General features: G+C 36.5%; 2 protein-coding genes across 2 annotated transcripts; one reads left to right on the top strand and one right to left on the bottom strand.

The window, feature by feature from the left end:
- Nucleotides 1–11,710: 11,710 nt before the first annotated feature.
- Nucleotides 11,711–36,962, top strand: LOC131154856 (coatomer subunit gamma-2). The gene is made up of 18 exons (XM_058107646.1): nt 11,711–11,961; nt 12,498–12,595; nt 12,682–12,732; nt 12,875–12,988; nt 13,086–13,286; nt 13,377–13,478; nt 19,915–20,022; nt 20,126–20,359; nt 29,274–29,524; nt 29,633–29,804; nt 29,934–30,089; nt 30,187–30,237; nt 34,175–34,315; nt 34,393–34,590; nt 34,681–34,812; nt 34,893–35,066; nt 35,767–36,006; nt 36,254–36,962. The coding sequence occupies exons 1-18, from the start codon at nt 11,916–11,918 to the stop codon at nt 36,446–36,448; spliced, it is 2,664 nt and encodes an 887-aa protein (XP_057963629.1). The 5' UTR covers nt 11,711–11,915; the 3' UTR covers nt 36,449–36,962.
- A 13,434-nt stretch (nt 36,963–50,396) lies between these two features.
- Nucleotides 50,397–52,056, bottom strand: LOC131155832 (pectinesterase 2-like). The gene is made up of 2 exons (XM_058109278.1): nt 51,180–52,056; nt 50,397–51,085 (listed from the first exon to the last, which is right to left on the bottom strand). The coding sequence occupies exons 1-2, from the start codon at nt 52,054–52,056 to the stop codon at nt 50,397–50,399; spliced, it is 1,566 nt and encodes a 521-aa protein (XP_057965261.1).
- Between the last annotated feature and the right edge of the window lie 20,033 nt (nt 52,057–72,089).

The following is a 72,089-nucleotide window of genomic DNA, read 5'->3' as shown; positions in this document are numbered from 1 at the left end:
AGATAGCAAAATTCAATTTGAAATTGGATTCTTCATTTTGCAATTAGGAACTGCGCCTCTCTTATCTCTCAGCCTCTCCCACTCTCTCATCTCAGTCCGTCACTCCTCCGTCTCCGTCTCTCTCTCTTCTTAATTTCTCGACGGATGTTCGGCTGATCGAAAAACAAAAGGTGTCATTGGATTCCTAACTCCGCCACCGACATTTCTACTTGAGCGGATTTATCGTGGGAGCGACGTAAGCACCATTCCTGGGATAAGACAATTTTTTCCTAATTTCTAAATTTCTCTTTAAATCTGTCGTTAAATCGACAATCAGGCACCACCATAGGGTCCTAGTTGCGATCGTCGTCATTTTGACGTGAGTAAATTTCCAATTAGGGTTTTCTAGACCCCACTTCAAAGCGAGAGTGAGATTTGAAAATTTTGGTAAGTTGGCTATATTTAAGGGTATAATTATTTATTTAGAATTTATGGACTTAGAAAATATTAAAATAGTATTTTATTTAGGATTAATTTAATGAAATTAAGATTTTTTATTCAGGGTCCGGGTGAGTACCGCAGACATCTTTTCGGGGTCCCTATTGGCGTAGTTGAAGAAATTAGGTAAGGAAAAATTATGTATTAAATCATATTTTATGAAATTAAAGGTAATAAATTATGTTATATTATATGTATGTTTTGGTGTGAATTATAAAATGCAAATCATGTAAAACTATGTTTTCTGAGCCTAGAATTGCTTATGTAGCTATGTATATGGGAAAGTAAATGAATGGATTAGTAGTAATCCAGGCCCACGTAGCAGGTCAGGGTATTACAGATGGTATCAGAGCAATGTCCAGCTGGAAATGTGATTAGATTCACATCGGCTGGATATGTAAATGTTAGAGTATTAGGTTAGGGATGATTTATACCAAAGTATAGGATTGAGTTGCGATAAGGATAGGAATTGGTAGATTAAGATACCGTTAGGAATTATGAGTTGTGTTTCGTAAGTTTAAGGGCAAAAATCCCTTGACGGTCTTCTGTGTTTTTTTGAAGAAGAAGCTAGCTTCAAAAAATCATGGTAAATCCATCGATGGTGATGCTTCCGAGTAGAGAAATTAGAACTTGGAATTTGAACTCGAAGGTTAGGTTGGTTGATTTATGGAGAAAAATTTTTGGAGAATAATTTAGGTGATGTGATTAAATGGTTTGTGGTCAAGTTGGATGTTTGATATTTAAATTGGAGTATATGGAAATGTGTGGTATGAGGTTGGTTAGTTGATTTCAGAGGTTATCGTATCGGGGAAATCAGCAAGTACCTCTAGGTGGAGGTGGATCAGTACGAGTGTACTCGTTGATCCCGACTGAGGCAGATATTGCCAAGGGGCAGGTGTAGGTTTATGATTAAGATAATAATGATTTAATTTGGCTATGGATGATTGATTAGTAAAGAAATTTCGAGGACAAAATTTTCTAAAGGAGGGAAGAATGTAATAACCTGAAAAAAAAAATTAATTATTTATTTATTTATTAAACATGATTAAATAATTAATTAAGTAAACAAATAAAAAGGAATAGTGTGAAGGAAATAATAATAATAAATAAATATTAATTATTAATCAAATAATTAATTAAGTATTATTAAGTTAAAATAATTAAATAAATGATATGATATATATAAGTATACAAATATATATGATAAGTAATATTTAAATATGTATATATATATATATATATATATAGTATAATATGTTAATGATATATATGGTTTATTAAAGGAAGCAGAATCCAATTTGAAATTGGATTCTTCATTCTGCAATTAGGAACTGCGCCTCTCCCATCTCTCAGCCTCTCCCACTCTCTCATCTCAATCCATCACTCCTCCATCTCCGTCTCTCTCTCTTCTCAATTTCTCGGCTGATTTTCGACTGATCGAAAAACAAAGGGTGTCGTTGGATTCCTAACTCCGCCACTGATATTTCTATTGAAGCGGATTTGTCGTGGGAGCGGCATAGGCACCATTCTTGGGATAAGACAACTTTTCCCCAATTTCTCAATTTCTCTTTAAATCTTTCGTTAAATCGACGATCATGCACCACCATGGGGTCCTAGTTGTGATCGTTGTCATTTTGACATGAGTAAATTTCCAATTGGGGTTTTCTAGACCCACTCCAAAGCGAGAGTGAGATTTGAAAATTTTGGTAAATTTGCTATATTTAAAGGTATAATTATTTATTTAAAATTTATGGACCTATAAAATATTAAAATAGTATTTTATTTAGGATTAATTTAATGAAATTAGGATTTTTGATTCAGAGTCCGGGTGAGTACCGCAGACATCTTTTTGGGGTCCCTATTGGCGTAATTGAAGAAATTAGGTAAGGAAAAATTATGTATTAAATTAGATTTTATGAAATTAAAGGTAATAAATTATGTTATATTATATGTATGTTTTGGTGTGAACTATAAAATTTCAACCATGTAAAACTATGTTTTCTGAGCCTAAGATTGCTTATGTAGCTATGTATATGTGAAAATAAATGAATGGATTAGTAGCAATGCGAGCCTACGTAGCGGGTTGGGGTGTTACACTCTAGGCCAAGCAACAATTGGCCAAGCAACCTTTAGCCGAGCAACTCTGCCGAAGCAACCTTTGGTCGATCAACTATTGGGGCAGCAACTATTGGCTGAGCATCTATTTGTCAAGCAATTTTATATTCCTTCTAAACATAACTATTTAAATTTGAATCATGCCTTACAAGCTAAATTCATCAAGTTGGGCCTCTCCTTGGTGAGCAGGGGTCACATCTTCATACCTTATGGGCAATGCTCATCAAATGAGCTTTTGGGTTTCAAAATCAGTACTCATCAGTTAGGCCATTTTCTTGGTGAGCAAGGCGCACCTCTTCATGCCTCATGAGTGGTGCTCATTAGATAGGTGCTTTGGGTGTTAAGAACAATGCTTATTAATTAGGAAATTACTTTGTAAGCAGGTCTCACCTCTCCATGGCCCATGAGCAAATAATTATTAGATGGGCATTTTGGGCCTCATGAGCAATGTTCATCAATTAAGTCTTTTCTTGGTGAGCAAGTCTCACCTCTTCATGCCTTATGAGCGGTGCTCATCGGATGGACATTTTGGGTCTCATAAGCAGTGCTTATCAATTAGTCTTAGTAAGTCAGTCTCACCTCTTTATGCCTCATGAGCGATGCTAATCAAGTGAGTGTTTTGGGCCTTGTAAGCAATACTCATCAGTTGGGTCATTTCTTGGTGAGCAAGTCTAATCTCTTCATGCCTTGTGAGTTGTGATCATCGGATGAGTGTTTTGGATCTCCTAAGAAGTGCTCATCAATTCGGTCATTTCTTAGTAAGCTGGTCTTACCTTTTCATACCTCATAAGGGGTGCTCATCAAATAAGCATTTTGGGCCTCCTAAGCAGTGCTCATCAGTTGCGCCATTTTTTTGGTGAGCAGGTTTCACCTACTCATGCCTCATGAGCGGTGCTCATCATATAGGTATTTTGAGCTTCATGGGCAGTGCTCATTTATTGAGTTGTTTTAATCTAGGCACTTTACTTTCTCCAAATGAGTTCAATAAATATGTTGTGTATCCTAAGATGTTTTGTTGTTTGAGCCAATCTTTTATTTCCTTCTTCATACCATTGCCTCTTCTCTAAGTAGCTCACTTGACGATATTTTTCTTCACACTTGGGAGAAGGTTTTCACTTTAAAGGTATATACTCTATTCTTCTCTTTTCTTTTCTATTTCCTTCTGGGTCTTCTTTTGAAGCTTGGTTTGAGTATGTGAATTTTTAATTTTTGTATTTTACATACTTGAATGATTAGGGAGAATTTCTTGAATGCATGTGTGCTTAAATGTTGTTTGAATATTTGAGTGCTCTTTGAATATTCTTCATATGTTCTTTCGAATCTTCAAATTTGTTCTTCGAATCTTCAAACATGTTCTTCAAATCAAGTATTTAAATCATACATATGATTATTAGAACACTTCCAGCTTGGTATGACAATTTGCCTGTTTACCCTCGTGGCACGGGTTGTGCACTGATACCTCTGACAGTGTTCTGTTCGTGCAGACAAAGCCGAGCATCTTTTATAGTCCGACCGCCCCTTGGTTTATTTTTACCAGCATCTTACTAACTCCTCGCAAGTCGACCATCTAAAGTACCCATACTGATCTCTCATGTATGGTTGCACTGTATTGCCAGCATCGGAACCGTGCTTATAATAGTTTAGAGTTTTTTTCAACCCCATCACTGAAGTTTTTTTCAACTTCTTTTGGTCGCAAGCTGTGGTTCCAATTCATATATACAATTTATAGCAAAATATAGTAACCTGTGCAATTCCAGTATTTTCACAAATTCAGATAATCACATCGGGTACAAACCGGCGCCTATCCACTCGGTTTACCCCTTTTTGTTTCGTTGATACAGCTCGGTGTAAAACCGGCCTCTGTTATCCATGTTTTCAGTATAACAAGTTTTGAATTATGTTCTTATAATCCATATACATAGTATAGAAAAATTCATACATTTCCATTTCAACATATATCACACGAGTTTAATCCAAAAATCCGCTAAACGATAAAAATCCAGTAAACATCATTTAAATGAAAAAGTAAAGGATTCAAGCTTCTCCTACTACAGTATAAATGCAAATAAGTGTTTTTCATAAAATTTGGAGATCATACGCCAAAATCCTTGTTTTTACCAAAAATCGTAAAATCACAAAACCGGTATTTCTACTCGGTAGAATTTAGCAAATAAATAGTTAAATCATATATACAAGCATAACCTAACTTTTTAGCAGTTTTAGTTTTTCCAAAAATGTTGTTGTAATCAAATTCCCTTTACCTTAAACTCGAAAAGAAACTATGTACGAAAATCGATCCAAACCAACAATCCGGGATCCTCAAAACCTAAAAACCACCGAAAATAATCTTACTATAATTTCGACTACTATCCAAATATCCAATCAATCTTGAGATCAAATCCTTACCTCGATTTTTGGGAAATCCCAAAAATCCTCAAAACAACGATCCGATTCGCTAAAGTTGTAGAACTTCCTCCTTTGATCCCCGCAAGAACTTCCGTTTTTAGAAACAGACGTCGAATGACGAAGAATCTTAGAGAGAGAGAGAGAAATTTCGTTGGTTTAGAGAGAATGAGAGCTTTGGGAAGAAACTTAGCTTCTAAGCAACCAAAATGGATATTTATAGAGCCTTTGACCGAGTTAAACTCATCGACGAGGCGGCGTCTTCGTCGATGAATCAGCCACACAGCTCGTCGACGAAGCCATCCCTTTGTCACCGAGCCCAATTCCAGATATTTCTCTAACCCGCTCGGTATTTGCTCGTTGACGAGGCTATGAATTTTGTCGACAAGGCTCTGAAAGACTTCATCGACGAACGTGACTTCTTTGTCGACGAACCGAGCTTATACAAGTTTGGGTCTCTACATTGATCACATAAGCATAGGTCTAGCAATAAATTGTAAACGCTTAATGAGAAAATCCGCTAAACCATTTTGTGTATAAACATGTGCAATAGAATGTTCAACACTTATTCCTATTGAAATGCAATAGTTATAAAATGCTTTTGAAAAAAATTCACCTGCATTATCTAAACAGACAATCTAAATGGGATGATTAAGAAAACTTTATGTCAACTTTATTATTTGAGTAAGAAATTTAGCAAAAGCAACAGTACAAGTTGAAAGTAGACAAACATGTGACCATCGAGTGGAAGCATCAATTAAAACCATGAAATATCGAAATGGTCCACAAGATGGATGGATTGAGCCACAAATATCTCCTTGTATTCTTTGCATAAAAGATGGAGACTCTAAAGATATTTAGATGAAGAAGTGTTGGTTGCCCCAGCCCGGGAGTATATAGTCTAGAAGGGGAGTGAATAGACTCTTTTCGTGGAATACGTATTTTTCTACAAATAAAAACTATTGGCAAGATACAAGAAATTATATCGCAATATGAATATAAATCATGCACAAGATATAAAATAAAGAGTGTAAGAGAGAGAAAGAATAATACCGGTATTTTTACGTGGTTCGACACCAAGCCTACATCCACGCCTTAGCACCAAGCCAAAGATTCCACAATCCTCTAAAATCGCTTCTTCCGCAGCGGAGCAAGCCTTACAAACTTAAGAACAAATCCCTACCGCTCACAAAGAGCCTTTATCAATTCGGTTCACAAAGAACCTTACAACATGGTTCAAAAAGAACCTTTCACACGAAGATGGAAGATTACAAAGAATGCTCCTTACAATGAGCAAATATGAATCAAACACAATAAGTGAGTAAGAGAGAATGAGCACATGTAATAAAAAATAATATGTAATGTGCTAGGTTTTGTATAAAAAGATGTTTTTTACTAACAATGATCAAAGACCTTCAAAACCATGTTAATACAAGTCTAATAGCTTGAATTTATAACTCAAAAGCCTTAGGAGCCGTTAACTAGCCATTGGGGGGAAGAAAAAATATTTTATTTGGCAAACTAGCCATTTTTCGCCCATTAGTGTCATTCTGCCCATTGGATTCGTCGACGAATCCCCCGTGTTCATCGATGAGGTCCCTGAATCATAAAAAGTCATAAAAATAAAAGTTGGAATTTTGTCTTAGCTTTCCAGGGACACCAATATCGTCCTATTTGGACCTTTCTATCAAAAGTTATGCCCAAAATATCAAAGGATGTTCAGGACTCAAGGTTGTACTACGGTAGTGACAATTGCTTTGTTTTTCCTTGTCAAAAAGCGTTTTAATGACTTAAAACATTCTTGGACAAAATTATATGAAATATATTAAGTCTAATGAAGATTAAAACTTGTCCAAGTGAGTTTCCCCATAAATATAAGATATCTTGTTTTATGAAAACATATTTGAAAACTCGTTTCGAAATCTTATATGCTTAGTATGTCCTTTATTGAAAATATTGTTGGAAGTCCCAACCCGGAGTATATAGTCTAGAGGGGGGGTGAATAGACTCTTTTCGTAGAATACGTATTTTTCTACAAAATAAAAACTCTTGACAAGATACAAGAAATTATATCGTAATATAAATATAAATCATGCACAAGATATAAAATAAAGAGTGTAAGGGAGAGAAAGAACAACACCGGTATTTTTACGTGGTTCGGCACCAAGCCTACGTCCACGCCTTAATACTAAGCCAAGGATTCCACAATCCACTAAAGATACTCCTTCACCGGCGGAGAAGCCTTACAACTTGAGAACAAATCCCTACACTCAAAAACAAACCCCTACCGCGCTCACCAAGAGCCTTCGCTTCGGTTCACAAAGAATCTTACAACAATGATTCACAAAGAACCTTACAAGAGATTGGAAATACAATTTAATGCTAATTAATGAGCCAATATGAAACACAACCAAATCCTCACTCTATTCTCTCAAGGAATGAATCTTACAAGATAAGTGAGCAAGAGAGGATTGAGCACTTGCGAAGAATAACTAAAATGCAAAGTGCAAAGTGCTTAGGTTTTATATAAAATGATATTTTTCACAAATATGATCAACAATACTCAAAACCATGTTAATACAAGTCTAATAGCTTGTATTTATAGCCCAAGAACCTTAGGAGCCGTTAACTTGCTGTTGGGGGGAAGAAAAAATATTTTATTTGGCAAACTAGCCGTTTTCCGCCCGTTGGAGCGCTTTTGCCCGTTGAATTCATCGACGAAATCCGAATTTCGTCGATGAGGTCCCTGAATCAAAAAAAGTCATCAAAGTGAAAGTTGTGGTATTTTGTCTTAGCTTTCTAGAGACACCAAGATCGTCCCATTTGGACTTTTCTAGAAAAAGTTATGCCCAAAATAACGTAAGGTGTTTAGGACTCAAGATTGCACTATGACAGTGACGATTACTTTGTTTTGCCTTATCAAAAAGTGTTTTAATGACTCAAAACATTCTTGAACAAAAGTATATGAAATATATTAAGTCTAATGAAGATTAAAACTTGTTCAAATTAGTTTCCTTTTGAATATAAGATACTTTAATTAATAAAACACGTTTGAAAACTCATTTTGATATCTTATATGCTTAGTATGTCCTCTTGTAAATATACTTGACTTTCTTTGAATCTTTAGGACATTAAACTTGTTTTAACACAATCGGGACTAAGTATAAAAATGTTCTTAAAACTAAGATGTTAAAAACTTGTCCCTTTGAAAATATATTTGAGTTTTAGGATTTATTTGACAAACTCTTGTTTTAACTTAGAAGTCATGAAAGGTGAGTTTGTGTTTATGTCTTTAGTACAATCCTATAAACTCATGTGTCCTAGTATGCATGTGTTTTACTCAACTCTTGCTCAGAAATCATGTAAGAAACACACTCACAAGAGTTACAAAACATACTACCTCACACAACCCTTTTTACAAATAATTCTACAATTAAGCTTCCTTTGGTTGTGCTTGAGTCATTCCGAGTACGTGTCCATTTGATCTTTCCTTCTTAATGTCTACTCAGTTCGATCTTTGCCTTCGATCCAATAATTCATGTACGAGTACCTATAGTAAACATGATATGCAAAGATAGGAAAACACTAGGAATAACATATAGGTTAATATCATCAAAACACATTAAACAATGATGGTGTAGCCACTAAGGCTAACAAATATGCTTGACTTTTAGGACTTTAGGACGTAGAGCTTTTGTAAAATCGGGACCAAGTTTTGAAAATGTTTATAACTCATATATTACTTAACACTTGTCCCATTTTGAAAACTTAATTGAGTATAGGATTATTTTGACAACCTCTTTGTTTTTACTTTGAAAACTATGAATTGTGAGTTTGTTACTTTTGTGCAGATCCTATATGCTAATGTGTCCTAGTATGCTTATGCAATGGCTCAACTCTTACTCAGAAATCACGTAAGACACACACCGCAAGAGTTATAATACGCACTCACTCACACAACCCTTATTACAATTAGTTTATACACAATAAAAACTCCGGGATGTGCTTTGGTGCTTCTGAATTAGTGTCATTCCGATCTTTTCTATTTGATGTCTACTAGGTCCGATCTTTGCTTATGAATTGGCATCTCTGTGTATCTGACACTTTGTACCTATACTAGATAAGATCTACAAGGATGGAAAATACTAGAAATAACAAATAGGTTAATATCATCAAAACATATAAACCAAGATAGTGTAGCTAACAGGACTAACATTCTCCCCCTTTTTGTGATGTCTAACCTATTAAGAATCTACTTAATATTTGCATTTGTGTTTGTTCTTACTAAGGCTTATTGTGTAAAGATAATCTCACTTAGAACCACTAATGGGTTGTTATCATCAAAACAAAACAATTAAGCTTACATAGCCTCTAAGGCTAACAAGAAGGTCTAACAAGTATTTTTCCAATATGATCTTCTGGTTTGAAACTGTAGATGTAATTAAAAGATATTCCATATCTTCTTCATTTTTTGTTTCAACATGATATCCATTGCGACGTATATCTTTAAAACTTAGTAGATTTCTTCGGGATCTATTAGAATACAACGCATCATCAATATACAATTTTGTCCCATTTGGAAACATAATATGAACTCTTCTAAAGCCCTCTATTACATTTGCAGAGTCAAATATTGTATTAACATTAATTTCAGTTAATGTTAATTGCAAGAAATATTTTTTAAAACGAAGAATTGTGTGAGTCGTGCCACTGTCCACCAAACACATGTCATCCTCTATTTTATCAAGATTATTTTGTATGATCTAGTAAATAAAAGTAAAATTTAAGAATTAAGAAAGATAACAAAATATTACCAAGCATATTATATGTAAAACTTTTAATAAAAAAATTAAATAAGTTAATTTTTTCAAAATAACATAAACATGAAGATAATTTAATAGTAGACATTGTCATCCCCAATCAAAAGATCAATTTTGCCACTAGGATCCTAAAAAAAAAATCAAAAACATTAAAATCAATATCTAAAGGAGACTCATACTTAGCATCAATGCGTTCAGACAAATTCACTTAAACATTTTTCCCTTTTCCTTTTAACGATGCCTTGTAAAGATCAACTAGGTGTTTAGGAATGCGACATATTCGAGACCAATGACCTTTTGTTTCACACCTATAGCAAATATTGTCATTATTTTGCACTTTGTTATTTTGTTCAGAGCTTTCTTTATTTTTTTGCCTATTTCCTTTAAGTTTTTTTAGCACCTTTACTTTCAAACTTTGAAGGATAATCATCACGGGTCTAACAAATTTTCCTACCATGACCCCTTTTGCCACCACGATCTCGTCCACGACCTTTGGAAAAAGCAACATTTACTTCAGGGAATGGTGTTGAGCTGGTAGGGCGAGATTGATGATTTTTCAACAAAAGCTCATTATTTTATTCAACCACCAGTAAACAATAAATTAGTTCAGAATATGTTGTAAATCTACGCCCTCGATATTTTTGCTGCAGGAGCACATTTGAGGCATGAAAAGTCGAATATGTTTTTTTTTTAACATATCATCATCATCAGTAATTTTTCCCCACATAACTTCAATTGAGAGCTAATTTTAAACAAGTCTGAATTATATTCACTTATGGTTTTAAAATTTTGCAATCGTAAGTGTATCCAATCATATCGAGTTTTTAGAAGAATTACCATTTTTTGGTGTTCATATCTCTCCTTCAAGTTGTTTTAAATGACTAATGGATCTTTAATAGTAAGGTATTCAATTTTCAATTCTTTGTGTAAATGGTGTCGAAGGAAAATAGTTGCCTTTACGCGATCCTACAAGGTTGCTTGATTTCCTTATTGAATTGTACTTCCTTATTGAATTGTACTTCAATGATTCATAGCATTAAGGTGAATCTTAGCATTAAGTGTCCATGGTAGATAATTTTTTCCTAAAATATAAAGGGCAACAATTTCAAACTTTGTGAGGTTTGACATCACAAAATCACTTTGAAAACAAAAAAAAATTCAAAGTTAGGTAAATATTAAATGGAAATGTTATTCTCATATATATTCCAACATAAAAATATTTAAGAACACGTACTCAATATAAGAGATATAGTTAACATATAATATAGTTTGACGAAAAACTAAAGTTATATAGATAATAAATGTTAAATGAAATAAAATTCATATCTTAAAATAATACCAACAAAACTTGTTATACCATTAGAGACTTGATCGTGCTGATAACGTGTTGTAAATGAAATAAAAAGAGGAATACAAAAAAATAGTTTTGCAACCTTTGCTCTAAGGTTAAAATAAAAAAAAAGATAAAAAATACTGACCTCTCTTTAGATTTGATAAAAAAATAACGACTTTTTTTAATGTTTTAAAAATTTTAAGGATCTCCTATATAAGTTTTTGAAATTTTTTAAGAACTTCTCTTAAGATTTTAAAATTTTTTTACAAATAAATAAGTTCTTTAAAAGAAGATCTATACTTTTTTGAAAAATCTTAGGAGAAATTTGTGATTTTTTTAAAATTTTAAGGGAAGTTTGTGATATTTTTTATTTTTTTTTATCAAATCTTGGTAAGTTTACTTAAAATAATCAAGATAACAATTCAGCAAAAGTGCAATCCAAAAATGCATTCACGGTTAGAAATCAGAAATGCCTAAGTGGCATTTTTGGAATTGAAATATCTACGTAATAAGAGTGTACTGCCGTCCTCGACGTGGCACATTTTGATTGTCGAAGCCGCGTAACTTGTAACTTATTACAACGCTTCCGAGTACAGGAGATCTCGATCGCTTTTTCTTATTCCCGTCTGAGCCTGCGTCAGGCTTCGCTTCTGCCTCGATCGAGAGAGAACGTAGGCTGTTGGCCTTTACAGAGTTCGGAGAGAGAGAGAGAGAGAGAGGGAGTATATAGAGCTGTATCAGATCTCTCTGATTCTTCACACTCAGCCATGGCTCAGCCCCTTGTGAAGAAGGACGACGATCGCGACGACGAAGGTACGTCTTAAATCTCGTCAATTCGTGCTCCTTCTTCACTGATGATAACTTTGCACCTGTAATTTTATTCAAAGATTCTCGATCTTTGAGTGACTTTCAAAATCTACTCCCTTTTAGCATATTCGGATTGATTCTTAGCCTAGTAGCTTCTCGATCCGTCATTTTGGTTCTAGATCTGCATGTTCCTGGAAGTTTGTTCAGATTATCTTGGCATTGCACGAATGATTGATCCATTTTAGTTAATTTGATATCTTGTTCCTTGATTGTTCATGATTGGTTGTTTTTATCAGAAGTTTGGTCACTACGGTTTGAGCCTCACCATTGATTTTCTGCTTCGATGGTTTAAATAATTAATCAATCTTTTCTGTTGGGGGATCTGTGCATTTTTATTTAATTATGGATGTGTAGAGATAACGAGCGCGAAAAATTGCTTAATTTGATTTGTTCTTGTTTTATGGTCTTTTTGTAGTTGTGTGCGACAGCGTAGATGATTAGAAGTTTGGATCTTAAGTGTCTAATTTTTGTTTAATATGCAGCGGAGTACTCTCCATTTCTAGGTATTGAGAAGGGTGCAGTTCTTCAGGAAGCTAGGGTTTTCAACGATCCACAGCTTGATGCCAGGAGATGTTCTCAGGTTTTGGTTTGACATCCCAGTTCTGCATTGGATTTGTTGATTAGCTTCTTCTTTGGAATTGATATCATTCTCCTTCTCATCTCCAGGTCATTACGAAACTTCTTTATCTACTGAATCAGGGTGAAACATTCACTAAGGTCAAGTTTCTGCAGCATTTGCTGAAATTCTACGTCTCATTTTATTTATTTGCGCTCTCCCCCCACCCTACCCTAAATGACATGTGGTTTTAGTGTCAATTTTTATTTTTTATTGGTTTCTACTTTCTATGCTAAATTATAGATTGAAGCAACAGAAGTATTCTTTGCTGTAACGAAGCTTTTTCAGTCAAAAGACATAGGTTTAAGAAGAATGGTCTATTTGATGATAAAGGAGCTCTCCCCCTCAGCAGACGAGGTAATATGGACAAGTGATTTGGTTCATTTTTTTTAGTTTATACCTTTTTATTCATTGTGAAAAAAGCATACTGACTGTTTATAATTTTTCCTGAAAGGTTATTATTGTCACAAGCTCCCTCATGAAAGACATGAATAGCAAAACTGATATGTATCGGGCAAATGCTATTCGTGTACTTTGCCGAATAACAGATGGGACACTCCTCACACAGATAGAAAGGTACTTAAAACAAGCTATTGTCGACAAGAATCCTGTTGTAGCAAGTGCAGCCCTTGTCAGTGGCATTCATTTACTCCAGGTACCCTCGTGTTGTTCCTTGTGAAAGAAATTGTTTTCTTTTTGTTTGTAGAATATTTCACTTATATTTTGTTATTAAATTTTATAACAGACAAATCCTGAGATAGTCAAAAGGTGGAGTAATGAAGTGCAGGATGCGGTTCAATCAAGGGCAGCCCTTGTGCAATTTCATGCCCTTGCACTGCTTCACCAGGTATGCTAGAGTTTGACATTGAGAGTTTTAGTTAAAACCTTGATTAGCTTGTTTGCTTTGTAGCAGAACCTTTAATGCGGTTTAATTGTGTGGATAACTGGATATGCTAGTAGTTAATTTGTCCTTTGAGGGAGTTGACTCATTTTGATGCGATGAAGTCATTCTGTTGTGAGTTGCACCTGTGTGTAACATGCAGATTAGGCACTTTTAGTGATATAATTCTCTTTAAAATTATGCAATCCTAATTGCAAAAAATGATGATTGAATCTCTTTTATAGATTCAATTGAAAATTTGAAAAGACAAAGAAATGGTCAGAAAAATTGAAGATAATACAAAAATAAGCAACAAATTGTTCATGAATGAAGGGTTATACTCATAGTTACCAGAAAAGGCTAATGCTAATGCACTAGCAAACCACTTATTGGTACAAGCGTTCCAAAATGTGGAACATTTTTGTAATGGAATAATGCTAAACCTAATGATCCAAAATTTTAATTCAATATTTTTCACATAAAATGACTTTTTATTAGTTAAGGCAATCATATAATTTAATTATATTTCTGTCATTGTTAATCTATTTCTCAACAGAAAATCTATTTTACGTTTAGAAACACGTCAACAGCTTCCCCAGAATATACCAGTGCCATTACACCTTTTTAACCAATATCTATTTATGTATACCTAGAACGTTTTCCATATGTAGAGCATGTGTTGTACCACAATCCCATTCCCGTTCCACGAAGCCAAACATTCCACGTTCTAGGTAACGTTGGTTATAGAGAAAGCAGACAATCCTATTATATTTATTTATTACAAACTTCCCTATTTCATGCTTAAATATTTAGTTAGTCTTTCAAAGCAAATTGCTTCCCAATCAGCAAGTTAGCCTATTGCCAATGCTCAGCATACCAAGCTGAGTGGTGTGCCAGGACCCAAAATGTACAATTGAGGTAACTATGGAGTATATATAGAAAATGCATCACAATTATTTTGTTGGAAAATTAGTTGCCATCTAAATAACATAGAACTTGGTGAGTGCATTCATCAAGAAATAACAACAACAACAACAAAACCAAGCCTTAGTCCCACTAAGTGGGGTCGGCTATATGAATCCTTTTCCGCCAAATTATGTGATCATGGACCATTTCTTTTGATAGATTCAAGGATATTAAATCCTTACTCACTATCTCCTCCCAAGTTATTTTAGGTCTACCCCTACCCCTTCTACTGCCCCCCACAGTAACTAAGTCACTATTCCTCACAGATGCACTATAAGGCCTACGTTGCAAGTGTTCATACCATCCGAGTCGTCCCTCCCTTATCTTATCTTCTATAGGAGTTACACCTAACTTACCATGAATATGTTCATTCTTTAATTTATCTTTCAATGTTATACCACTCATCCATCTAAGCATCCTCATCTCGGCAACTTTACTTTTTGGATATTATGTTTATTCTTCGCCCAACATTCCGATCCATATAGTATAGCTGGTCTTATAGCTGTCCTATAAAACTTCCCTTTCAATTTTAAGGGTATTCTACGATCACATAGCATACTTGAAGCACTTCTCCATTTTACCCAACCTGCTTTAACTATATGCATTACATCATCTTCAATTTCTCCTTCAGCTTGCATAATAGATCCAAGATATCGAAATCTACAAGTGTTATTTATTTTTTCATCATCAAGTTTAACTTTGTCTCCAATATTCCTCCTATCATTACTAAAATTATATTTCATTTATTCTGTTTTATTTCTACTTATCCTAAAGCCTCTAGATTTCAAAACTTCTCTCCATAATTCTAACTGAGCCTCTACTCCATCTCTAGTTTCATCAATTAATATAATATCATCTGCAAACAACATACACCATGGAACCTTTTTTTGATTACTCTTAGTCAATTGGTCCATCACTAAAGCAAAAAGATAAGGACTCAAAGTAGATCCTTGATGTACACCTATGGTAATTGGAAATTCTCTAGTTTCTCCATTTATAGTCCTTACACTAGTCATTACTCCATCGTACATATCCTTAATGACATCGGTATACCTACACCATATACCATTTTTTTCTAAAACCCACCATAGAACTTCTCTAGGTATCCTATCATATGCTTTCTCAAGGTCAATAAATATCATATGCAAGTCCCTCTTCTTTTCCCTAAACTTTTCCATTAATCTTCTTAAAAGATAAATAGCTTCTGTGGTAGATCTCCCAGGCATAAAACCAAATTGATTTTCTGAGATCTTCGTTTCTAATCTTAATCTTTGTTCAACTACTCTTTGCCATAGTTTCATCGTATGACTCATAAGTTTAATTTTATGATGGTTATTACAATTTTGAATATCTCCTTTATTTTTGTATAAAGATATTAAAGTGCTTTTCCTCCATTCATCTAACATTTTCTTAGTTTTTACAATTGTATTAAATAAATTAGTTAACCGTATAATTCTGTTATCACCCAAGCATTTCCAAACTTCAATTGGGATGTTATCTGGTCTCATAGCTTTCCCATTTTTCATCTTTTTTAATGCAAACTTAACTTCGTTAACACTAATTTTGCGAATAAATCTTATATTTTTAGTCTTTTCCTCATTTGACAATTCTAAGTTTAAGCCTTCTATTTGGTTTTCGTTAAACAACTTACTAAAGTAACTTTGCCATCCTTCTTTAATATCTTCATCCTTAACCAAGACAATATCATCCTCACTTTTTATGCATTTTACATTTCCTAAGCCCTTGCTCTTCCTTTCTCTAGCTTTAGCAAGTTTAAATATATCTCTTTCCCCCTCTTTTGTACCTAATCTATCATACAAACTATTAAATGATCTATATTTAGCTTCACTAACGGCCATTTTTACATCTTTTCTTGCCTCTTTATATTTTTCAAAGTTATCTCTATTTCTATATTTTTGCCACGTTTTATACCAAATTCTTTTTGTCTTTATGATTTTTTGTACATCTAAATCTCACCACCAACTTTCTTTGCTATTCGAGAATCTTTCCCTTGATTCACTTAAAATCTCTTTTGCTATCTTTTTAATAGAGCTAGCTAATCTATTCCAAAGAGTAGTTGTAACTATCCTATCCTCTAAGGTCCAATATTCGGTAAGGATTCATATCATAGTGATCTGACAAATTTTACGCTGGCTGTCAGCTACCTAACGCAACCCTACTCCTTAACCCGGGCTTGGGACCGGCTGTGTGTGAGAAAATTAGGACATTAAGAAATAAATTACTAAAAGAGGAGGTAGTAGGTTGTATTTTTTACTTGATTTGAAGAAATGATAATCTAGAATGCAAGTCTTGAAATAAAATAAAAGATCCAATAAAAAATTGATTTTAACAGAATTTAATCTCTTGATGTCCTCTCTCTCCCCTCTCTCTGCGCAATGTATAGGCTGAGTTGTGACCAACGGTGGCTAATTCTGCCTTTAATATAATGATAAAAGGTGCCTCTCATGTATCTGTTAATATTTTGGTTCGGATTCACCATTTTCAGTGTTCCAGTCAGATTGCAAATAAATCATGAGTGGGGTTGTGGTCATTGTGCTAGCAGGATGTGGTGATCCTAGTAAGAATGTTCAAAACTGTTTATCTTTATGGCACCGTTTACTGGCAGCATCTTGTATTCCACCATTAATTTATTCAGTCATACAGTGCTCAATAATTTCCTCCAAAACAGTAGTGATGAGTTTTATTAGCTATTATATGGTTATCCTATGCTCAATTACGTCACCATTATTTTTGAAGAAAGAACTGACTTACATCTTTGTTGGTCTCTGGTCACTCATAATTTTAGAGCTGACTTACATGCTTATTTCTCAACTCATATTTTTCTGTTTCCACATTTACTAATTCATGGAATTCAATAATTGACTATACACTATTACACTTGAATTTTCTTGATGTGGCACAATGTTTTAAAATTTTCAATCAAGGCTTTCCTCAAGACAAGGCATGCTCAAAATGCTGCGATGATGAGTCTAAAATGGCAAATCCCAAAGGCAAATGCTAAAAGAAGGCTTATGCAATTGTATAGGAGCCATGATTAATTTGGCTGGAAAATTTTAGTGAGATTTTTATATGAAAGAAATGCCTTAAACAAAGTCTCATGTCTAAAACTCTTGAACCTCACCCTTTCCAAAACAATTGGGTGTTGCACCTTAGATCTTGAAAATAATTTGAAATTTTCAATGCTGTAGTTTTCTCTTGGCATGATTATTACAAATTTCAATATCGAATTGGAGGTTAATGGTTCGAAACAGTTTGAGTTGAAGGTAGAGGTCTATGTTGGGTCAATTTGAATTTTTGCACTCATGATAGCCAACTATTATAGCCGTATAGAAGTTCTTAGATGGTTTGAAGATTCCTTGCGTCACTGGCTTACAAATATCAATACTTTTCAGTGTGTGCTTTTATGCACTAGCCAATTATTCTGGTTGCAAATGTCAATATCAAATTGGAGCTTAATGGTTTGAAATTTATCATTTCATTTATTACTTTTTTTTCCTCATAAAATTTTGAAATTTATGGTGTCAAAAAGTAATTCCTGAGCTACCTGAATAAGCATTTTTGTATTGGGTGGATAATAGAGAAAAAAATGTAATGCCCAGTGCACAAGGCTTCTATGCCATATTGGAGGCCAGGGAAGGGCTTAATGTGCAGAGTCTTACCTCCACATTTGGAGAGGTCATCTTGCATGTTTTGGATGCATGACCAAGTATGGTTGTAACACCTTTCCCATTGGGTCAAGGCTCATACAGTGCATAAGGTGGATCCCGGATGATGGCTGTTGTTGAGGCTCAATGTATTCCATTGATGCTTATGCATAATTCAGTCAGTTTTTGCGCGTGTTTTCAAGAGAGTTCGATAAGAATGATTTTTAAATGCCAATAGAATATTTTCTGATATTCTACTCCACATTTAAAAGCAGAACAAGGGTGCTGTATGGTGATTCTGCAAGTGAATTGTCAAATTCTCTTTAATCAGTGTTCTAAGCTCTTGCTGTTGTGAATAGGTTAAGGAGTGATTTCTGAGTGAACCTTGGGTTAATATTTTGGGCCATTTGGAGTCATCACGGAAGTTGCTTCCTTGTACCGCTTTGCTGAGTTGAAGTTCTAAAAGCACGAAGTCTTCTTTCCACATGTACACACAAATCAGGCTTATGGTTTTATTATTCTCACTTCTCACATTAAAATTACACTTGCTAATTGCAAGTATGCATTTCCTGTAGTTATTTGTCTTGTTATACTGGTGTTTGATCCAACCATCATGTCAAATATGGATCTTTGACCTTTGTTCTCCTTTGATTTCTGTTGAGGATGGCAACATCTAGGAACTGCACTCATTGTCGTAGGTTATGAATTTAACCTGCCTGGCTCAAGGAAAGAGCAAAAAAATAAGCACCATTTGGCATTACTGTAAAAAATCATGCAAAAGCTAGAAACAAAAACTATAAATTAGAAATAGAAACTAAAAATCGAAAACTAACAACTTGTTTGGTTAGTATTTCTAAAGCTAAAACAAATTAGAAACTTGATTGGATAAATGCTCATTCTTGCCCTTGAATCAAACAACAATGGGAAAAATATCATGAAAATGATAAACGTACAAAATAATATGAATTGAAAATATTATAATAAAAAACTAAAAATTATTATAATTATTTTACTTAATCATTATATTTTGAACTTCAGTTCACAAGAAAACTCTTATTGTACATGACATGAGGAATAGTAAAGAAAAATATTTTTAAATGGAATTTATTATTTATTATTTATTTGAAAATTTATGATTATTTTTATTTTAATTATATTTTAGATTCATATGATCATTTTATTTTAAATTAATTAAAAAATATGTATAAAATCAATACGTTGCCAAAACAATTGAAAACCATTAAATTTGGTTTTCAGCTTTTATAATAAAATCTGATCTTCCGTTTTTCAGAAACAGCTGAAAACTGACAACAAAATAGAAAACTAGCAACGTAAGCAAACCCTTTTTCATAATTTATTTCTTCACTGTGTACAGAAACGTAAACAGAAATGGTATCAAATAGGCCCTAAAATTCCAACCTGGTTCATTTCTATGCAAGGAAAAGAAGCCTTTTTCCAATACGTAGTCGACTCATATATTTAGCAAGTTGTTATTTGCTATTAATACAAGTAATAAGCATTTATATGGTGATGTTTGTAGTTAGAGCCCTGAAATTCAGAAAGGGGTTGCTCATTTCATGGTTAGTATTTTCTTATTGTGCTTTGCAGGAGTTCTCATTATTCTTATGACATCATTTGTGAAAGAGTAGCATTTAGGCTTTTACTCTTCTAGAGAGAATGGCTGTCATTTGATTGATATGATGGAGTCCTCACTAATCATGAACGTGATTTAAATGTTTTTAATGAACATGTCTATTTTTCCAAACATGCAGATAAGACAGAATGATCGATTAGCTGTTAGCAAGCTAGTTACTAGTTTGACAAGGGGAACAGTTCGCTCACCTTTGGCCCAGTGCCTTTTGATTCGTTATACTAGTCAGGTGCATGTCTTTGACTAAATGACTATATTTGCAGTTGGTAGAGGTGATTCATTTTTGGGCCATCATGTTCAACTAAGTCCTGCATAAAAAATTATCTTTGCAGGTGATTCGAGAGTCGGGCACCAACACACAATCTGGTGACAGACCATTTTATGACTATCTTGAGAGCAGTCTTCGCCACAAAGCAGAGATGGTGATCTTTGAAGCAGCAAGAGCAATTACAGAGCTTAGTGGAGTCACAAGTCGAGAACTGACTCCAGCTATTACTGTACTACAGCTCTTTCTAAGTTCTTCCAAGCCAGTGCTGCGATTTGCAGCTGTCCGCACTCTGAACAAGGTTGATTTTCTCTAATTTGCAACAAAATGTACTGCTGTATTTTGCCATTCACATAGTTGGTTAATGCCATGTCGTTTGGTATGCTTCATGTCCACTTTGTTCAAGGCTTGTAGGCTGTTGGCACACCACCGAACAGCTTAAGCTTTGAGGTTAAGGGTTGAATTAATGCGTGCATTCAGCTCCTTCACTGAAGTTTTATCACCTCTCACTGTTGTGGGTTAGGGGGCATGTATGTTTTTTTGATCTGTAAATGTAAATTTACATTGATCAAAAATGGTTTGTACATAATACACTGGGCATACCCAGGAAAGACATCCATTACAACTCACAAGGTTATCTCCAAAAATTCGAAAGAACATCAAATCTTGAAATGTTTAATACAATGAAACCTTGGCATACCCAGGGCCAACAAGCCAATCCAGAAATAGTGCCTTTTACATGAAGAAAGCTTTCATCTCAATTCCCAGACTCCAGAAGATGTGGAAATTTGTCATACAAGGTTCTGAATATGTTTGTCTGAATAAATCTTACCATTGCTTCAGTTGGAGTGTCTTTGTTTTCAAACTCTCTCTTATTTCTGAAGTGCCACAAACAATAAACAGCAGTGGCCAAGCAAGCCCTCTGTGCAACTGATTGGATACCAGTCCCTCTAGCCTCTTTTTTCAACCATTTAAGTGCAGCTTTTAAGGGAGTCATGGCTCTAGACCACCCTAGCCAGCATCTTAAATAATTCCAGACTTTAGCACTTACTCTGCATTTGAAGAAGAGGTGCTCCACTGTTTCCAGCTCTGAGTTACAGAAAGCACAATTTAAATCCCCCCCCTTCACCCATTAGTTTGTCATTTGTCAGCAGCTTGTCCTTAATACAAAGCCACAAAATGAAGGAATGTTTTGGTATGCAACCATTCTTCCATACCAGAGGGTGCCATGGCTTCTTAATTCCTTTTTCTCTCCAGAATTGGTAAGCTTCAGAGCATATCATTTGGTCTCCATTAGTCCACTGTCTAAGCTGTTGATCTGCATCATTACTATTCCTGAACTGCTGCAGCATTAGATTCTTTATTTCCACAATTTTCTTGAACATGGGAGAGTCTTCATGTTTCGATTTAGCTTCCCACACACTCTTCCCCCTGAGGTATATCTGGTTTATCCACTTAAACCACAGTGAGTCTTTCTTCATATGTATATTCCACAAAGTTCTAGTGAGAAGTGCCCTGTTCCAGGTTTTTAAATCAAACACCCCCAATCCACCTTCATCCTTTGGGAGACATAACTCTCTCCAAGCAACAAGGGGTTTTTTCTTCCCCCCACAAAAACACTCTACATAATTTCACCACATGCTTCAGAACTGACACTGGGATGGGAAGAATTGACAACCAAAAAAATTCAATTCCCTGCACTACTGATTTTATTAGCTCCAGCCTACCTGCATAAGACGGTTTTCCTAGGCCATGAACCAATAGGTTTTTCAATTTTGGTGGTCAAGGGATAGTAGTGAGCTGCATTTAATCTTGTTGAGGCCAATGGTATACGCAGGTATCTAAATGGAAAGGAGCCTTCTGAAAATCCTGTCAGATTCCTAATGTTGTCAAGCTTATAACCACTGATGCCAGCTGAGTATACATTGGATTTTGTGGGGTTTGCTTTCAGTCTAGAGCATTTAGAGAACCTTTCCAAACAGTCCATCAACTTCTTCACTGAGGAATAATCACCCCTAGAGAAAAGAATGAGGTCATCTGCAAACGCCAAATGAGCGATTCTCAACTCTTTGCATCTGGGGTGGAAATTGAAATCAGAATCATTTTCTAAGGCCTTTAGTAGCCTAGATAAGTAATCCAAGCATAACACAAAAAAAATAGGGGAAAGAGGGTCTGCTTGTCTCAGTCCCCGTTTCCCTGCAAAGAAACCATGATGGCTGCCATTCAAGGAAAGTGAGTAGGATGTCGTGGTTACACATTCCATTATCCACTCAACCATCCTATCTGCAAATTTCAGACTCACAAGCATCTCTTTCAGAAACTTCCAAGATAAGGAGTCATAGGCCTTTTTTTAAGTCAACCTTCAGTATACATCTACGAGAAATCCTCTTCCTATCATATTTTCAAACCAATTCCTGAACCAGATATATATTCTCAATCATATTTCTCTGTCTTACGAAGGCTGAATGAGCTGGGTTCACAAGCCCCTCCAGCACTGGACTATTTCTGTTGGCAATTAATTTGGAGATGACTTTGTATATCACATTTACAACATGATATCAGCCTGAAGTCATGAACAATATTGGCATGTTGGGTTTTGCCTATAACCACAATTGCTGTGTGGTTCAATTGTTTAAGCAGTTTTCCTTTGAAAAAGAACTCCTTAACAGCCTCCAGAAAATCCTCTCCAATAATGTTCCAGGCCGATTTGAAGAAGTATGAAGAGAGCCCATTAGGCCCAGGTGACTTGTCATCACCAATACTAAAGAGAGCCTCTTTAATTTCCTCATCAGATACTTCCCTGGCCATCAAAGAAGCCTGATCATCAGTCAGTTTGGGACCTCGAGCAATTACTTCAGCCTCAATAGAACCTCCAGCAGACTCTGTCCCAAGTAACCCCTTATAGAATTTCAAAAATTCCCCAGCCACCTGATTAAGTGATCCTGTTTACTCCCCATTATCTCTCCTCAATTGGGAAATATGGTTCCTGACAGAATGCCTTTTCAACAGGCCAAAGAAAAATTTGGTGCTCCTATCACTGTTATTGAGGTACCTGACTTTAGCTTGTTGAGCCATGAAACTCCTGTTTGCCTCTTCTAATTTACCAGCTCTGACCCTTTTCACATCAACCTCTCTTTGTAAATCAGTATTTCCAGGATCGTTATCGAGGCATTGCTGGGCATACCTGAGCTTCTCTATAGCATTTTCAACTCTAGCAGATATGTGTGAGAAATGAGTAGCATTGAGCTCCTTCAATGGTCCTTTAAGAGCCTTTAGTTTATTAGCCAGCTTGAATAACTTAAACCCCTGCACCTCACAACTCCAGGGGTCCGTGTGTCACGGGCCGACTATTTCACACTTTTGTGAATGGACCGTGCAGTGCTAGCTAAAACACTCTTGTTTAACTAGCCAGCCTATCGTTTATCACAATTCATCCACGAAACACTTACATTATCATTCAATCAAACGTAAGGAAGCAGTAAGCAATAATGAAAGTAGTGGCAAGTATGCAGTAAACATTGAAGCAACACAATTCATTAACAACACCTCCGTTAACATCGTGTGTCTAGTGAGGTAGGCAAGTAGGCTAAATACGTTGACAATATGTAGTGAGTTGTACAAGTTGATGAACACTCATCCTTTCCAAAAGAGCTTTCTATGCAATTCTCATTCTAGCATTAGGAAACATCAAAGTGATCGTGAAGTCACGCTGCCTTATTTGTCATAGGGAGAAACTACTACTAGAAAATAAACCTACACTAGTATTTACGTGATGGAAATCCATTCCAAATGCACAAGACAAGCGGTCACAAGCAAGCATAATTCCCTGAACAAGCTCAGCTCGTGACGCTCCCCCACTTATGCGGTCGACGTCCTCGTAGACTTTGATACTAGGTACACTTCAACTTTGTCTACGAATGGTTGCATATCTTCCGCATAAATCCAACTGATTTCTTCATTACCAAAGCCTTTCCACTTCACTAAGAACTCTTGCCGCATCTTGCTTGAGGATGTGAACTCTCTGTTTGCAAGGATATCTTCAACTTCACATCTGTCAGGTTGAACTGTCTTCGATTCTGCTCTGGTCGATGGATTTCTGCTTGGATCTTCAGTGTCGGCATTGAACGACTTGAGGCAGCTGACGTGAAACACGGGATGCACTTTCATCCAAGTCGGACGGGTCGATTCTATAAGAGGCCTTCCCGACTTTGGCCAAGATGGAGACTGGTTCTTCATATTTGCAAAGTAGTTTCCTATCTCGTCCTCGTAGTGACCTGATCTGTTCAGGATTGAGCTTAACAAGCACCAAGTCATCTATGTTGAAGTGCTACGGTCTTCTCCCCTGATTCGATCACTTCTTCATCCGCTTAGAAGTTTTCTCTGGTGAAGATGTACGCCCTAGGACTCTCTCCTTTGTACGGCTCATCCACCGTGTGAGGTGACAGCGGCTGCCGGCTGCTGGCCTGTAACAAGCTCAAAAGGGCTCTTGTTGGTTGTTGAGCTCTTTGGAGCGTTGAAATAGAATTGAGCCACATCAAATAGTTGCACCCAATTCTTCTGGTTGACATTGACGAGATGGCGCAAGTACTCTTCCAGTAGCCCGTTGAATCTCTCCGTCTGTCTATCTGTTTGTGGGTGATAACTCGAAGAGATGTCAAGATGTGAACCGAGGATTATGAATAGTTCTGTCCAGAAGTTGCTGGTGAATCTTAAGTCTTGACCACTAACAATATCTTGAAGAACACCCCAATATTTCACAACATTCTCAAAGAACAGTTGTGTCGTTTCCTCTGTTGAACAGTACTTTGGTGCAGGCATAAACGTACCATACTTTGAAAACCTGTTTATAATCACAAGTATAGACACTGCATCTCCCACTCTGGGTAGGTTGGTGATGAAGTCCAGTGAGGCACTTTCCTACGGTTTGGATGGTATTGGTAGGGGCTCCAGTAGCTCTGCAATCTTCCTCCGCTCCACCTTGTCTTGTTGGCAAGGGAGACAAGTTTAGGTATAATCAACCACATCATCACGCATGTGTGGCCAATAATACCTCTGCTTCAGTAAAGCCAAAGTGCGTTGCCATCCTGGATGTCTGGCCCACATGGTTTCATGACACTATCTCAATAGTGTCTTCCTCATATCACCAGATCGTGGCACAAAGAGCCGACTACCATGGGTCATTAGCAATCTGTCTTCCATCCATAACTGATGGGCTTTCCCCTCTTCAGTCAGTCTCATAAGGTTCTGCGCAACTAGATCTTTGGCTAAGTTCTTTTGGATGCGCTCCCGCATCGTTGTGGTAATAGTACTCACAGTTAGGTGTGTTGCCATCTGCAAGGTCACCAGCTCGGCCTTCCTAGTCAGTGCATCCGCTACTTGGTTCAAGCGCCCCGCCTTGTTCTCTATGGAAAAATCAAATTTGGACAAGAATTCCTGCCATAGGCCTTGCTTGGGTGTCAACTTCGGCTTTGTGAAGAAATGACTAACTCTTGAGTTATCTGTTTTCACCACAAACCTTGACCCTAGTCAGTAATGCCTCCACACGTGGAGACAATGTATCACTGCTAGCATTTCCTTCTCGTACGTAACAGGATGTCCCTCCTGTAACAAGACTCCTCCAAGGGTGAAGTCGGATGCATCTGTTTGCAACTCGAAGGGTTTCGTGACATTCGGAAGAGCAAGTACCAGATTTCTCATAATGGCATCCGTCAATTCATCATAGGCTTTATGGCACTTCTCAGTCCGGTTCCACCCATGACCCTTCTTCAATAGTTTTGTCATGGGAGCCGTTCTCCGCAAATACCTCGCTATGAACTTCCTTTAATAGTTGGCAACACCAAGAAAGGAATGCAGCTCCTTCATTGCCGTTGGGATCTTCCATTCTTGAATCGCCCTTACCTTTTCCATATCCATCCTGATATGAGACCTTCATCACATGATCAAAGAATTTGATGCTCCGCTGAGTGAAAGTGCTCTTCTCTTTCTTCACATACAGACTGCCCCCCCTCAGCCCGTTGAATATCTTTTGTAGATGCTCTTCATGTTCCTCCAGAGTGGAATTGTAGTCCAAAATATCATCCAGGTACTCACGAAATACTTGGTTCATCAAGGTACATATTGTTGCAGGCGCATTCGTCAACTCGAATGGTATCACCAAGAATTCATACGCCCTATATCGCGTCACACAAGTAGTCTTCAGCTCATCCCCTTCAGCAATCCTTACCTGCTAATAGATTGGCTTCAAGTCAAGTTTAGTGAAGTACTTGGCATGACTCAGTTGATCCAACAAATCAACAATCAACGAAATATGATACTTGTTGCGCACTGTCACCTTGTTGAGCGCGCGGTAGTCTACACACATACGCATGCTCCCATCAAGTTTCCTCTGAAACAATACCGATGCTCTGAGCAGTGCTTTGGAAGGGCGAACATATCCTGCTTCCAACAACTTATCAAATTGTTTCCTCAGCTCTGCTAGCTCTAGGGCGCCATCCGATATGGCTCCTTAGCAAGTGGTTTCACTCCTGGCAAAAACTCGATTTCATGCTCCATGCCCCGTCATGGAGGCAAGTTATGAGACTGCTTATCCGGCATCACCTCTTTGTACTTATCCAACACAGCTTGCATGGTCGTAGGCACTAGCTCTTGGCCTACTTCATCTACCACCACTATGGCTAGATATGTCTGCTCACCCTTTCTGAACCCCTTCTTGAGTTGCATGGCTGAAAGGAACTTCCCATCGTTTCCTTTCATTGCAACGGCTTGCACCATGCACGAGTGATCTCCCATCAGACACATAGAACTAGCAAAAGGCATCAACATTGCCTTCGTCTCCCTCGGGAATTCCATTCCCAAAATGACTTGAAAGTCATTCAATTGCACCGCTGTGAAATTCGCATGACCTGCTTGCTACCCAAGCTTCACAAGCACTTGCTTGACTACTCCCAGAGTAGGCTGGGCTATAGAATTCACTGCTTTCATGTGTCTTGTATCATTCTTCAAGGATAAGTTGAGTCTCCATGCTTCTGCCTGTGAAACAAAATTATGAGTAGCCTCGGTATCCACCATAGCACGGGTACTCTTTCCATTGATCCTCAAGTTCACAAACATCAATCCTTTTGCTTGTGTAACTTTTGGTGCTTTTGCCTGCTTTTCCAATGTGTTCTCCTGCCGCATTGCACCCATCCTTGGGGTATCCTCCTCTTCCCCATCACTTCCCACCTGTAAGGCATTAAGTGTTGCTTTGTGAGGGCACTCAAAAACTCTGTGAGGGCCTTGACACAAATAACACGAAATTTTACTCTTCCCAGCGTGTGTGTTGAACCTTTGAGACGATGAAGCTTCCTTCGAAGTTGAGGCTTTGTAGTTGGCTCCCTCACTTTTGGGTTTGCCCTTCTTGAAATATTTTCTGCTGTTTCCCCCTACGCCAAACTCTTTAGACAAAGCGGTAGTATCACCAACGTAGTCAATCAAGCGCTCCGCGACAGCTTGTGCAGTAGACTAGTCTTGAACTTTTACCCTATGAAGTTCTGTTCTTGCCCACGGTTTCAACCCCTCAAGAAAATAGAATAGCTTATCCTTTTTCGACATGTCTTTGATATCTAACATCAAAGCAGAAAATTATTTCGCATATTCCTTGATTGATCCAGTATGCTCGAGGTATCTCAGCTTTTTCCTAGCATTGTACTTAACATTCTTTGAAAAGAATTGGGCCTTGAGCTCTTTGTTCAAGTCTGCCCTCAATTCACTACACAACGCCCATTTTCAATTTCATTGTACTTAGTACGCCACCATAGTTTGGCATCACCTACCAAGTACATGGTCGTAGTATCCACTTTCACCTGTTCTGAGTCCGTCCTTCTAGCGTGAAAGTACTGCTCCATATCAAACAAGAAGTTCTCCAACTCCTTGGCATCACGGGCACCCCCATACCTCCTGGGTTTTGGTACCTTGGTCTTGCTAAATTCCAGAGTGTTAGAGTTTCTCATAACAAGAACCATCAAATTTATCTTTGCATCCAGATCAGCTATTCGAGATTGCAAAGTTTCCACAATATGGTGAAAGTCCTCTAACATTTCACCTATCAAACTTGCTTGATGCTTTTGTGATTCCATCACTTCATCAACAAGTCCCCTCCGTTGGGCCATCTCTGTGGCTACATTGTTGGCTGTCGTCTCAGCCTGTGCTTCTAGCGCACTGATTCTCTCAGCATTGGTTGGTGCCATAGTCATTTACTAAAGCTTTCCCAATCCCACAACGAAGGTAACTGAATTCACGTAGCAACTCACTGAACTCTGATACTAGGTGTCACGGGCCGACCATTTCATACCTTTGTGGATGGACTGTGCGACGCTAGCTAAAACACTCTTGTTTAACTAGCCAGCCTATCGTTTACCACAATTCATCCACGAAACACTTTTATTGTTATTCAATCAAACGTTAGCGGAAACAGTAAACAATTATGAAAGCAGTGGCAAGAGCAGTAAACATTGAAGCAACGCAATTCATTAACAACACCTCCGTTAACATTGTGTGTCTTGCGAGGGAGGCAAGTAGGCTAAACACGTTGACAATATCTAGTGAGTTTTACAAGTTGATGAACACTCACCCCCTCCCTTAAAGAGCTTTCTATGCAATTCTCACTTTGGCATTAGGAAACATCAAAGTGACCGAGGAGTCATACCGCTTATTTGGCATAGGGAGAAACTACTACTAGAAAATAAACCTACACTAGTTTACATGATGGAAACCCATCCCGAACGCATGAAACAAGCGGTCACAGGCAAGCATAATGCCCCAGACAAATTCGGCTCATGTAGTGCATTGTTTTATTCATTTACTTCAATGTTGTGCCTTGCTTTTTTTGAAAACAAAATCTGTTACTCCTAGTTTTCAATGGATTGGAAAGTGTTTGGAAATTTGCATATAGTGATCAGTGAAGTTGAAAGCAAATATACTACTTCAGCCTTGCATGGAATGGGTCTTTACTAAAATCATATTCAACCTCCTCTGCCAAACCATTGGTTTTCTGAAGCTTGATACTGAAGGGTAGAAATATATATTTTTTTGATTTTTGTAATGTGATTTGAAAGTTGATTCTAGATGTCGAGCTGTGAAACTGAAGTTATTTAATGTAAATAGTATCTTTTGTGTGGATATTAGACCTTAAAGATAAGCTTGATAATTTAGGTCTATATTACTCAAATTGTTTGCAGGTGGCAATGACCCATCCCATGGCTGTCACAAATTGCAACATAGATATGGAGAGCTTAATTTCTGACCAGAACAGAAGTATTGCTACACTGGCGATTACAACACTTCTTAAGACAGGAAATGAATCAAGTGTTGACCGCTTGATGAAGCAAATTACGAATTTCATGTCAGATATTGCAGATGAGTTCAAAATTGTTGTCGTGGAAGCCATCAGATCATTGTGTTTAAAATTCCCGCTGAAGTACAGATCCCTGTGAGTGTTCTTGGATTTAGCTTAGGAACGTAGATGTGTTTTGTGTATGCATTTTTTTCATTGACTGGGTTAAATAACTTAATCTTTTTCTATCATATATATTTTCAGGATGAATTTCTTAAGCAATATTCTCCGAGAAGAAGGTGGGTTCGAGTACAAGAAGGCAATTGTAGATTCAATTGTGATCCTTATTAGTGATATCCCTGATGCAAAAGAAAGCGGGCTGCTTCATTTGTGCGAGTTCATTGAAGATTGTGAATTCACCTACCTATCCACGCAGGTGGGTGCATTTTGGCTATCATTCATGTGCTGCAATACTTATTGAGAGCCTCCTTTTTTAAGCTTCAAAATTTCTTATTGTAATGTCTTCTGGTTTTCAATCTCTCTCTCTCTCTCTCTACATTATCAGATACTCCATTTCCTTGGAATTGAAGGGCCAAAAACCTCAGATCCTAGCAAGTATATTCGCTATATTTATAACCGAGTAATTCTTGAGAATGCAACTGTTCGGGCTAGTGCAGTGAGCACATTAGCTAAGTTTGGTGCTATAGTTGATGCATTAAAGGTAACATGGTTTGTTTTATTGTTCTATCAACATTAAGTTTTAGGAAAACTATTGGTTACTAAATCAGGTGGAATTTTTTATATACTTTGCATTGCAGCCTCGTATATTTGTTCTGTTGAAACGTTGTCTTTTTGACAGTGATGACGAGGTGAGTTTCTATGTTCTTTCAGTTCTAAAGTTTTGGTGCTTGTAAGTTGTGCGCGTGTATTCTGGCACTTTTAGAGTTTTTGTTGAATTTCAGAAGGTTCTGTATACAATTATTATTATTGTTTTTATTGAATTTCAGGAAGTTATAGTGTTCAATTAGCAACTCAGAACAGAGGAAGGACAAACATAAGAATGTGGTAGGAATCACGTTACTGGTAAAAGCATGGAGGTAGTTGATTAGGAGAAAAATTAACATAATCTACCTTCAAGAAACTAAGTGGATGAGGGAAAAAGCTAGAGAATTTTAGAAATCAGGATTTGAATTTTGGTACACTGGAAGGACAACATAAGAATGTGGTAGGAATCACTGTAGACAAAAGCCTGAAAGATAGTGGTGTAGATGTTAAAAGAGAAGGATTTTGTTTTTTTTTTTTTTTGGGATCAATAAAGAAAATTTGATTAAACATTAAAGGTCATCAAGGGGATGCCAGACAAGCATGCATGGCGAAAGGAAATCACCCACATTGCAGGGTGTCCAAAAAATAAAAAAAATTGCATTAGTGTCAAATGAAAGCAGTTCAGTGTGCCACCTTGTCACAGTAGTGATCCATCAGTCTCTGCATTGATCCTTCAAAATTTCTTGTATTTCTTTCCATCCACACATACCGGAAAAATGGCCAGGGGAATGAGGGATAAAGCTTTTCTCCTCCAGCCCTTACAAGCCCATAGCTCTTCTTTCATTTTTCTGGCAGTATCCCACTGCTGCCTGGTCATAGAAAAGGCCAAGTTCCATAAGTTCCTGGTCCAGGAGCAGTCCAAGAGTATGTCATTGCAGATTCAGCATTGTTCGAACACGGTAATCTTCCCTAGAGTTGCCTCCCATGCAAAAAGAGCAACCTTTGTGGTGCTACTGTTTTCCAGTTGGGTTTCTGGGGGAAATTATTGCTGGTTGCCACCTACAAGGAGGTTGGGTGGTGAGATTCTGGCAATAAGATCTGACCATGCAACTGCCATTTTTATCCAAGCCCCACTTTGGGTCAATATTAATGTTCTGATATTGAGATTTCAGACAAGATATAATAAATGTGATTAGTACTTCAAGATGTTCTTACAACGTGGTCTTAGGACAGGAGATAATGATTGTTATTAATGCCTATGCTTCTCAAATAGGCTTAGCGTAAAACATTAGAAGGCAATTTTGAAAAGATATGAATAATATTATATTGATTTCTTGAAGGTCTTGGAGCAGTTGAAGCCTTCCTTCTTTCGTCTTGGTCCGCTTTGGCTCCTGATCTTGAGTTCACTGTTCTTGGCCTCAGGGTTGGCTTCTTTCTGAGCCCTTGCCTTTTCGACACTTTAGGCCCCTGCCTTTGGCCTCGGCCTGGTCTTGACTTTCCCTGGTCAAGTACTTTCAATCTAGCAGGCTAGCTGCCTGTGCCGCCCCAAGTCTTGGATATTTTGGCGCAGGCTGGAGGCCCTGCATGAAATTGAAGAGCCGCCCCCCCTTCCTCTTATAAAAAATGTCCTGGGAGAACTATGAAAGATGGCCTTCACATACTCACATATGGGACCTGTTTGCTTCAGCCTTATCAACATGGTGGACGACAACCAGGCAGAAGGGAGATATTGAGGACTGAGACAATCTTCATAGTAGCGCATGTTAAATGGTCACACTGGAAAGGACAATGATAGGTTACAAAAAGATACAAGGATGACATGGATATGGAGATAAAATGAGTCCAATCTTAGACTTTGCCATGTTGTATGATCTTATAACAATGGATGCATGCTTGAAGGAGAGAGAAGAATGCTTAATAATTTTCAAGAGTGGACAAAATAAAAATCGAACAAATTTTCTAAACTATTAGGGTTGATCCTTTTTCATGTAAGGATTGTAAAATTATATGAGGCAAAGGTTTAAATTACACAACATAGAGTATTATTGTTAGATAACGGCTTAATGCATAAAAAATGGAAGAGAAAGGATTACATATATATCAATATATCAATGTAAAAGAAGGGAGAAAATATAAAAAAAAATGAATATAAAATAATCAAATATGGTGACTGGATAATAGGAGATGGCATAGACATACATTGGCCTTGGAGTAGGATAGCTAATTCGATGAAAAAGGTAGCAAAATAAATTTTTTTGGTGAATCTAAACAAAGATTCTTGATTAGTAAAGAAAGTTGGTGGTGTGATCAAGACGTCCAAAATGCTGTTAAGACAAAAAGAAAGTGGCTTAAAACTTGGAAAAAGTGTAGAAACATGGAAAGCTTTGAAAAGTATAAAGAGGCAAAAAGAGATGAAAAAAAAAGGTTGTTAGTGAACCTAGACGTAGAGCATGTAATAATTTATATACTAGATACAAAAAAAGGTAAAGGCATATTTAAACTTATTAGAGCTAGAGAAAAAAAGAGCAAGGGCGTAGTAAGCTATTTAATGAAAACCAAGAAGCATGTTTAAACTTAGAATTGACAAATGAGGTAAAAAAGTTTAAAATTTGAGATGTTAATGAAGTTAAGTTTGCATTAAAAAAGATTAAAAATGGGAAAGCGGTAGGATTGGATGATATACTAGTTGAAGTTTGGAAATGCCTAGGTTATAATGGAATTATTTGGTTACTGGTTTTTTAAAGCCATTATAGAAACTAATAAATGGTAGCGAAATGGAGGAAAAGTACTTTAATACCTATACACAAAAGTAAGTAGATATTTAAAATTGTAAATTGTACTAACTATTGTGGAATTAAACTTATGGGTATGAAACTTTTGGAAAGGATCTTGGACAAAGACCAAGGTTGGAAATGAATGTGTCAAAAAATCAATTTTTGGTTGCGAGATCAACTGCATAAGAAGATTAATGGAAAAGTTAAAGGGAAAAAAGGACTTGCAGTTTTTATTGACCTCGAGAGCCTATGATGGGTACCTTGGTTCTAGAAAAAAGCTATATTGTATGTGGTAAATATATTGATGTTATTAGGGAAATGTACTATAAAGTAATGACTAATTTTAGGACTATAAGTGGAGAGTCTAGGAAATTTCCAGTCATAATAGGTGTGCATGAAGGGTTTGCTTTGAGTTCTATCTTTTTGTACTTGTGATGATGAACTTACTAGTAGTATGTAAAATGGGGTTCCATGATATAGGTTTTTGATGTTGTCTTGATTGATGAAATTAGAGGCAAAGTAGATTCAAAGTTGGAATTATGGAGAAGTTTTAGAATATAGACGTTTGAGAAGAGATAAGATAGAATATATGAAACGCAATTTTAATCGTGATAGGAGATATATTGGAGAAAAAATTAAGCTTAATGGTCAATAAATTAATAGCACTAGTAGATTTTGATACACCTTGAATCTATTATGCAAGCTCAAGGAGCAATTGAAGAGTGTGTAATACATAAAGTTAAAGCAGGTGGAGTAAAATGGAGAAGTGCTTCTGGCACGTTTTGTGTCGTAGAATATCCTCAAATTTAAAAGGAAAGTCATATAAGTTATGACCAGCTATTTTATATGGATAATGTTGAGCAATTAATAAACATATCTGAATAGTAAAAGTTGCCGGAATGAGAATGCTAAGGTGGACAAGTGGTATAGTGCTAATTGTGACAAGTTATGCATAACACCTGTAGAAGATAAGGGAGGGACGACTGAGATGGTTTGGGCATGTGCAACATAGGCGAAATAATGCACTAACGAGTGGGCTAATTAATGTTAGTGGAGACTTAGAATAACTTGCAATGAGATGGTAAGGATTTAACATCCTTTATTTGTCAGAAGATATTGTCCAGGATTGTGCATGTTGGCGGAAAAGGATTCATGTAGCCGACCGCACTTAGTGGGACTTAAGGCTTGGTTGTTATTGTTGTTTTTATTATCATATGTTTCTGCCTCGTTGGTTTGTAAGCAGCTGACTATGTTAATCTGTTCACAGGTTCGTGATAGGGCAACACTCTATCTGAATATGCTTGGGGGTGATGGTTCGGTTGTTGAAACTGATAAAGAAGCAAAGGACTTCCTCTTTGGGTCACTGGATGTCCCACTGGCCAACCTGGAGACAAGTTTGAAAAATTATGTAGGTGTTCGTACATTCTCTTAAACTCTCCGAAGTTTAACTTCTTGATCACTGTCTTATGGGTTTTACGGATGCAGGAGTCCTCGGATGAACCATTTGATATTAATTCTGTACCTAGGGAAGTCAAGTCTCAGCCGCTTGCTGAGAAGAAAGCCCCAGGTAAAAAGCCTACTGGTTTGGGTGCTCCTCCAAGTGGTTCCACAACCACTGTTGATGGATATGAGAGGCTGCTATCCTCTATACCAGAGTTTTCAAACTTTGGAAAGCTTTTTAAGGTATCTTAATCACTCTGTTTCTTTCATCATGAAATGGAAATAACTACTCATTGTGCTGAACATCATAATTTATACTTTTCTTCTTACCAGTCCTCAGCACCTGTAGAACTGACAGAAGCAGAAACAGAATATGCAGTCAATGTTGTCAAGCATATCTTTGACAACCATGTTGTGTTTCAGTACAACTGCACCAATACGATTCCGGAGCAATTATTGGAAAATGTATGAACATTCTTAATGAAGCTGATTTTTCCCAATCATCAGTTTGGAGTTCTTTGTAATTCTTTTCTGCCTGCTGCCAGGTCACTGTTATTGTGGATGCTTCGGAAGCTGAGGAGTTCTCTGAAGTAGCATCCAAGCCTTTAAGATCTCTTCCTTATGATTCACCGGGACAGACATTTGTGGCATTTGAGAAGCCAGAAGGAGTCCCTGCAGTTGGAAAATTTTCAAATGTGTTGAAGTTCATTGTTAAAGAGGCAATATTTCTTTCATTGCCCTAAAATGCATGACATTTTTTCCCCTCCCTCACTCTGCTGGTGAAAATTACCACTGCTTAAATTAGAAAACAAATTGCTCTCAATACCAGTTTTTGGGTTATAGCTGATTTTGCTTTGGGCTGTTGCTGTTATCTCATGTTAAAGCATGGAAACTGGTCTGGTAAAACTAGTGTTGTCAAGATGTTTGCATCTAACTGTGACCAGTTGCCCATTATAATGCAACACCTGTGGGTGTTATAGAATTTGATTTCAGCAGCAGAATTTTCTCTGATCAAAGCAAAGGCCAGTGTAAATATGCAATTGGCTGAATCACTTCTACTCATAGATTCTTGGTGAAGCTAGGAAACTCATCCAAGAAAAGCCTCAAAGAAGGTACTGACAAAGTGATAAGCAGCAAACATACACTCCATGGTTGTGACTGATTATATATTTGACTGTTATAATGCCGCATCTGTGGGTGTTATAAAATTTGATCTTAGCATCAGAATTTCTTCTGATCAAAGCACAATCCTGTGCAAATATCCATTGGCTAATTCCCTTCTATTCCTAGATTTAGAATGGCTTGTTGAAACAAGGAAACTTGTCCCCGGAATAAGGCCCAAAGCCCCAGATAAATTGATAACCTGCAAACATTACACTCCATGGTTGTCATTGATTATATGTTTGTTTGCATTACCAGGTTGATCCAAGCACTGGTGAGGCAGAGGATGATGGTGTTGAAGATGAATACCAGCTGGAGGACCTTGAGGTTGTTGCAGCAGATTACATGTTGAGAGTAGGTGTCTCCAATTTCAGGAATGCATGGGAAAGCATGGGTCCAGAATGTGAGCGGGTGGATGAATATGGCCTTGGTCCAAGGGAGAGCTTGGCAGAGGCTGTGAGTGCCGTCATCAACCTTCTTGGCATGCAGCCTTGTGAGGTAAATTTGTTCATTATTCAGTACATCTTTAATTTACAACCCCTCAAATCTTAGTAAAATCGATGGTCTCAGAAGCAGCATTAATGATATTTGGCAACATGTAAAGCAGGAGCGTGCTATGAAATGCTATAATAGTCTTACCTAAAAAACTAATACGTCTTAGTTTTTAGTAATGCAACAACTGCAACAACATTGTGATCATGCAATTGTCTCGTCACTAATACTTTCGCTTTTGTGGTGGTATCAGGGCACAGAAACAGTCCCAAACAACTCGAGGTCACACGCATGTTTGTTGTCTGGGGTATACATAGGCAATGTGAAGGTGCTCGTTCGGTTGTCATTTGGAATTGATGGACCGAAGGAGGTTGCAATGAAGCTGGCTGTTAGATCTGAGGATGAAACTGTGTGTGATGCCATTCACGAGATTGTAGCAAGCGGCTAGTTGGTTTCCTCCCAAAGGATTCTTTCATTTCAATTCTATTTCAGCCTTTGGTTCATCCTTCTAATGGATCCATGATGGATGGCTGCAAACGAGTACACAGTGGGGTTGTAGAAAGAAAAGTGAGATGCTACCTTTCGGTGAGTGTTTTGGCTTGCGGGAGGGGTTCATTTTAAATCACAAAATTAGTTGAGCTCATTTCTGTACTGGTCCTTTGGTATGGTGTCATTGGCCTCAATGGGTTAAAGAGGGGATCTGTGTCCTGTCACACATGTTTTGCTTCTTGTTTTATCCTTCTCTTTTGTTTTTTTGCTTTTTTGTTTTTATTAATTGTAGGTTTCATAAATGCCTGCTTGATTGAGATTTGGCGCACAAGTCTTGTGAATTTTGAGGTACTGCCTAGTTTATTATATTTTTTTTGTATTGCTACAACAAGAAGAACAGCTAAGCCCACCATCCTCTTACCCATTTGTATTGGGCTAATTTGTATTCAGTTTTTATGCTTTTGAAAACTTTACGACATGTTTCCACTCGTGACCTTACATCTCAGGAAATGCGGATGTAAATTCTAGCATATATGTATATGTATGTGTATGTATATGTATGTAGAAGTCTATTTGTTTTGTCTGTTTATTACCTAAGAGATACGAGAAATGAAATTGAAGTGTAAGGTTGTCACTATAGAAGGGTCAAAGGTAAGGTTGTCACGGAGGTCGTCCCTGCGCATCTTCTTTACGTGGAAGATATGAGAATGACCAAAATCAACCTTGTAGATACTTCATTTTGTTTCGGGACTTAAATGACAAAAATTAGGTAATTTTTTTTTTTATAAAATGAGAAAATACAAGAAAATAAAAAATATATAAGGAAATAAAGTATTTTTTTTTCACATTGAAATTAGAAAAAAAGAACGAAGGCTGGATTTTTCAATCTCCATGTTTATACTTGCATACATGCACTAAAGAGGATTAGTTAGGAAAAAATAAAAAATGAAAGCTGTTTGGTAATATAATTGAGTAATTTAAATTGGTTAATTAATTTGATTAATCAATTAGCCTTTAAGTTTGATTGATCAATTTTAAATTGATTGATTAATTAAATTTAATCTAATTGTTTCCTTTAAATTATAATAGAGGCCTTCTGAGGGTGAGAGAGGGAGTTTTTTCCCGATTTATCTTTTTTTTTTTTAAATATATTAAATAATATCATTTTTGAGAAAATAATTCCTGCAATGACTCTCACGTAATCTTGCTACTTGGAGTAGTGAAATTTAAACAAATCTCGCTACTTCAAGCAGCGAGACTTGCCACGTGTCACTTTGGAAATTATTATCCCAAAAATAATATTATTTAATATATATATATTTTAAAAATTAAATCAAGAAAAAACTCCTCACCTCGAAGTGAAGTTTTGAAAAGTGCTTTCATGGACTTTGGCGTTTCCCGAGGAGCAGACTCATACTAGACCCTTCTACTCCCTCTGCCATCCCTATACGTCAGGCATCCCCAAAGAAAAATAATTTATTATTAAAGGGAAGGGAAGGAGGTTGGGCTTGGGGCGGTTTGAGTGATCACACCGACACAGTCCAACTAGGTAATTATTTATCCTTTTGAAACCACTACTCTGATATTTTGTATGCTGCTGTAGGCACACCAGTCACCAGATTGGAGATGGATAACTAGCATGTTGTATCCATTAACTTTTTTCTTTTGTATATATATCAAATTGGTGCCGTATCTTGAGACTTGAGCAAATGAATATATGGGATTGCAATCAATGCAGTCCTGTGTAATATCTGGAGACTTGAGCATGAACATACATGATTGGACGCATCTGGCAGCGCGCCAGATGCTGGCTTTTCTTGGGAAAGAAAGAAAGACAGGGCAGGTTCATCCTATTAAAAAAAAATATTTTAATAACTCAAGATAATAATAAATTATTTGAGAGATGGCAGAGAGAGTGGAAGGGTGCTGAAATGACACGTGGCAAATCTCACTACTTGAAGTAGTGAGATTATGTCGGAGTCATTTCAGAAATTATTTTTTCAAAAAGGGTATTATTTAATATATATTTTTAAAAAAAAGATAAATTGGGAAAAAACTCGTGAGAGGAGAGTCATACAAATAGATACATAGAAACTGAGAGTGAGAAAGCTGTGAATTTGGAGAAAAATTCTTGAAGATAAGAACTTAAAAGGGCCTGGATAAAGGTTACGAAGTTTGAATTCAAAATTAGAGGAATTGTGAGGAAGAATTGCAGAGCTAGAGGCTCAGTCTAGTGGAGAATTGGCAGCAAGATTAAAGATTAGAGGAGTTGGAAGACAAATGTTGGTTTCTATTAATTTTGTTTAGTCCTTCTAACTTTTTGGATAATTAAAATTGTAAAATTTTAGAATTCAAGATCTTGTGGTTTGAATTTAAATAGGAATTCTAAAACAGTTTAATTACCCATCCGACTTCAAGATTTAGATCCGAACGCCAATTCCTGATTACCATAGGTCCAATAACCCAAATTTGATTACCCAAAATCCAATTTGGATCCGGGTCAATCTGACCCAGATCTTAAATGGTTGACCTGAAGACCAAAGTTGGACTTGGGTCCATTAACGATTGACCATTGATTTTTTATCAAGTCCAATTGAACTAAAACCCATTTTCTAACTTAAGCTTATTAGGCTCGACCCAAGTGGCTTAAGTCCATTTAATTAAAACCCAAAGCCCAATTACCCTGGAACCCAACCAGCTAATCCCTGAGCTTTGGCCTAATTTAGTCATAGCCCAAAGCCTTGCTCCAGACTTAATTCAACCATAGCTTGGCCTAATTCAACATAGCTGAAATCCCAAACCAGTTAGCCTAACCTAGCTAGCCACTTAACTTGGGTTAGAACCTAGGTCAAACAAATCCCAACCTGTTTGGCTTGCGGGAAAATTGCTAAGAGAATTCAAGAAAATAACCAAAAATAAATAAATAAATAAAAGGAACACAAAAGAAAAGAAACTAAGACTTATCTTTGAAATCTTTGATCCGAGCTTAAAGGTAGAGAGCCTAAAGTTCTCTGCTTATATTTCTTTCTCGATCCAGATTTGCAAAATAAAGAATAAAAGGAGTGATATTTGATAAGAAAAGAAAATGAAAACAGAAAGAAAGAAATAGATGAAGAAAGAAGAGAGAACAGAGAGGAACGAGAATATCAAGAGAAGAGAGAGACAAAGAGATAAAAAAGAGAAAGAGAGAGAGGTTTGTGGAAGAAAGAGAGTGCAGAGGAAGAGTGATCTACGAAGAAAGAAGTTTAGTGGGTTCAAGTGTCTAATAACTCATTTGAAGATGAATTGTCAGAAAATGGCTGCGTATTTTAATAATAATAAGTTGTTAATCCATTATTTTCAAGCTAGTTTGACTAGCACGGCCATGAGATGGTATATCCAGTAGGATCGCACAAAGATCCGCACTTGGAAGAATATAGCTCATGCATTTATTACCCATTATAGACATGTGATTGAAATGACTCTCGATAGGTTGACTTTACAGAATATGGAAAGGAAGATGAGTGAATCATTTAAAGCATATGCTTACCAATGGAGAGAAATGACATCACAGGTTCATCCTCCAGTTGAGGATAAGGAAACAATTTCTTTATTTGTCAACACCCTTAAAGATCTATATTTTGGCTATCTTATCAGAAGAACTCAACAAAATTTTACAGATTTTGTAATGATTGGAGAAAGATTTGAAGGGACATTTAAGATGGGAAGGATGAGCAACTCAAGCATTGGACAAGGAACTATGAAGGAAGGAATGAACAAAAATAAATATGAGGAGGTGCAAGCAATACAAGGTCATCCTTATGGAGGAGGTAGTGCGAGGTAGGAGAAGATGCTCATTTAATAGAATTCTATCCTGGGTTGAAAGATTGAATGGTTGTCAACTTCGGCAGTGGATCAATCCGACACATAAGTTGTGACGTCCCGATTTTTGTACAAATTTTTTTCTAACAATAATAAATAAACACTCACTTGTCCTCAATAATATCCATAAATCGGCCACGTCAACCACCATATTACCATTCATATGACCCGACCCCCATTGGGTACCGGGTTAAAAGTTATTTCATTATACAAACTAATAGCGGAAGACAGTATATACATACTTAACAACCAGAATATAATACCCAGAGTATCAACATACATATACAAATGCATTACCATCCCATACTCAAAACAACTCAACTCTAGGGGAATTACACCTCCCCTAGTCCAAAACTCACCCTGTGTGTCAGGGTCCCAACTTTCTATGGTCTCGGAGTTCTATCACCTGACCTATCCCTGTTCCTTGAAAAATTTAGGTAATTTGGGTGAGACACATCTCAGTAAGAAGGAATAAATTATTTACAGTGTGTGACCATATGAGTTCAGTTATAACATGCTATACCTTTCAAAACAACATTTCATCTGAGAAAAATACACTGATAAATATATTCTCACAATCATATAGGTATACAACACAAGCTTTTATAAACTTTAAAATCACTTCTCAAATTCAATTATTCCCCACACATATTTACTCGCGAAGTTCCTGAGAATAAGGAAGATTACTCACCCATACAGGTAGCTTCTCTCTGCCCTATAATGTTATGCTGCTAGGAATGACTACATCTGATACCTATCAGGGCACTCACCTTACTCAGTAAGCCCTCAGGCGGAGAGTTTTACTTCGCTTCCATTATTTATGTTATACAACACACACTCTTTCATTTTTCATAATCATTTCCCATTCTAACTCATTACATATCTATGTTTACATAAATTCACATTTATGTACTTTACAGAATACAATAGATCACATGATTCCAATTCTCAACACATTCACGATTTCTATACTGAGCATACCTCCCTAACGGCATCAATAGGAATCTCACAACACAATTTTCATACTGAGCATACCTCCCCAACGGCATCAGTAGGAACCTTACAACACAATTTCCATACTGAGCATACCTCCCCAATGACATCAGTAAAAACTTTATACACACAATCTCCCTACTGAGCATACCTCCCCAACGACATCAGAGGAACTTCACACACACACACAATCTCCACACTGAGCATACCTCTCCAACGGTATCAGTAGGAACTTCATACACACAATCTCCCTACTGCGTATACCTCCCCAACGACATCAGTAGGAACTTCACACACACACACACACACACAATCTCCATACTGAGCATACCTCCCCAATGACATTAGTAGGAATTTCACGCACACAATTTCCATACTGAGCATACCTCCCCAACGACATCAATAGGAATTTCATACACACACACACACACACACACACACACAATCTCCATACTGAGCATACCTCCTCAACGGAATTAGTAGGAATTTCACACACACAATTTCCATACTGAGCATACCTCCCCAACAACATCAGTAGGAATTTCACACACACACACACACACACACACACAATTTCCATATTGAGCATACCTCTCTAATGACATCAGTAGGAATTTCACACACACAATTTCCATACCAAGCATACCTCCCCAACGGCATCAGTAGGAAAGGAATACCACCTACCCGCAATTATTGTGCAATATTGACATTTCTTCAATCATATTTCAGTATATCACAATTTAATTCAATATAAATATTCTCATCATTTTTTGTGCACTTTCCATCATCTCATAATAGTACATATCATATTTCACGTATTTTCACATTTCCCAAAATACTCATATCAGTAATTTGTACAATCTCATTTTTCATGCAAATAATTTCTACTCACGTATAAATATCACATTTCATTATTTTCCACTAACCACATCAATCATTCTTGTTTCAATATTTTCTCAGAAAATACATATTGTTATATTTTACATTACAAAACATCACAATTTAATATTACTCAAATGCCACACAATTTATCTAATATTTATATCATAATCATTTTTAGGCAAAATAAAATATGCTCATTTTCATATATTAATTCAAACGGTAATTCTAAAAATACTTTTATAATTTATTCCCCTTACCTGACTTACTGCGAATCTCGTTAGGACCAAAATCCTACACTCTTGGCACCCGAAATTCAACTCTTGCAATTTGCATTTTCCTAGATTAATTAATTCATTTCCCCAAATTACTACCCATTTAGCCTTCCCTAGGCCTCATGTACTCCAAATTAACTTTCAAACCAATATTTGACACCCCCACTTAATTTTCTGAATTTTACCTGCGGGTCTCAAAATTACACTTGCGGCGCTCACCTGGACCCTAAATTTCAAAAATTCTACTTCAACTATAGATGCTAACATTTTAAGATTTCTAAATTAATCATAATTAATTAAAAATAAGCCCCTTAATAACCCCCGTACCCCAAATTTGGGGTTTTACTCACGACGACCCCACGAGAATTCCGTCCCGCTAGACTTGTAGAGAATCATCCCTAGATTCTTGTAGTGGTGTCCGTTCGTCAATCAGACTTATAATTTGCAAGAAATTAAAGAAAAAGGAGAAATTGGCTTACCCCAGGAGATACGTCTATGAACACAGGTCTCCGTAAGACCATGTATGGGGGGTGACGCCTGCCCAGTGCCGAAAGGTCAAGGAAGTTGGTGACCTGATGACAGGGGATCCGATGACTGAAGCTCCGGTGAACGGCGACTGTAACTATAACGGTCCTAAGGTAGCGAAATTCCTTGTCGGGTAAGTTCTGACTCGCACGAAAGGCGTAACGATTTGGGCACTGTCTCAGAGAGAGGCTCAGTGAAATAGACATGTCCGTGAAGATGCGGATTCTCTGCACCTGAATAGAAAGACCCTACGAAGCTTCACTGTTCCCTGGGATTGGCTTTGGGTCTTTCCTGCTCAGCTTAGGTGGAGGGCGAAGAAGGCCCCCTTCCGGGGGGCTCCTACCATTGATCCGCTCCGGTAGAAATGATGGCAGCGGAGAATGGAGTCCAGAGGCATCTTTTAATTTTCGATCGGACAAAAATCCATCATGAAATCGAGGAGAGAGGGAGAGAGAATGAGAGGAGTGAGAGAGAGTTCAGTGGGGCGGCTCTGGACCTGCGCAGAGCCTTCCTGAAAATATAATAATAATAATAATAATAATATATTTAATTAATATTAATAATAATATATTTTATTAATAAAAAAAATAAATTTAAATTATTATTATTTTTTCTTTTTTTTTTAAAATCTGATTAATTAATTAATTAATTAATTATTATTTTTTTGAAATCACTCAACTAATCTTCTATATCCTTTTTTAGGGTTATTACATAAGTAATGGTAGAAAACTGGATTAAATGAGTGACATGTGCTTGATTACCTAGTGATTATGAAATCAATGAAATTCTAGGGATGTTTATGAATTTCTTTACTATCGTCAATAAGAGGAATACATCCCATAAATTCTTTTTGCTCTAATTATTTTGAATTTAAATAAAATAAAATGCATTTTAATCTCATCTCATTTTATCATCCTTTGACTGTCACTTTTTGCCAAATTTTGTCTAGTTTTGCTTGTGTTTTGTGTAGGGATACATAAAATGGTTTTGCCAGTATAGAAGACCTCAAGCCAATAGTTGATTTTGGGAATCCATTTAATGGTGTAGAAAAAAAATGAAAAAATGAAAAATAAAAAAAAGGAAAAAAAGAAAAAGGAAAAAGAAAAGAAAAAACCTCATGATTGGTGCTTAGTTGGAGCCTCACTTCAAAAGTTTTAAGGAGATAAACTAGTTTAGAAGAGGATGTTGACAATTCATTAGGATCCTTGCGGGAAATGGATTTCAAATTATTAAGGGTCTTATGAGGAGAAACATTGTTATTAGTTGATATATATAGGGACGACCTATCACACTCTATCATATTTTGCTTGGTGGCATGTGTGTATTTTTCATGAGATCAATGAGAAATGTTTTTCTTCTTTCTATTCTAAATTGTGATTAGTGTCTTATGAGTATAATGATTGTGTTCTAATTAAATGATGGGTGATTATATTCGACTGGCCAGTATACCTAAAAGAACCAAACAATGCATTTACCACTTGGTAACCTATTTGAGTCTTAATTTTTAAACCAACTTTTTCTTAAAGTTAATTTGCCAAAAATTTAACTTGGGTTTGGGTCCCCTAATGTTTGGCAATTCATCTAACGTAAGATATTGACAAGAGGATGACAAACTCTCTTTTTGTTACCCAAAAGAAAATAAAAAAAAGAAGTCCCTTGCTAGCCTTGTTAAGTCTATTTTTTTTTTTTTGAATGCACCATCAAAGGATCAACCTCCACATTGGGGCAGTTTCAAGAAAATTATTATAGAACCCAAGTGAATCCCAAATAAAAAAGGGAACGAAGATCCCTTCATAAAAGGAAGAGTAAAAAATATTGTAAAAGAAGGGAAACACAACAAAAAAAAAAAAAGGAAAAAAAATATGATGAGGGGCATATTTTATAGGTGATCTTTGACAAATGTTACCTTAATAAATTGATGATTTTGAGCTTTATTAATTTTTTTTTCTTCTTTAGCTTATACCCTTAGCTTATATTACGGTCCAAATGAAAGTTTTGAACCGATTGGTATGTGCCACCACGTTAAATGAATTGATAAGCTCATTAGAGTTTGAACTACATTATGACCTGATCATAATCAGGTATTTAGGCAACTTGTTTAGAGAACAAGTTTGGTCAACCTTTTGCACCATTAAGGGCATACATGTCATTTTTGGGAGGGGTTTTTAAGCCTTAGTTTCCCTATTCTTCTGAAAGCTTGTATCCTTAACCTATGTTTCGTCCCGTGTCTTAAAGTCCACCATGAGATTGGAATACTGATCAAAATACCCGATAAGATATTGATCACAATTCAAGATGGAAAGGCTGGAATGGGCTATGGAACACAAATAAAGAAGGAACTATTAGAAGTTGACATCAGAATTATAGTGGAATAGTGATGAAGTGGATGCAGCAAATGGGTAGTATTACTTCTAATTTTTTCCCATAAGGAAAGCAAGTTTGGGGTATATATATATATATATAAAAAGCAAGTCTGGGGTGAAAAAAAAGAAAAAAAGAAAAAAAATAGATGTTTTTCCGTTGAATTGGTTATCTAAGTTAACATTAAGGTTACATGCGTAAGAGTACAGGTGAAGCCACTTTTTGTTAAACAGACATGGAAACCATGTAAACAATCAGGTTTGAACATTTCATTTGTATCCTTAATGAGATTGTGTTATCTGATTGTATATTTATTCATTTAATTTCAAAATAATTTAAACATTAAGAGTGTAGTCCTTAAGGTGCCAATGCCAGGAAAATCCAGTGAAACATCGGTTAATCAACATTCTTGAGTAATTGGGTCACAAGTAGCCTAAGGCAGATGACATGTCAAGTTATAAGAGAATAATATCCAGGGGCATTCACATCAGGCAACATGAGTGGTATTTTATGCTCAAGAGTGTGATCTCCTTGAAGATTGTTAATAGGGGCATCATGGGCAAAACATGAAATCTTTTTCTCCTAGATTGGAATTTGAAGATTTTTGAGGTGAATTGAGATATGGTAAGAAAAATCTAGGGGCACTCACATCACATTGGAATTTGAAAAATGAAGAGCAAAATTGAGTTATGGCAAAGATTGGTAGTAGAACCTAGTCTGTTGATTGGATAGGCATTGGTTCACAAGCATACCTAAAAAAAGAAAATTGTGCATCTTTATGCATTGCATACATAGCATCAATAGGACACAATCCCCATGCATTTTTTGAAGTGTTATCATTGCATGAGTAGAGTTAGGATGTGTCCTCATGTCATGCATCATCATTTTTATATCATACAAATTTCCTGCATTAATTTTGTAAATAGTGATCATTCCACTTCTCACCCTTTCAATTCATCGTTTTCCACAAATTGGAATGATTTGCATTCTACTTATGATACTCGGGACATCAGTTCCCAAATCCGAATAGTCACTTCCAAATTGTTTTGTCTACTTCGGATATTCGGGACATTAATTCCCAAATCTGAGTCATCACTTTCAAATTATTATGTCTACTTCGGATACTTGGGACAATAGTTCCAAAATTTGAATAATCTGTTCCAAATTGTTTTGACTAGCTCAAATACTTGGGACATTAGTTCCCAAATTTGAATAGTCACTTACAAATTATTTTGTTTACTTCGGATGTTTGAGACATTAGTTCCCAAATCTAAGAAGTTACTTCCAAATTATTTTGCCTACTTTGGATAGTTAGGACATTAGTTTCCAAATCCGAGTAGTCACTTCCAAATTGTTCTGTCTACTTCGAATGTTTTGGATCCGAGTTGTCACTTCCAAATTGTTCTGTTTACTTTGGATATTTGGGGTATTAGTTCTCAAATCCAAGTAGTCACATCCAAGTTGTTTTGACAACTTTAGAAAATCTGAGTAGTTGCATCCAAATTGTTTTGACTACCTCATAAAATTAGAGTAGTCGCATTCAAGTTATTTTGACTACCTTAGCAATCCGAGTAGTCACATGCAAATTGTTTTGACTACCTCAGAAAATCTAAGTAGTCGCATCCAAATTATTTTGCTTAGCAATCCAAGTAGTCACATCCAAATTGTGTTGATTTTCTTAGAAAATCTGAGTAGTTGCATCCAAGTTGTTTTGACTATCTTGACAATCCGAGTAGTCGCATCCAAGTTGTTTTGACTACCTTAGAAACTTTGAGTAGTTGCATCCATGTTGTTGTGACAATCTCGTCAATCTAATTAGTAGCCTCCAAATTATTTTGACTATCTCATAAGCATGTGGCAATAGTTTCCAAATATGAGTAGTCGCATCCAATTTATTTTGGATATCTTGGCAGTCCGAGTAGACATGTACAAATTGTTTTGGCTATCTAAGATGCACGTGACATTAGTTCACAAATCCGAGTAGTCACATTCAAGTTGTTTTGGCTATTTCGGAGGTATGTGACACTAGTTCCCAAATCTGAGTTTTCATTGTCAAAATTGTAATCTATTAGTGGTACATGGCATGGTTCCTAAATCTGTGGTAGTGATCTTTTCATAAACCAGGACACTTTACACATTACTTTGTAAGCTTGTTGAGTTGACTTGAATTTTATACATCTTCATAAATCCATAATTTTATTTTTTTAGGGTTTTGTTATATAAGGCCCGGTCTAAAATTTGTGCATTTTTTCTTTATAGATTTGTTAATTTAGGAAGCCAAGAGACAAATCTTACAGTCATCCTAGGTAACAAACCTATAAAGAGGTCCAGTTGTAGACACTCCATTTTGTTCGGGGCTTATACAAATTAGGCAATTTTTTTTTTATTTCATAAATGAGAAAATACAAGAAAATAAAAAAAAAGAGAAGGGGAATTGAGATTAGCTTGTACTGCCAAACAAGAAAGGGTAGGTGATTTTGAGATACCAGTGTTTTGGGATAATTTTCAAATTATAGTAACGTCACTGGGTATTTCTGTATTATAAATATATTTCAGAATATGGTAGTTTTCTGGTATTGTATATAGTAGTTCCTAGTTTTTATATACCGCTGCTTAGATATGTATGGTGCATAGAGTTTCGTCAGTACTCCTTTGAGCCTGAGAAATTAACAGTAGTATTACAGATAGAGAATATTTGTAATATAGAAAAATAATAATAATATTAAAGAAATAGTAAGTCGTTACAGAGAGAGTGAGAGGAGAGAGAATCATGCGCTGAAAATGAGGGTTTCAATATTTATAGCCTGACATTCGTTGACGAGTTCAGGTGATTCATTGACGAACCCATGAAGGCACTTCGTCGATGAGAAGGCTAATTCATTGATGAACCTGAAATTTTCTAAAATTTCCCAAACTCTCTGCATCTTCTCAACAATGAGACACGTGTACTTCGTCGACGAGAACTATAGGGACATTCGTCGATGAAGACTTTGGGTTCGTTGATGAACCCTTGCTGATGCTCTCTTTAGGGCGGGTTGTTTATGTATGTTTATCAGATACAAGTATAATGTATGTGAAGTGACACTTTGGGTTTGTATAAAGGACCTGGGCATTACATCTTGGGACGTCTTGGCGAAAGCGATAATTTTGAAGGTGGCCACATCAAAGCCCAGGTAGATTATGGACTTGGCTTTGTAATCTCTTTTCTGATCGGCACAGAGGGTCGTTGGTTGAGCATCACATGTAGATACTTCAGCTTCTTTTGATGAGGATTCTTTGTACCCATATTCAACGATGTCCATGACATCCTGAGCACCTAGTAGGGCTCTCATTTGAATGCATCAGTTGTCGTAGTTTTCCTTTGTCAAATTTAGAATGACCGCTTGTGCAGTATCGTTCACCATCGGATTCGATATAGCTCAAAAAACAATGATGGGGACAAATGCAATGCCACCAGTGTGTTCAGAAGGTCAAAATCCTTTAGGAATCGATTTTGGGAAGCAAAGGACTAGTCCAAATAACACTGAATTGGCTAAAAAACCGTTTTGGACCGGTCTGGCTAGGTTGGTTTTTCTTAACGATAGATAAATGGTGCCAGATAGCGCCGTTAGGCCACGTGGCATCTTCATGACAAGCCGCTGTCAGTGACGATCTGTGGATCTGGACGCGGGTCGGTCTTCGGGTCTAGTCATGCTCGCGAGTCTTTGGTATGAGCTGCTATTGGCGGGTGATGAATCGGGTTTCTGAGCCGGGTTGCGTTAGTCGGGTGAAAAAGGAGCGTGTCAGCGCATTAGGTGCATGATGTCGCCAGTCAACACTCGTGACGGCGCGTATCGTCGACGTAGTATCAACTATTGGCGCGTGTGAGCGCGTGGGAAGGTACCCGGACTCCATTTGAGACGTGATTTTCACATTTGGACTCGTCTCTAGGTGTTCTATGCAATGGTGTGCTCAGAAATTTATTTTGAGCAACTTCAAATCTGGGAAAAAATTCGAATTCCTCTCTGTTCGCCTATATTTGGCGAATTCCGGCAAACCTTGGCACTCTGATACAACTAACGGATGGAAGGGACTTGCTCAATCATTGGTTGTGATTGAACTCAATGAGAAAATACTCAATTGTACACAAACACTCTTTGATTTCAATAACAATCTGAATATTACAAAGAACTCTCAATACATAATTTCTTCCCTCACTAGTTACTCTTCCTCTTCTACACCACATTCATCACACACACACACACACACACACACACACACACACACACACATCTCCATGTATATAGCCATGGATGAGAATGGTAGGTAGAGATTAAATTCAATAGAGGTGGACTAGTTGGTGGAGGTGGCTACCGACGTCTCCTCTATAGCTCAACAATTTCAAAAAAATGGACTGGGGTTGGTGGATGAAACACTCAATTGTACACAAACATTAAACCTTATTTAATGTTTCTTAGATTGTTTTAAAAGCATAGATTTTGAAGACTAAATTTATATGGCGCTGATTTCAACAAATTATAACATAAAATTATATTAATTTATTTTTAAATTCACACAAATTCAAATTTCATGAAATTTATATTATGTTTTTTGAAAAAAATAAAAAGAAAAAAGGAAGGAATGTATAATGGGCCTTGGGAGGGACGTAAGATGGAAAATGTGCTGTGCTAGCTACATGCTGCGAGCCTGCAATAAGATTTTACAAAATAAAAAGTTGGACAGATACTTGGGCACCTCCGATTTCAATATTTCATGACTCATCAATTAGAATTATGCAATCTCTGAAACTTCAAAGCCAACGAAAATAAAGAAATATCTTTACTAATTATTTTTCTTTTGTAAGAATGACAAATTTATCTTGAAAATCTAAAAATTAATACAATTAATCCGCCCTCCTTAATGCCTTATTCTTGTGGCATCATATTATTATTATTTATGCAACAATAAATCCAAATAATATAGAACAACAAAAAACCAACTTAATCAAACCCAAGTTTTGGAAAAAAAAAAAATTCAAAGCCCAGAAGTGAACGGAACACCCGTAGACGGCAACCAAGACCCGCCGGCAATGAAGTTCCCGACGGTGAATTTCGAAGCTTCGGTGGCGCTGGTGATGACACGATACCCACCCCACTTCACTCTATTCGCCGTCGACGACCCAGGTCCGGTGTTCATGTACTCCCCGTAATACAAAGTGTTAAGCGCAAAATTCCCGTCCCACTCCAACCACCCCGCCGGATTTATCGATCCATCGAGATACGTCTTTATAAACACCGTTCTCGAGTACATTTTCCACGGCCGCCCGAGGTAAGTTTTCACGGAGCTCTGCACCGCCTTGAGGTCGCTGGCGGCGGTGACTCTGGAGTTGTGGATGGAGATCCCGGTGTTCTGGTTGGGGTCTGTCCGGCCTTGCGCCGTGATTGTGTTGGTCTTGTTGGGAGGGTTTCTGGCGTAGATGTTGCAGTTCTGGAAGACGACGGCGGCGTTGCCGAAGATGAAGTCGACGGTGCCGTAGATGTCGCATTCTCTGTAGAATTGTCTATCCGAATGAACGTAGAGCGTGTCTTGGTAGCCCTCGAAGCTGCATTGATAGAAAACCGAGAGGTCTGAGCCCGACCGGAGAGCCACCGCCTGGTGGTTTTTCGCTCCGGCGGTGTTCCGGAATGTGATCCGTCGGCCAATGAATCCGTCTCCGACCACAGCTGAAACCCAAAATTGAAAAATCAAAGTTAATTGGGTGTTGAAAAGGTCTCAGACAATATTAAAAAAATAAATAAATATATTGATTTTACTCACCAACAGTAGCTGAATTGAAGGTGGTGGAACCTCCTCCGACGCTCTTGCTACCGGTAATGACAGTTTTTCCGATCCCATCTCCGACCAACATGATATTCTTCAGCTTGCTTCCTATCTGAACGTTTTCATTGTAAATCCCTGCCTTGATATAAATCACATATCTTCCGGTCCCGGACCGCTTCGCTGCCGCCGCGACGGCCTCGCTCACCGTCTTGTAATTCCCCGATCCGTCCTTCGCCACTACCACATTTGCTCGAGACGCAGGAGAAGAAGAAGCCTGCAAGAGCTTACGGTCGCCCGGTCTCACCCAGGAGGGAAACCCGTCCCGGCCGTAGCTCGGCTCCGGGGAGGAGGGAACTACATTGAGAGCCAAAGTGTTGCTTATCAACTTGGTCACGTTGTTGGACATCAATGGAAGGATGTAGTCACCGACGCCGAGCTCCGCAAAACCGGCCCGGCAAGTTTGGAGGTTGGTGAGCGCGGTGCTGAGCCATGTCTGGGCGTCCACCTGGGTGCACTTGGTGGCGCGGCTTATGGTTTGGTTCAGGCGGAGGACGGTGGACTCGTAGAGCTCGAGACAATCGGCCCACGCCGCCTTCTCCCGCTCGTTGCGGCACTTGGGGCCGAGCGAGAGGACGGTGGTTTGGGCACGGTTGGCGCGGTTGAGCGCCAGCTGCATTGCGAGCTTGAAGAAGTCGGACTTTTGGTGGATGGAGGCGGTGGTGGAGAGGTTTCGGGCTAGGAAGTACTCGCAGGGTTCGGGGTGGGGGGTTTGACGGCACCACGAACTCACGTTGTCCGCAGAGTAGCCGGAGATGGCCGGCGAAAGGAGGAGAAGGGCGGCCAGTGCTAGGGTTAGAAATGAATGAAGTTCCATTTTGCTAGGTTATGGGGGTTGAGGGGGGTTGTTGTGATGATGAGGATTTGCATGGATTTCATGAGAAATGGTACGTCTATATATAGAGGGGAATTGAAACAAAGGAGGGCTCGCTAGTTGTGGAGATCCAATCCTTCATGTTTTAATTTATTATTTAAATTATAAATATTGGTCCATATATCTTAATTAAGAAAGTGACTTGTTTACATCAATCAATATACTTAATTGAGTTGTTGATTCATGAAAATTCACAATATTAATTAATTAATTGAATATATAAATTATTACACACACATACCTATAAATATATGCATTTTTGAGTTCAATGGAAGAGATTAGGATGATCCAAGTTAAAACACTTAAGTTACAGTTACATATATCATTATTGTTAATATAGAAACAATCGATTGTTAAATATATACTACATTATATTATTACATTTTTTTGGATTAGAAATTAAATATAACACAACATAACCATGAATATAAACACTTGCATTTCCAAATAGTAAATTAATCTCATTGAAGTTAAAATGAATGAAAAGCTAGTTTACTAATTAAATAAGTAGTCTATTATATTTAAAACAGCACAACTTATTACCAGGAAAACTCACCATTTAAACTGGGAATTGTCAAAGGGTGTGATCCAAAAACCTTTTACCTTTTAGAATAATATTATATAATTAATTAACTGAAAAAGTACATTTTCAAATCTTGAAAAATCAAAAGCCCTTCAAGTCAACCTAAGTACATTTTCCAATCCATGTTCTGATTTGAAATTTGACCACAAGCGGCCGCAGGGATTTGATTAATCTTCTTCCAGAACTAGCAATTCCTAGCTAGCCCAGTGCATTGCATGCATTAATTTCATATGTAAGGATTGAATTATGACCATATCTAGGGCCCTCCTTAATTAATTAATTACATTTTGATGAAAAATTGACTAAATGTATATAAATATGTGTGTGTATTTATGTATGTATGTATGTATGTATATGTGTGTGTGTGGGCGCTGCACGTAGAAAAGATTGAGGTTAGATGTTTTTGATTTACCATCACGATACAGTTTGGAGTTAGTCATATCCTTTCTGAAGGTTCGAAAGATCACTTTTCTAGGTGGGATCGTGGGAGTTTTGGGCTAATAATTAAAAAGAAAAAATGATTAATTAGTCCACAGGGGTAGGAGATAAGAGACCACTATATTTATTGTGATAAGTTTGAATTGTCGCATGTAAAACCTAATTTCTTATGAGCATGACATATCTAGCATTCAGCCTGTAATTATTGTTGAATGGTGAAATCAGTAACCTAACGTAACTTTAAAAATATAAGCAGAATCTCAAGTCATACGTGTTCCGTATGTTGTTTGTTCTTTGATTTCTCGTTTTGCATTCTTTCTTTCGCTAGCTTTGCTGCTGGTTTGCATGACACGAATCCCATCCCACTTGCGAGAGAAGGGAGAAAAGGGCAAGAACTAAGGGGGGGACCCCCTTCCCCACCCAGGTTTGGCTAGCTCAATTGCTTGGCTCCGGAGGGCCTGGAAATTAAAAATGAAGGTCAGATGTCTGGCCTTTAATTATTAACTATGGTTGGATATCAAACTCGGGGGTGAAAATTGTTCGTTCATTGATGCACATCTGGTAATTTACCGACGTAATGTCTCAAGGAGAGATCGACCTCAAGGTCACTAGTCGCTCTTCCCACTTGAACTGACCCAATGGTGAAGGAAAAAAAGACAAACCTATTATTTCAATGGATTAATCGAGTGTTTAAAGGGTATTAGATGCCATCATAAGTATTTATAATCAAAGGAATAAAGGTAGAGCTGCCTGCATGGTTAATTAATTAATTAGTCAAACGACTGCCACAACAGCAGCAGCTGCCCATATACTTTAGAGAATTGTGAATAATCCCAACATTCTCAACGCGTAATTTGACCTCAGCTAGTAATCACAGAAGTCGCTCTCAAAATCAATATCTATTTAGCTAGTCCAATGGATTGCAATATAACTTATTAAATTATTTTTTTTTCATAAAAAACGACGATATTTGACACCCTTCGAACGCTCACCACCAAAATAACAGATCTATCCATTATCAAATTATTAAGTTATTGAATTGTTATTAAATTATTGTATTAAATTACTTTTATTCTTCCTAATACACTTTCTACCAACCAAACATAATCTTAATTCTTTTCTTTTAATTACAAACATTTTACAATTTTTGAAAATTTACAATCACCTAAAATTTCTCCTTCTTAATTCACAAATATTATATATATGCGCGCGCGCACACACACATGCATGGTGGAGCTCTAAATTATAAATGAAAACTGTTAGAAAAAAATATGAAGTTGAAATTTTACTCATGCATACACATAGATATACTCGCACTAGTTAATTATATATCATCGTATATAATTATCTGCCATAATTTCTATAAATCTATAATTAATTAGTCAGGTGGCTAGCTAATCAACCATGAGACGTAGATCTTCAAAACCTTGTGTCTAATCTTCAACATTATACTGCAACTCTAAGTTTTATTTAGGGCAAAAGGCACTGATCACCTCCCTTGAGGTTTGGTAAAAATTTTACAAACTTTTCCTGAGATTTCAAAAATTTAAGGAATCTCTCTTGAAGTTTTAAGAATTTCAGGAACTTTTAGATAAAAGATAAGTCTTTTGAATGGAGATTTGTGTCTTTTTGATAAATCTCAAGGGATATCTGTAATATTTTTGAACTTTAGAAGAGATCTCTGCCTTTTTGCCAAATCCGAGAAAACAGTTGAGACTTTTACCCTTTAATTTTATTTATTATTTCACACATGATCATAAAAGGGAAAATGGGAGGAGATTGAAAATTAAGGTCATAAAAGGTTATAATTAAAGGAATAAAGGTTGAGCTGAATGGTTAATTAATTAGTTCTTTAAGTGTAGCTGCAGCTGCCTTTTGCTGAGAATTAAGAATAATCGGCACATATTAACGCGCAATTTGACGTCAAATTAGTCATTAATGAGAAATTCAGCAGCATTGTAAAAATCTAACGGACGTCTATCTAGTCCATAACTACCTGCCTAATATATAAATAAAGGAGTAATGAAATTTCTGAGGAACAAATTAATCAAGTCCACCCATCTACGTTCTTACCCTTGTCTTTTCTTTGGTTGACTATTATATATATATCATTTTTTAAATTATAATAGGCAATTTGTACAAGTTATCCAAACCATAGAAAGAACTACCTAACTATATATCTACCTAGCGACTAATAATCATAAAACCAGAATTTATAAGTATTAGTGACGCTTTTAAATTAGTTGTTATACTTGCCGTTACTACTAATTATTAGTGAAAGATTATAATCGTCACTAAAATCCTAATACCTTCACTATAAATTCTATATTTGTTCGATACAAATTCGTTACTAATAGTATGGTATTAGTGACGAATTTCAAAACCGTCACTAATAATGTAGTATTAGTGAAGAATCAAAACCGTCATTAATACTTTACTATTAGTGACGAATCCTGAAACTGTCACTAATAATAGAGTATTAGTGAAGGATCAAAACCGTCACTAATACTTGACTTTTAGTGAAGTATTAGTGACAGTTTAAATTTGTCACTAATAGTTGGACTTTAGTGAAGGATCAAAACCGTTACTAATACTTGACTTTTAGTGAAGGATCAAAACTGACCATTCAAAGATGAATTTTTCAAATATAGGATATATGATATGGTATTTTGAATAAAATGAATGGTGGAAAGCTTGCTTAAAAACTAAATATACTATGAGGTACTCGTTGGTAATTTATTATGTTTAAATACTGAAATTGTGTGTTAGGTGAATAATCGGTATAGTTGTGTAACCGAATTTTGGGTATGGTTGTGAAATACTGAATTGTTTGTGAAAATACTAGAACTACCTTTGCGAAATACTAGAAGTGGATATAATGGTTAGGGGCTGAGTTTTATTTAACGGTTGTGAGCCAAGTTTTACATAACGGTCGAGGGCCGGGTTTTATTTAACGGCTGTGAGCTGGGTTTTACTTAACGACCGAGGGTCAGGTTTTACTAAATGGCATGTTCTATGTGAAACAAGATTTATAATACAGTTTTTATTACTTAAATTGCATTATATGATTTAAGAACCTTGAGGACTAGTTGTATTGTGAGCATGGTACCGTTGTTAGGGAATTATTTTGAGACTGGGTGTGCCCACACTGTACTAAGAAGTGTAGGGTGGTCTTCGCCGTTTAGCCTGCATAGGATGGAGTACCTTCCCTAGAGTCCGGACTAGGAAGTGGTATGGCTAGCGGACCTGCAACTTAGTTGTGGATGCTTGCAGACGTACTTGCAGATGGTTACTTTGACTGTATCTGGTTTGATCCCTCAGAGCATAAGTCCAGCCTTCGGGTCGCACAACCCGTACCATGGGGGAAGTAAATGGTGTTTAATCTCTGGGAGTGTCTTTTATGCATATCTGTTAACTTATATAAATGACGTTAATATGTATTGAATGGGTTTATGTTGAGGAAGCAAATGCATATGTTTTAACTGTAAAGGTGTGAGTATTTTCAAGTGATTTAAAATATATAAATATTTATGGCGAAATAAACTCTTTGCCCGAGGGCTTGCTGAGAAAGGCGAGTACCTTGATAAGTAGAAGTTGCAGCCATACCAGGTTGCATAACATATTAGAGCAGAACAGAGCTACATGTATGGGTGTGTAATCTCCCTTATCCTCGGGAACTTGTGCTGATAAATAATTGTGTGTGTGGGTATGGTTTGGGAATGATTTTATAATTGTGGTTAATTAACAACTGATGATATTTTGTATACATTCAAACGCACATTGGCCACACACTAATATTAACTTAATCTACCTTACTGAGAAGTGTCTTACCCCAATATACAAATCATCTTTTTAGGACCATATCAAGATAGAGCTTAGCAAGCTCTGGGGCAGGTTGGTAGCTAGTTTTAGTTTTTTTGTGAGTGTCTGTAAGAACTTTAATGTATTTAAGTTTTGTTGGAAGTAACTGGATATGTAATATGGTCGTATGGATTGAGTTTGGTTTTTGTATTATATTATGGCCTGTAATATGGATATTTGGAGACCTTTGTGTATAAAGGTAGTTTAGAACTCTAGTAATGTATTTTAGACAATGTATCATTTATTTTCATTGCATTTATATAATGAATATGGTATCAGGTACACATACGTCACTAAAATAGCACCCCAAGCCCACGTGGCAGGTCGGGGCGTTACAGTATATGTGCTCTGTTGAGCCGCGATCCTGGTTATGATTATGTTTATGGTGCTTTGTTAAGTCGCGATCCTGATTATGTTTATGGTGCTTTGTTGAGCCGGTGTCCTGATTATGTTTGTGGTGCTATGTTGAGCCGCAATCCTGGTTATGATTCTGTTTATGGTGTTCTGATGAGCCGCGATCCTAATTATGTTTATGTTGTAACACCCTCAAAATTTATACCATTTTTGTTTTCCATAAATATACAATAAACATTCCTACGCAGCGGAAACATAAATCATAAAACCATTTATACATAAACCGTACAATACCAGAATCTAGAATATACAGACCATACAAAAATGTCCCTCCGGTGTCATCTATCCAAAAACATACACTACTCTGACAAAAACTCACCCTATAACTAGGGTGATCTGAGCTACACTCTATTTGGGAGCCTGATCTGCTCGTCTCACTGGCTCACCTGAAAAATGTTAGAGTAATTTGGTGAGTCGACGCTCAGTAAGGGGAAATACGCTATTACTAGTGTGTGGCAACTAAGTTAAGAATACTTAAAAATAGCAACTGAACTGTAATGCAATAAATAATCTGTAAAACATATCTTTCTTGCTCAATTTAAAAATGTACTATATCGTCTATATTTTCTACTTTTCATACTGATAATATCATACTATACTCATCATATACTGTAATACTGTATAAATTTACATATCTATGCTTATTCCCTAGGACTCTGTACGTCATGATTTGATCCCTCATGACAGGGTTGTGCGGCCCGTAGGCGGGACTCTGTCTGGTCGGCCCTCTAGATAAGTCAATATACTTTACATTACCTCAGCCATGTCAAATTGCATCCTCTCCTAGGCGTGGGACTGGCTGCTACGTCGTCTAACCGGCCCCCTCTACCCAGCGTACTAGGGAGTTGCATCCTTTCTGAGCACGGTTAGATGGTACCCACACACTATCTAAGATGTGTGGTTGCACTCTATCTGAATATAGCAACGGTACCGTGCTCTATAAACTGTATCTATCTGAAATCTTTCCATAGGGATCTGATACTATATACGTATAACTGTTTTCGCCATGTTCCAAAATTACCATAATGCTATCTTTCTGTACTGTAATTACTGTAAACTTTGTGTACTGTATCTGTAGCATCTTGATGCTACCTCTCTCTCTCTCTCTCTCTCTCTATATATATATATATATCTGTCTATACCACTGTCTATGTTCTTTATCTATATACTCTGTAAGTTATGGTAATAGGAACATGGCATACTATAACTCTGTGTATACTGCTCTATAATAAGCTGTAATATAAATACTGATCTGAGTAACACTGTATACATGTGTGTGTATATATATGTATGTTTCATGAAACTACTCATATAAAACTGTATATGAATCTCTGTGAATATATATATTTCTATTTGTATATTCAGTATAGTATGATACTTTATAAAACTATACAAGTTTCTCTGTCGCATGAAAATCTACTCAGGCCACACAAACATTTAAACTCATATACTGCAAATACTGTATAATAAACTGATATAAAAATGTGTCTATGAAATCTCTGATAGTATTATGAAAATTCTTAACATAACGCATTTCCTTTACCTTAACTTTGAAAAGCCCCTATAAAATTCTGGCTCTATACTCGCAGGGTTCCTAACCCAACATCCTGAAAACGTAATCCCTCAGAACAAAACATCAGTATTTCTTAGTCTACATCATTTCCTATAACTGTCAGGAAGTCAAAAACTGAATAAAAGACCTTACCCTGAATTTGGGATGAAATTCAACTTCGTTTTCCTGATGATCCGCTCCGAAAGACTTGTAGAGAATTCCGCCAGGAGCATCGTGGTAGCTTCGGATCGTCAATCCGACGACTAGTGGGGCTGGAATCGAAGAGAGAAGGGAGAGGATTCATAGAGAGAGAGAGAGGGGCGCTAGTAAATGGATAAAAATCCCAGTTTTCAAATATTTATACTTCCAGATTTGTCGACGAGACACGTCACCTTGTCGACGAAGCCCTGTATTCGTCGACGAAATTCAGGCTGCCCCAGAATTCCTCTCGTTATTTTCTCATCGACGAGATGTAACTTCGTTGACGAATTCTCTTTTGTACTCGTCGAAGATGCCCTGTATTCGTCGATGAGTTTCCTTGTGTGCTTGTCGACGAAGCCCTGTATTCGTTGACGAGTTCTGGAAATTCCTTGAAATTACAATATTTTCCTCCGCATTCGTCGACGAAGTCTACTGCCTCCTTCTGTTCCTGTTTCCATTTTTCCCCTCTCTTTAATATTTGAATATCAATATTTTATGGGTTGTTACAATGGTGCTCTGTTGAGTCGCGATCTTGAATTAGAGAAAAATATGTATTTTCAAGTATGTAGGTGTGAGTACAATTTAAAATGGCTATTTGTTATATATATGATGAAATTATGTGGTTATGGATGTATGTTAGGCTAAAAAAAATATTGTTTGTAGGAAATGAATATATATGATATACTAAAGTATGGTTGGTAGAAAATTTCATATTAGTACTTATCTTTGGTTCATTGTTATATAGATGTGAGTTTAAGGAATAAGTTATTAAGTTGATTCATACTAAAACTCATGTCACCACACACTGATAATAATCTATTTCGTCTTACTAAGAGGTGTCTCACTCCACTAACCTTAAATATTTCAGGGAATCTAGGAAGTCGTGCTTAGCAAGCTTCGAGGTAGTGGAGACTTAGATACTGTAGTCAGGGTAAGTAGTTGTGAGACAGGGTTATGCTTTGTGTATTTTGGGATATATTATGGATTTTTGGGGGGAATGCATGTGTACTTTGATGGTATTAGAACTCTAGTATTGTATTAGGTATTTTTATGTTTCCACTGTTGTGTTAAAACATATATGGTATCAGAGATGTATGTATGATATACAGTACTCCGGGCCCTCCAGGTTCAGTATGTTATAGTTATGATTTTCGAGCCGTCACATGATGATGTCATTATTATGTGCATAATGGAATACTTTTTTTGGGGTCATGACAATTATGATATTAGAGCTTTTTATGATAAGAAAAAGAAAAATATAGTAGAAATTTTGGGTCGTGACATTGTGGTATCAGAGCCTAGGTTGCTAGGTTCTGCAGGCATTAGCAGACAGCAAATAACAATACCAAAGTATAGGAATGGATCCTGATGAGTGCAGAAAATGGGGTAGATCAAGATTTTAAGAAGTCATTGTTGAAGGTTAAAGATTGGAATTTAGGGTTTTGTCTCGTAGCCTAAAGGTAGGAATTCCGTGGTGGATTCTGTGATTTTCCTGAGGTGACAATTTCAGGAAAGCCATAGTAAACTAACATTGGTTCTCATTTTTGAGTGGTAAGACGGAACCTTAAATTGGGGATAAGGATGTTAAGTTGATTGGTGGTAAAATAATATTTTATGGTTCATAGTTGGATTAGTGTACTAGTTATGTTATGAAGTTAGGAATCTCAGGCTATTCTGTGCTATTTCAGAATGGACCCTAAGAGTAGCGATGCTAATGCTGGTGGTGGTAATGATGCGGGGCCTTCCAGTATGGGTGACAGTGATTCTGATGCAGTATTTTGTAGTGTCACCCAGCAAGTTATGGCAGAGATAGCGAGAAATTCAGGGGAATAAGGCTACCCACTAGCTCACTAGGGCTGCACGATCGAGCAGTTCACTCGGATGAATCCCCCATCATTCTCAAGGGGAACCGACCCATTCGTGGCAGAGAATTGGGTCCAAGAGATTGAAGATACATTGACAGTTCTCCCTTGCACCGAGGAGCAGAAAGTTTTGTTTGCTACTATTTAGATGACAGGGGAGGCTAAACTTGAGTGGAGATCAGTGAGGCTGCTTGAGGAATAGAGGCTGGTACCTATAGCTTTGACTTGGAGTCGTTTCAAGGAAATATTTTTTGAACGGTACTTTTCCACTATGACCAGAAATGCTAAAACGGAGGAATTTCAGAATTTGACTTAGGGGCACTTGGCGATCCAACAGTATGCAGCTAAATTTGTTCGGTTGTCCCATTTCGCCCCGTACATGGTGCTAGATGAAGAAAAGAAGGAGAGGAGATTTGAGGGAGGCCTGAGACAGAGCATCTATGAGCAGATGGTGGCATTACAGGTCCAGACCTTCTCAGAGTTAGTAAATAAATTTACAATGACAGAGACCATCCTACATAGAGGTGCTAGAGTGCAGAGTTAGAGGAAGAGGCCCACGCCTCCTGAATTACAAGCAGGTACCAGCTAGAATCCATGGAGGACAGACAAAAATGGTGGGGGCCAGAGATAAGAGATGGGAAGTCGAGTGTATCAGGGTAACCAATTATACCCTACTTGTCCTACATGTGACAAGAGGCATGAGGGGAATGCTGGAAAGGAACGAATACAAAAATGGTGGGGGCCAGAGACAAGAGATGGGAAGTCGAGTGTATCAGGGTAACCAATTATACCCTACTTGTCCTACATGTAACAAGAGGCATGAGGGGAATGCTGGAAAGGAACGAATACTTGTTATCGGTGTGGTAGACCCGACCACATTGCGCAACTCTGTCATGGACCGACGAATAAAGAATCCACTCCTAGTCAATTCCGATAAACAATCAGGCGCCCCAATAAATATTTTCATGTTTCAGAAGCTTCATAGGATCGAGCTTAGCACTTTGGGACAGAAATTAGATAGTATAGTTGCAAGTGAGTGCTTGCGTAACTCAGTAATATATATATATATATATATATATATATATATATATATATTTTTGTAACTAGGTAATGTAATAATGATGCTGGGATGTACTTGTGTATTTTTGTAGAAACCTAGTACTCTGATATAGTAATTGACGAATTTTGGTACCCCCATGTGTGTTGATCTTTGAGTTCTTGCCTTTATCCCTTTAGAGGAAGTTTTCGCTTTTATTCCAAATTCATAAATTACCGGCAGAGAGAAACAACTGAGGTAGCATGAATGATGAGAAGTAGGCACAGATAGTATTGCCATCGATGCTGTTAGCTTTGGTGCAATCCCAAGAGAGGGTGTAAATTAGTATTTAAAAATTTTATCCCCTAGGTCAATCCACTAATCAACAGTATTACACAAGCTTAAGGTCAATCTAGTGCATGTAAAATAAATCAATGCAAAAATACAATGGAATTTAAATTGCAATAGAAATTTAATTATGCATGCACAATAAAGCAGTAAAGGAGACGACACCCAGAAATGTTATCTAGGTTCGGCCAAATTGCCTACGTCCCCCCCTTGGCTAACAAGCACAAAGATTACCACTATAGGCTCACTTAACGGGTGGAACGACACCTAAACAACTGGGTCAATTAACATAAGGTTGACCTCAACCTTTACAACCAGGTTAATTAACACAGGGTTGACCTCAACCTACATAATCCTTATCGGGATGGATTACCGCCCCCTTAGGCTATGCCTGGAAATACAACAATATTCATTTAATCAAATGGTACAGTGATTGTGCTTTCATGTAAAGTAGATATGTACCCAGTTACGCACAGTATAATCAATTCACACCAAACATGTAGGAACTGTAAGCTTAGTGGTGTATGTGTGCAATCTACACTCAATATAATGATTTTATCTAATCAAGCACAAGAGTGTTCAAGGAAGCTAATCTTTGAAAGCAAAGTATATGAAATCTCAATATCAGCCTAGTGTTTCAAAGATGCTAGCAGTATTTATTCAAACAAACTCAAAAATATTTTCTCAACTTGTATTTAGCGCAAGAAATGTTTGAAATCTAACTTTGTAAAATATTTTGCACACACAAAGCAAATAATGCAAATAAAGCTTTAAGGAATCTTGCGATGACAATGCTAAGATCCTCAAGCTAATGAGTTTTTCCGAGCACAAGTTTTTTCAAGTAAAATCTATGGGATAACTCTTTGCTTAACTCCCTAAAATCAATATCAAATAAACAAACAAGAAAATGGGAGTATGAGCAAACTATATGATCAATAACACAATATAACACTCTCACAAGGATAGGATGTATCAAAGGAATGAATGCTTGGGAGTATATGGAGTGGAATAGGCTAAAATAGGTTCTTGAGATTGAGAGGATTTTTCTAATTATTTTGACAATTATTCCAAATAAGGGGATATTTATAGACATCCCCAAAAATATAACCATTAAGGACATAAGTGGAATAATTAGAAAAGTTTTAATATTATTTAATTGAATTAACCCCATTTAAAAAAGTTAACCACGGTAAACATTATGGGGCAACCCGAGAGCACCGGTTGACCAGGGCAAGTTTGGTCGACCGAAGTTCTTAAGGTTCGATCGACCGGGTAAGAAATGAATTGTGAGTTTGGTCAACCAAACTTATATGTCCGAAGCCTTTTTGCTAGGTTCGGTCGACTGGGATTAAAATGAACTGCTCGTTCGATCGATCAGACTTGTATGTCCAAAGGCGATTTTCCCTTTTGCGAGATTCGGTCGACTAAACTAATTTTGAACTAAGTCAGTCAGTCGACCAGACCATTAAGTTCCCACACATGAGAACTCGGTCGACCAGGTTGGTGGTATTCAATTTTCTCTCGGTCGATCTGGAAGTCAATAAAGTTGACATAAGTAGTGTAACACCCCGACCCTTTAAGTGGGCCCGGAGTGCTACTAATCAATTCATTTACCTAATAATCCACATTCTAATATCATTTATGCAGCGGAAAACATAACTAAAATCTTTCAAAAAATACAACACCAGAGTTTTCTACATCCATCTACATTCTAACATACATCATACATCCATTTGTATCCACATAAATACATATCTCCAAAACATAACCTACACTTCCAGTATTCACAAACACCAGTATATTTCACAACCATCTGTTTCTCGGAAGACTTAAAACATATAACATGAAACATAAAATATTTACATCTCAAAATATTATCAAAGATTATGCCCTTTTTCTCAAAAGTGCTATAACAGTTTGAGCTCTCTAAGCTCAATCTCATGGAGGACCTGAAAAAGATAAATTCATATTTGGGTGAGACACATCTTAGTAAGGGAAGAAACATACATATTAAAACAGCGTGTGGCTAACATGAGGTATATAAATATCATTTTAAATACAATTTAAAATCATTATCATAACATTTTAAAACCATTTTCTGAACCTAAACAATTACATGCAGAGATTTACTCACGAGATTACACAAGGATAGGGGTGATTACCCGTGCATACAAGTAGCATCACTCTGCTCTGATACTTAGGTAACCCTAAGGTCGCAGTTAAAACATACTAGAGCACTCACCTTACTTAGTAAGCCCTCAAGTGTTAGATTAATCTCGTACTCCCACAGTACAACAATAGTTTATTGGAAAAGGCCCTAAGGATAGGGAAATCTACCCGCCCATACAAGTAGGTTCCCTCTGTCCTAGTGCGTTATGCAGCTACTGCCACATTTGAAACTACTAGTGCACTCGCCTTACTCAGCAAGCCCTCAGGTGAAGAGTGCGCCCCGCCCAAACGTAACATGTTCTACATACATAAATACTTCTAATATCATAATGCATTATTCTTTTCTATCATTATTCAATCATACACATTCGTTCATGTTCACAGATTAAACATTGCATTTTATTTCACTTTAAGTGACTCTTTCCCATTTTTCATTGTTCACATTTTACATTTCATTTCCATTTCATTCATTTCCCTTTCATTTCATTTCATTTCATACCTAGCATCTTTCAGCTGTTTTATCCCGCATCTTTCAGCTGTTTTATCCAACATTTTTCAACTGTTACACATTTACCCAGCATTCAACTGTTTTACCCAACATTTTTCAGTTGTTACACATTTACTCAACATCTTTCAACTGTTTTACCTAACATCTTTCAACTGTTTTACCCAACATTTTTCAGCTGTTTACATGATTGCATTAACACACACAAGCAACATAGTCCATATCATGTTTTATTCACAATGCATTACTTACTTAACCTGCATCTTGTACATTTAACGTATATTTGCACAAAATTTACATTTACTCATGCCACACAATTTAGCAATAAAATTCATACAATGCATGTAAAATAAGCCAACCAACATTTAATGTTTATATATTGAAAATACCTTTCATTTCTTACATAATTATCCTGAAAATATTTCCCACTTTCATCTATTCATTTTCGTATATATGTATCTAATAAACAACCCTAAACTCGAAAAAAATATAATTTTAATGGCTGGCATTTTACCTATACCGAAACATATACACGCACATATATCATAATTTATTTTTCATTAAATTCATAAAAATTTTGATTTAGTAAATATTTTTCCCCTTACTTGATTTCTTGCACTACGCCAACAGGGACCCCGAAAAGATGCCTGCGTCGCTCATCTAGACCCTGAAATTAAATTCTTAATTCCATTAAATTAACCCTAAATAAAATACTATTTTAATATTTTCTAGGGCCATAATTTTCAAATTAACAGTTATACCTGCAAATATAATCAATTTGCCAATTTTCTCAAATCCCACTCTTACTTTGTGGTGGGGTTTAAAAAACCCCAATTGGAAGTTTACCTATGCCAAAATGACGAAAATCGTGACTAGGACCATGTGGTGGTACCCGATCGTCAATTTAACAGCAGATTTAAAGCGAAATTGGGAAAATGAGAAAAAATTACCTTTCCTTAGGAGCACTGCCTAAGCCGTTCTCACGACAAATCTGCTCAAATAGAAATATTGACAACGGAATCAGGAATCCAACGGCGCCTTCCGTTTCCCGTTCCGCTGCAAATCCGCCGAGAAATTGAAAGAAGAGGGACAGAGACGAAGGCGGCCGTTGGCCGCAGGAATTTGCCCGGGGGGGGTGAATGTTTTGTAATTTCAATCCTTCTTGAAGAGTCAGGAAGGATTGTTAACTTATATATATATATATATATATATATATATAAAATTTAATATATTATATTATTATATTATATTATATAATTTAATTAATAATAAAATATTTAATTATTTTAATTAATTTAATATTTTTTAAAATTTAATTTAATTATTTATTGATTCATTTATTTTTATTATTTACTTTGGAATCATTATAAGTAGTGTTCGGTCGACTAGGGTCAAATAAACTGTAATAGTTCGGTCGATCGGGTTTTGGTCAACTTGTTGACTTGGTCCGGGTTCGATCGATCGGGGCATTTTTGTACGTGGGAGTTCGGACAACCGAGTGTGCACATTTTGTGCTTTTCAGTCCTATTTTAAGCACTCAATCACCATTTCAAATAATCATTCATATACGTGCATGAGTGAGTGTCTTAGAGTCATTTTTAGGTCCTTTTGAAGGCACCTAAAAAATCTAGTGTCGGTCGATTCGGTCGACCGAAGGGTGTTCCCTAGGGTCTTTCTATGGTCATTTGATTTTTAGGAGATGTGTAGGGACCTATAGTCATTCTATGGTCTTTGAGATTTGTAGTTCTACATGCACAATATGCACCAATTATTACAGACCATTCTTACTTAAATATTACATTCCCAAAATGATAAATATAAATTACAACACAAAACAAGCTTAACAATCTTTAGGGTCTTTGTCTTCTTCAAGTCCATGTGCATGCACCATATGAAACCTCCGATTGGTCCTACACACGACCTCATTAACCATTAAATATCATAGTATTTGTGATAATCAAAACGGGATATGACCAATAAGGTCAAAAAATGCTGCTTTGTTTTTATTTTTCCCTTCACTGTTATGATTTTTGATTCCAAAGATCCATCCGAGTGTGGCTGAATTTGTTTCCTTACAAGGAGATTGTTAAGGTCATTGAGTCTACACCATCACATATCTTTCCAACAATTCTCTATAAATCGAAGATCAAATAGATTGGTTGCCAAGGAGTTTACCCAAATTTAATTTCGACCAGGGCTTATATTAAATAAATGTGGAAATTCCTTGTAGGCTTTGTGGAATGAATGTTTGCAAGAATAGCAATATAAAGAGCAATCTCATGGGTGTGTTGCTCAAAGGATGGATGGTAAGCTATGTAGGTTACATTGTACTATTTAAGGTTTAGTTTGGCTAGACAATTTTGGTAGGGTGACCCCTTATTTGGTTTTACCGCAGTTACATTGAGTAGAATCAAGGACTGGGGTACGTTGCATTACCTTCTTGCCATTTTGAGATTGTTGGTTAAGAAATGGTTGAACGAACTTGGGTAGTATGTATTACTTACTTGGTAATGAGAATTTAGTAAACCTGTAATAACCTGAAGAATAATGATATTTAAATAATAGAGAGGAAGGGAAATAGAAACAGAAACTAAAGGAGGCAGAAGACTTCGTCGATGAACGTTTTGTTTCATCAACGACATTACACTTTGGGAGTAATAACTGAGGAATTTAATCAAGGACTCGTCGACGAGGATAACATAGGGTCTCGTCGACGAGGGTATGTTTCATCGACGAGAAGATACCGAGAGAATATTTGAGGTGACTCTGAATTTCATCGACGAAGGAGAGAGGTCCTCGACGAATTTTATATTGGCCTCGTCGACGAGGTGAAATTCGAGTTTAAATGCAGAAAATTGGAAAAAAATCATTCTCTCTCTCTCTCTCTCTCTCCTCTATGGTTTCTCTCTCCTTTTTCCTAGATTTTGGCTTCGTCGTTCACTGAATCGACGATCTGAGGCCACCACGACGCTCTTGGGGAAGTTCTCTCCAAATCTACCAGAGCAGATCGTTGGTGGAAGCAAATTGGAATTTATCCCTGAGTTGAGGTAAAACTTTTTATTCAAAATTTGGTCTTTCCACAGTTAAAGGAAATGATGTACTCGAATAAATACTGAAGTTTAGTTCTAGAAATTATCATTTTCAGGGTACTGCTCAGGGTTTCCTACGGGTGTAAGACTAGTATTATAGAGGGGCTTTTTAGTTGCCAGGTAAGGGGATAAATTAAAACAGTTATTTTTCATTGAAATTACTATAATTTAATAGTAGAATAATTTTCAGAAAGCATGTTTTTATATATAAGTATAATCGGGAAAATATAAGTTTAGGAAAATACTGCAATTGTACAGGAAATGTGATTTCAGAACAGAATATATGGTTTCATTCAATTCATGTGGCATGAATATTGTTTTATATGTATATTATACCATGTTAAGTTACATTTACAAAATAAAGCATGTTTACAAATATTTTCAGGAATAACATGATATGATTTCAGAATATATGATATGTTCGGCGTAAGACCATAATTGATGATCAGCACAAGGCCACAATTATTCATGTTTTCAGCGTGAGACCGTAATTATTATGTTAATGTAGGATTCAGAAAATGTTTTTATTTGATTTTTGATAAACAATATATGTTTATGTAATATATGTTATCAGAACACGGATATTAGTTTAGTTTAGTTTCAGGAGCACGGTACCGTAGCTTACAGATCAGACATCTATGATCAGATTGGTGCTAACCACCCCACGAGGGGGTGGGAGATGGATAGTCGATGTGGCTTTCAGTGTAGAGTTGTAGACGCCCATTTGGCAGTCCGGACCAGGGTGTGGGGGGCCTATCGTACTTACAGACATTTTTGACTCGGTAGTGGTCGACCAGCCATTGTCGGGTCCTGCCTTTGGGCTGTACAACCCGTCATGGGGGGTAATATATGACATCAGCTAGCTATTCATCTTAGGTAGTTTTCAGTATTATAAATTATATAAGATAATATATGATTAGTATGATTACTTGAAAGTATGAAATTATATGTTTATTTAACCATATTACGATCTATGTTTTATTATATGTGAAATGTACGATATATGTATTACAACATTAACTATTCATGTTGCCACACAACTGATGTTAATTTATCTACCCTTACTGAGAGGTGTCTCACCCTAAGTTTAAATTATTTCAGGAAACCCAGAGAGACCAACGGGTCAGGGCTGCCTCCGAGTGAGTTGAGCTTCCCTACTAGAAGGGTAAGTTCTGATCTAGGATTAAAAGATTTTTGTTGTAAGATCGTAGGTTTATTTTGATATTTTGGCGATTGTATATATAAATACAGTATCTTTAAGAATATAGTAGACTCTGGTATTATATAATTTATGATTGAAGAATGTGATTTATATTTACTACTGCCTAGGTTCCGCCGTGTATGACAAGTGTCCTCACTACCCACGGGTTCGGGTTGACTATTTTATTTATTATTTATTATTTTATATTAAGATAAACAGGTTGTTACAAAACTTTAGGGATTGGATTAAATTGGATTTTTGGGAATACTTCCGAATTAAGTTAAACTGTAAGGATTTGGTTAAATTAGATTTTGGAATATTTTGGAATTAAGTTAAACTGCAGGGATTAGATTAAATTAGATTTTTGGAAATACTTTGGAATTAAGTTAAACTGCAGGGATTTGGTTAAATTAGATATTTGGGAATATTTTGGAATTAAGTTAAACTGTAGGGATTGGATTAAATTAGATTTTTGAGAATACTTTGGAATTAAGTTAAATTGCAGGGACTTGGTTTAATTAAATTTTTGGGAATATTTTGGAATTAATTTAAACTGTAGGGATTGGATTAAATTAGAGTTTTGGGAATACTTTGGAATTAAGTTAAACTGCAGGGATTTGGTTAAATTAGATTTTTGGGAATATTTTGGAATTAAGTCAAAATGTAGGGATTTGATTAAATTAGATTTTTGGGAATATTTTGGAACCAAATTAAATTGCAGGGATTTAATTATAACATATTTTTTGGGAGTATCTTTGGAGTTAAATTAAACTGCAGGGATTTGATTAGATTGAATTTTGGGAATATTTTTGGAATTAAATTAAACTGCCGAGATTTGATGAGATCAGGTTTTTGGTAATATGTTGGGAATTAAATTTATATATGGGGAATGGATCACACCCACGTTTTGTTTAAAATTTAGTAAGTATATATTTAAAGGAGTTTCTCAGGTAATTTATGAATTTATAATTATTATATAAATTGTGTGACATGAGTTTAATTTAGTTAAAGCATAAATAAGCATGTTGGGATTTTTATGATTATTATATAAATCATGTGGCATGAGAATGACTATTATTGCACAACTAAATTCATTGGTTTCTAAGGTATTATATAGTAAAAGATATATTTTACACTGATCTCAAAAATTATTAAAAGTATTGTGGATTTATGAAATGGTGGGTTTTTATACTGAGATACGATATGATAGTTTATACCAAGTTCTTGAAATACTGAGAATAATTCATCTTTTATATAGGTACAACGGTGGGAAATATTTTAATGGAGAGATATTGAAATGTTATTGTAACAACTCAAAAAAAAAAATTAATTAAAAAAAATTATTATTAATTAATTAATTATTATTATTAAGAAAATTAATTAAATTAAGAAATTTGAGGATTTTGGATATATATATATATATATATATATATATAAATATATATAAGTAAGCATATATAAGTATATAAATAAAAAAAAAAAAAAAAAACTTAGAGGCTAAGTTTCTGGAGAAGCAGGAAGGAAGAGGAGAAGAAAGAAGAAAAAAAAAGATTCACGCGCTGAATAGTAGGGAAAGAAAGAAAGAGAAAAAAAAAAAAAAAATTCTCAGCTCATGCTCTCCACTCTTCTTCTCTCTACAATTTCGCGGGGAATTTTCGTCCAATTGAAAATCTGAAAATACCATCGAACTCCATTCTCCGCCACCGACATATCTACCGAAATGGATTTGTCGTAGGAGTAACGTGGAAATATCTCCTAGGGTAAGCCAAATTCTCATTCTTACCTTAGTTTTTCTTAAATTTTAAGCCAAATTGACGATCAAATACCACCACGAGAGTTTAGGGATGATTCTCTACAAATCTAGTAGAGCGGATTTCTCGTGGGGTCATTGTGGAAATAGTCCCAAAATTGGAATAAATGAGTTATTTAGAAATTAATTGGTATTTAATTGTTGTAATTGGGGAAATATTAAAATAATATTTTATTGGGGTTGATTTGATTGAATTAGGATTCGGGTGAGCACCGCGAGTACAATTTTGGGAGCCCTGCAAGCGTGATTCAGGGAATCAGGTAAGGGGGATTAAAATTATATCAGTATTTTATTAAGGTGAACCAATTATTCACGAGCATATGAAATTTATTATTTATCTGTATGATTTTCAGAATAGCCTGATTACTGGAAAAATGATGATTTTGGTTTAAGGTTATATTTGTGGATAATTGCTTATGATAATAAAATCGTGTGACATGAGAACAATTTCTTTCTAATAAATTGAATATGAATTTTTATGGTATTTGGGCTTACATGAGGGGTGTTTGGAATGATTATGACATGATGAATGAATTGTTATGTTTGACTCCTGTGTGGAAATGTATTGATTTGTTGGGATACTGTGTGGGAAATGAATTGATCTGTTGGATTCTTGGGTGGAAATGCGTTGATGTGTCTGTGTGAATTAACTGGTATGGTTATTCGTATGCATCTCAATATAACGTTGGCATGAGAAGGTTGTTATATTGCTTAGATATAAATCATGATATGACATTGGCAGGTCGAGGAGTTTGTCATATTGTCATTTATATGGGGTGGGACATTGGAAGGTTAAGGAGCTTGTTCTACTGATGTACGACGGGTAGGTCATGGGGATTGGATACTGGTGAATAGTGGTGCCTATGTGGGCCACGTGTTGCGGAAGGTAGAGTGGTTCCTGTGTAGG

This window comes from Malania oleifera, chromosome 5 (assembly GCF_029873635.1).
Source record: "Malania oleifera isolate guangnan ecotype guangnan chromosome 5, ASM2987363v1, whole genome shotgun sequence".
NCBI lineage: Eukaryota > Viridiplantae > Streptophyta > Magnoliopsida > Santalales > Ximeniaceae > Malania > Malania oleifera.
Note: the sequence above shows the minus strand (reverse complement) of the source record. Positions and strands in the feature narration are given on the sequence as shown.

Coding starts and splice junctions, on each gene's coding strand:
- LOC131154856 (XM_058107646.1), top strand. CDS start 11,916: ATGGCTCAGCCCCTTGTGAAGAAGGACGACGATCGCGACGACGAAG. Junction 12,596..12,681: donor ATGCCAGGAGATGTTCTCAG/GTTTTGGTTTGA, acceptor TCTCATCTCCAG/GTCATTACGAAACTTCTTTA. Junction 34,316..34,392: donor AGACAAGTTTGAAAAATTAT/GTAGGTGTTCGT, acceptor TTACGGATGCAG/GAGTCCTCGGATGAACCATT.
- LOC131155832 (XM_058109278.1), bottom strand. CDS start 52,056: ATGGAACTTCATTCATTTCTAACCCTAGCACTGGCCGCCCTTCTCCTC. Junction 51,086..51,179: donor CTTCAATTCAGCTACTGTTG/GTGAGTAAAATC, acceptor TTTGGGTTTCAG/CTGTGGTCGGAGACGGATTC.